This window comes from Neoarius graeffei, chromosome 24 (genome assembly GCF_027579695.1).
Source record: "Neoarius graeffei isolate fNeoGra1 chromosome 24, fNeoGra1.pri, whole genome shotgun sequence".
Taxonomy (NCBI): Eukaryota; Metazoa; Chordata; class Actinopteri; order Siluriformes; family Ariidae; genus Neoarius; species Neoarius graeffei.
In genome coordinates, this window is record NC_083592.1 from 58,484,736 (window position 1) to 58,556,824 (window position 72,089).

Below are 72,089 nucleotides of genomic sequence, written 5' to 3' on the forward strand. Positions count from 1 at the left end.
TCAGGTTACAGTAGTGTATATTCAGGTTACAGTAGTGTATATTGTAGTGTATATTCAGGTTACAGTAGTGTATATTGTAGTGTATATTCAGGTTACAGTAGTGTATATTCAGGTTACAGTAGTGTATATTGTAGTGTATATTCAGGTTACAGTAGTGTATATTCAGGTTACAGTAGTGTATATTGTAGTGTATATTCAGGTTACAGTAGTGTATATTGTAGTGTATATTCAGGTTACAGTAGTGTATATTGTAGTGTATATTCAGGTTACAGTAGTGTATTCTCCAGTCTCAGTCTGAGCAGAAGCTCCTCCTGGTTGCTGTGGTGTCTGTTAGTCACAGATGGATGTAAACCTGGTTAATATATCGGAGTGATATTTCCTGAGTTTTAAAGCCCTGATAAGAGTGAAATATTCTGGAACACAGTGCTGACGGTGATGCATTTCCTCAGTTGTAAAGCCCTGCTCGGTTGGATGGAGTGATGGTGCAGGAATTCTGCCCTGCTGCGTCACACGCCTTAGTTTTTCTTTTCTTCATGTTTTTTTTCCCAACCTGTATTCCTGCGAAACCCCGCCTCCTGCGATGTGATTGACTGGCTCATCGTAACCCCGCCTCCTGCACTAGGTCACCATAAATAGGTGTCTGTCGGTAATAAACCTGCGGTGTAACGGGATAAACCGCGATCAAAGATCAACATTCGTGTTTTTAACTTTGTGGTTCTTGGTCGGTTTCTCCGGTGCTGCTGTGGAGTCCTGACCTGACATACCGTGAGCCAATCAGAGCGCAGGAAAGGGGACGCGCCTGACGTATGGGCGAAGGGAAGGGGGGAAGGTGGTAGCCAATCAGAGGGAGGTGGGGGCGGGATTTGGAATGTATGCGCGTTTTTAGGCTAGTCACTCTGTTTTCTCTGGTAAGGGTCGAGCGCGTGCCGGACAGTGGCCGCTCCCTGCTCGCGGACCCAGGAGAACACTTGGTTCGGTAAGCAGAACCGGACCGGGCCGGAGACAGGATGAGTGACCCGGTAAGGATCTGTGTGTCCAGCACGACCTCCCTCAGCAGCCCGGCTCCTGCCCCTGCTCCTGCCCCGGGCTCGGACACCTATAAAGGCTGGCTCTTTAAATGGACTAACTATCTGAAAGGGTACCAGCGGAGGTGGTTCGTCCTCAGTAACGGACTGCTGTCTTATTACAGGTATTTCTCACATTTTTAATACTTTTATTTTTTATTTTACACCTTAAATCATCACCTCCGCGCGACAAAACAGCTGCTTTCTCTGTCAGTGGAGCAGAAACGTGAGCTGTCAACCAGCCGCCTCGCTTCCCTGGTTCCATCCTGAATCCCTTCCTCCTTCCTTTATTCGTGTCCTTCACATTGCTCACAGTCTGCACTCTTCCTAGTGGACTAGATTCCCAAAACGGCGCCGATTGGGCACTGCCTGCCGCGCGCACTCACGCACGCGCACTCACGCAGCACTGAGCTGCTGCCTTCAGGCCCGTTTTTTCAGCTCAGTGTGACTCTCCAGTGTTTCCATTAAAAATAAAATAAATCTTTACCACAGACCACCAGATCATCCAGACTGCCTTTACTGAACACGCATTAATCCTAATTCCATGTCTTCTGTGTAATATGTGTTGATATAATGAGTTAGCTTGGCAGTAAACAGCAGTGACATCCTTCAGCATCAGCAGATGTTTATTTACTGAGGTGATTTTACATCTTTTTCATTTCACACACCACTCTCTCTATGGTTTTTAACAATATTTGGCAAGCTTGTATTATTTTAAAGCCTTGGGTATGAGGTCTTAATGCTGAACTGCATGCATTCAGTGCTTTTTTTAAAAGAAATAAACACTATAGTTGGATGTTTTCACTGTGAACAAGAACATTTAGCGTATTCTTGAATAAAAGTCACACGTTTCAGCCATGAAAAGAGGATAATGGATTGATAAGCCGTGTCCAAGGTGTTGTGAAAAAAAACAACAAAGCATTAAAGTGTAATGGTCCCGAGGAATAACATAATCGCGTGAACACTTTTCTGGCCATAAGCTTCAGAATCAGTGTTCGTTCAGGTTACGGTTTGTTTATGAAAGACAAAATGTTCTAACCTTCACTCATGTTTACACACAAATACATTTTTTTTACACACACACATGTTTAGGAAATCAAAAGATAGAAGCGTTCTCTTGCTTCAAAAAATTTTGGACTGCTACCTAACCATTAGTTCACGCTCGGAAATGAGACGTCGTTTGTAGTTTTGTGTCTTGTGAGCGTCTTCGAAGGCTATGTATCACTTGTAAAGCAAACTATTTACACAGAAATTTAAACAACGTCCAGATCAGTGTGAAAACTGGTTATTTGATTGATTAACATGTTGCATGCTGAGATTAGCGAAGCGACCTAACTCCTACCAGAGGCACCAAAGATCTCTGCAACTTCCGTCATTTTCTTTGTAAAGTCTTTGCATATTTAAAATCAGCATAAGATGAAACCACGGTTATATATATTTTCCTTCAGTCTTTGTAGGAACCAAAGTTCTGAATGGGGAATTGAAGAAACTTCGTACTACATGTGCCATAAGGTTGGTCCGAGGAAGCATTCAAGCCGATTGTTCGGGTTCGTCACTTTCCAAATTTGCAGAGAATTGAAAAAAAAATCTGTCACACATATGTAGAAAATGAACGATCACCTTTTGCTTTGTCGCTTGGTCGTGTAAAGAGGATGTCAGTATCAGATATCATATATCCTTATCACTTTTTAAAAAAGTATAAATGATGACACGGGGACCGTGTTTTCTGTCTTTCATTCCATGATCACCCAATTGAAAGGTATGTGGCAGAGAGGTGCCAATACTTTGTGCAGCGAGCCAGATGGACTCCAAAGAGTAACCGTACACCTAAGCGTGGTGAGTTAGTGTGATAAATGGTGTGTTTGGGATTGAGGGATATGTGATCAGTGGTATCTGAGTGCAGGATCGTGTGACTTGTTAAAATTGCAGCAAGCTCCACAGGTGTCACCTGTGGCCTGGGCGACTTCACCTGTTGTTCGAGGACGTGCTCTGAACTCGGCATGGTCCTCATGTTTCGTCTTACGCACACACGGCAACAGCGGCGGCGACGGCGTGTCCCATATGGCAGGTGTCACCTAACCCAATTACATCGTGCTCTTTTATTGGGTTCATTACTGCATGTAGGTCTGTTCCTCTGAGGATCAGCACACAGGAACCGTCAGCGCCGTCTGATCTCAAACTCGCAGACAAAACGGAATTCTAGGTCGAGTTAATCAGGATCAAGTCTGACTGGAATCACCAGATCGGAAAACTCATCTGGACTCGGAAGCGCCGCCCCGAATCATCATCATCGGTGAAGTAATGAACACAGTACAGTAAAGTTACTGAGTGTGCAGCAGAGTTACCGTTGATTATTTCCGTGTAAGAGCACGACCCCGGGTGTTTTATTCCTCTTACACCAATAATTACAGTTCTCTATTACTAAAGAACATTAAACAGTACCTTTTATCCATTTATAATTGCATTTAATGTTTGTGAAGCACAAGTTCCTGCTGTAGCAGCTTGAAATGTTCATCCCTTCATCAGCGTCTCTTTGTTTTTAGAGAGAATCACAGAAAAGTGTAAACTCCTCCCTCGGTCTTGAAGACGTCTGAAACCTTCCGGTTCCCGCTTCACCTCTGACTGTTACACTGACACTGGAGACTCCTTCCATGTTCCACAAATACGTTTCTCCTTCACTATAAATCTTTGGCTATAAAACATGACGCTTGTAAGACAGCTATAAATGAGAGTTATTACAAAACAAAATCACTATCATTTAAAGTATCATTTAAAATAACTGATAATGAATTTGGCTGTAATTTGGAGTAAATATTTATTTGTTGTTGCTAGTGAAGCGTATCTGTGCTCGTGCCTGTGTTCCTGTGTGTCCTGATGGCTGTAAGATAACGGTGAGCTGACTGAACTCACACTAACTGATCCGCCCTCGTTTATCAGACGCTCAGGTTTGGTCTGATAGCATCGCAACTGCCATCCGAGTCCGAGAGGGAAAGGACACGAGAGTATTGGAACACAGCCCATCATTTACCCTCAGCCAGCTTCCGGTCTGTCTCTCACACCCGAGCTTTCTTTCTTTCATTTGTTTTCTTTGTTTTTGTTCTTTTTTTTCTTTTTTCTGTTTTCTTTCTTATTAAATAATTATTCTTTCTTTTCTTATTTTTTCTTTTTTCATTTCTTCTTTTATTTTTTCCATCCTTATTAATTCTCCTCCCTCCCTCCACCCACCCCTCAGGGGGCTTTTTGTAACTTTTTGGTTCCTAAACGGGTTATAAATCTGAAACGGTTGCTGCAGTGTTTGACCTTAGTGTGTATACACACACACACACACACACACACACACACACACACACACACACACACACACACAGAGAGTTCTGTATGCTATAGAACATTTAGAGAGCTTCACAGATCAGTGCAGTCTACAGTCGTGTGTGTGGAGGGTTCCAGTCCCATTAACGTAGGTGTCAGACAGCTGGTTTTGGCATAAATTTGGAGTCTCTCTCTCTCTGACACACACACACACACACACACACACACACACACACACACACACACAGTTAATGCACTATAAATAAATAAAACCATTCTCAGTTGTGCCGTGTGTTTGACATGAAGTGCCCTCGTTCTTGCTCGCTCTCTCTCTCTCTCTTGCTCTGTCTGTCTGTCTGTCTCTATATCTCTCTCTTGCTCTCTCTGTCTCTCTCTCGTGCTCTCTCTAACACACACACACACACACACACACACACATGCTGACTCAGGGTGTGACTCCTGTGTCTCTTTCTGTTGAGTATTTTTGTGTGTGTTTCTGTCCTTTCTGTGAAAATCTTTCAGTCTGTTCCAGTGGATTAACACAGACAGACAGAGAGAGAGAGACTTATTCACAGTTCTGAATCAACGCTCCAGACACTCTGTAACTATGACAATGAAACATCTTTAACAACAAAACCACCATTTTTAAAGTGTTACTAGCCGGTGTGTGGTGTGTTTTGGGGGTTTATTATATTTGAGTGTGATTATCTCCGTGAACTCGGGCTGTGTTCCTGTGTACGGATTCCCCGCGTGCTGCTGTGTGGTCGTGGATCTGATACTCTTCCCTGTTCCAGGTGTAAATATCAGTAATTCCACAGAACTTTTAATATCCGCTGATTTTATGGACTCGCTGATGAATTGGTCACGCCCTAGCACTCCCTTATAGTCTACGCCCACTTTTTCCAGTTGCCTAGCAACAACATTTTCATGACTTTAACTTCACAAATCCTGATTTTTTTTTTCTTTTTCTCCCTGCATGAAAGCAGCACTAAGTTGTGTATTTTGTTGCTGTTCCCTCAGGACGCAGGCGGAGATGGCTCACACGTGTCGCGGCACCATTAACCTGGCCACGGCTCACATCGACACAGAGGACGCGTGTAACATCGTGCTGAGCAGCGGGGGGCGCACTTACCACCTGAAAGCTGGCACGGAGGTGGAGAGGCAGAAATGGGTGACAGCGCTGGAGCTGGCCAAAGCCAAAGCCATCCGCATGATGAACGATCAGTCAGGTGAGATCACCATGGGTTTAGATCAGGGGTTCTAAGCTTGGCTCTATCCACAGGCTCATAAGAGCTATGCCCACAGGGGGCGGAGTCTGCCTAAAACACAAGCATGTCTCAGTTTGGAACCTGAGCACATTTTTCTTTCTGTCTGTCTTTCTTTTGAGGTGCCTTTGGTGGTCTGTGGGTTTTTTTCCTTTTAATTTCCTTTTTTTTTTCTTTTTTCCCTTGACTGCATTATTGCTACTACAGTGTTCTACACAAGTGTGTGTGTGTGTGTGTGTGTGTTTCTCACACTGAGGCTCAATTATCTCTTTGTCATTTTCCCTTTTCTTGTTTTGTGTGTGTGTGTGTGTGTGTGTGTGTCAGGCTGCACTTTTGTATATGTGTCTGTCCCATGGGAAAGTATGTTTGAGTCTGTGTGCGCCTGCGTGTGTGGGAGCGTGTGTGTCCCCAGAGAAGATGGCTGAGTTCCAGACTGCTTTGGCCTGGTTAGTCTCCTGCTCTTCTCAGTTACGGGTCACACTATATTTAGCCATTTAGTGCTGCATAAGCAAACAGGGTGTGTGTGTGTGTGTGCACATATTTTTGTTGTTTTTGCAGTTGTGGTGTTTGCACATTTGTGTGTGTGAGAGAAGAGTGTAAGGCCGGCAACCTCCCCCCCGATTGGGGTTGTTATAATGTTTATTACCCCGTTGTTCAGGGTGGTGGTGGTTGTTGTCTCTGTAATGATCTGATGTCAGAATGTTCGGATCTGCAGTGATACGGTGTCGAGTCGTGTTAATGTGATACAGTGTGATTCACTTTTAATGGCTTCATTTTTAATGGAATAAAGTGAGCTTTGAGGATAGTGAGGCCACGCCTCCGTTGCTAGGACTTACAGTGGTGCTTGAAAGTTTGTGAACCCTTTAGAATTTTCTATATTTCTGTATAAATATGACCTAAAACATCATCAGATTTTCACACAAGTCCTAAAAGTAGATAAAGAGAACCCAGTTAAACAAATGAGACAAAAATATTATACTTGGTCATTTATTTATTGAGGAAAATGATCCAATATTACATATCTGTGAGTGGCAAAAGTATGTGAACCTTTGCTTTCAGTATCTGGTGTGACCCCCTTGTGCAGCAATAACTGCAACTAAACGTTTGCGGTAACTGTTGATCAGTCCTGCACACCGGCTTGGAGGAATTTTAGCCCGTTCCTCCGTACAGAACAGCTTCAACTCTGGGATGTTGGTGGGTTTCCTCACATGAACTGCTCGCTTCAGGTCCTTCCACAACATTTCCATTGGATTAAGGTCAGGACTTTGACTTGGCCATTCCAAAACATTCACTTTATTCTTCTGTAACCATTCTTTGGTAGAACGACTTGTGCGCTTAGGGTCGTTGTCTTGCTGCATGACCCACCTTCTCTTGAGATTCAGTTCATGGATAGATGTCCTGACATTTTCCTTTAGAATTCGCTGGTATAATTCAGAATTCATTGTTCCATCAATGATGGCAATCTGTCCTGGCCCAGATGCAGCAAAACAGGCCCAAACCATGATACTACCACCACCATGTTTCACAGATGGGATAAGGTTCTTATGCTGGAATGCAGGCTGGAATGCAGTGTTTTCCTTTCTCCAAACATAACGCTTCTCATTTAAACCAAAATTTCCATTTTGGTCTCATCTGTCCACAAAACATTTTTCCAATAGGCTTCTGGCTTGTCCACGTGATCTTTAGCAAACTGCAGACGAGCAGCAATGTTCTTTTTGGAGAGCAGTGGCTTTCTCCTTGCAACCCTGCCATGCACACCATTGTTGTTCAGTGTTCTTCTGATGGTGGACTCATGAACATTAACATTCGCCAATGTGAGAAAGGCCTTCAGTTGTTTAGAAGTTACCCTGGGGTCCTTTGTGACCTCGCTGACTATTACACGCCTTGCTCTTGGAGTGATCTTTGTTGGTTGACCACTCCTGGGAAGGGTAACAATGGTCTTGAATTTCCTCCATTTGTACACAATCTGTCTGACTGTGGATTGGTGGAGTCCAAACTCTTTAGAGATGGTTTTGTAACCTTTTCCAGCCTGATGAGCATCAACAACACTTTTTCTGAGGTCCTCAGAAATCTCCTTTGTTCGTGCCATGATACACTTCCACAAACATGTGTTGTGAAGATCAGACTTTGATAGATCCCTGTTCTTTAAATAAAACAGGGTGCCCACTCACACCTGATTGTCGTCCCATTGATTGAAAACACCTGACTCTAATTTCACCTTCAAATTAACTGCTAATCCTAGAGGTTCACATACTTTTGCCACTCACAGATATGTAATATTGGATCATTTTCCTCAATAAATAAATGACCAAGTATAATATTTTTGTCTCATTTGTTTAACTGGGTTCTCTTTATCTACTTTTAGGACTTGTGTGAAAATCTGATGATGTTTTAGGTCATATTTATGCAGAAATATAGAAAATTCTAAAGGGTTCACAAACTTTCAAGCACCACTGTACACATACAGAGGCCACACCCCCTTCATCTCCACTGGAACTTACAGATACAAAGGCCACACCCCTTCATCTCCTTCTCTGAAATTTAGATACAAAGGCCACACCCCTTCATCTCCCTCACTCAGTCTTACACATACAAAGGCCACACCCCTTCACTAATACTCGAGGCCCTGCCTCCTCATCCTCCTTCATTAGGACTGTTGATGGAAGGAATAAACCATAGTCACTGAGCTTTTCACGTACAGCTCAGTTTTCTGTAATACCACTGGATGACCTGCAGGTGGTGCTCTCTTCCTCTTCACTCTCTCAGCCACACTGAGCTGCAGTGAGATTTCAGTCACCTGCTGCTCGAGGCTCCGCCTCTGTGCTGGAATGAGTTTGGTTAGGATTTCGGGGGGGGGGAGAGCTGCTTCTTTATCACTGTAGGTGCCAAAAGTATTGGAATATCACCGTTTAATCTGTTATCATACACAGCTCTCAGAATTTATTTCACTGTTTTTAAAGGGAATAAAGAGGAGTCGAGTCTAGTTGTAGCCACACCCCTGGATAATATATTCTTTTGAGCCCCGCCCCTTTTAACAATTGCACTACTCTTGATCAGCATAACAAAACATACGCCACTGTCTGAGGCTCTGTCTCTGTCCATGGTGCTGAAACCCGTGTCACTGTCTCCTTAGCCCCTCCCACATATTTCTCTCTCTCATCTCTCTCAGTCTCTTAATAAGCAGCAAGGTGGAGGCATGTTCTCTGTCTCTCTCTCTCTCTCTCTCTCTCTCTCTCTCTCTCTCTCGCTGTCTATCATTTTATGAATTGGATTAGGACTGAGAGGAGACAGTAATTCCTCCTGGCATGTAAGTAACCTCACTCCTGTGTGTGTGTGTGTGTGTGTGAGAGAGAGAGAGAGAGAGAGAGAGAGAAAGAAACGCACTGCTTTGTTCACACTGTAATGGTACAGTGAGGGAGTGGTACAGTTTGAGTGTATGTGTGTGTGTGGGGATTCCGCTCTGACTGTTATTGAAATCTGTTTCAGTTTATTGTGGTTATTGATGATGATCTGCTCTGCTTTATTACTCACTCTCCTGTTTGATTTACTGCCTTCATTTTCGTGTGTGCGTGTTTCACCAGCTCACATTTTTCATGCTGCTTCACACTGATGTGGATTATCACTGCCTGACAGATGGACACACTCTCTGACTCTCTCTCTCACACACACACACACACACACACACACACACACACACACACACACAGAGCAATAGAAGACATACTTTGAACTTTTCACCTTGTCTTGGCTTCTAATATCAGGGGTGATGCACCACAACTAACTTACCATCTCTCTCACACACACACACACACACACACACACACACACACACACACACACACAGACTGTACTTTGGATGTTAATTAGATTCGTTTTGTGGAGGAGTCTGAGTCAGCTGTCATTGGTGTCCAATTATTTCTGTACACACACATACAGCTTTGACTGCTTTATTGAACACATCATTTTAAGTTTAGTTGTGAAGATTTAAACGGAAAATAAATAAGATCAGCCAAGGGCAACACTAGGAAAAAACACTAGGTCTTTTTTTTTTTTTTATAAAGAGGGTACGGCACTCAAGTGGTACAGATTAAAATGGTGTTACAGGTTTATAATCCTATTGCAAGTGTTATAAATCTGAAAGGTAAATGTATTTAAACAGGATCCACAGCAACATTTATTTATATATAAATATATTTTATTTGTTTACCTACCTTTAGATCTAAGCGGTTATGATGGCAGGAGAGCAGTTGTAATGGCAGGAGAGTGGTTGCGGTGGCAGGCGAGCGGTTATGATGGCGGGAGAGCAGTTATGATGGAGGGAGAGCAGTTGCGGGCGAGCGGTGGTGGGCGAGCGGTTATGATGGCGGGAGAGCAGTTATGATGGAGGGAGAGCAGTTGCGGGCGAGCGGTGGCGGGTGAGCGGTTATGATGGCGGGAGAGCGGTTATGATGGCGGGAGAGCGGTTATGATGGCAGGAGAGCGATTGCGGTGGCAGGAGAGTGGTGGTGGTGGCGGGAGAGCGGTTGCGATGGCGGGAGAGGGGTTATGATGGCAGGAGAGCAGTTGTAATGGCAGGAGAGCGGTTGCGGTGGCGGCCGAGCAAGCGGTTATGATGGCAGGAGAGCAGTTGTAATAGCAGGAGAGTGGTTGCGGGCGAGCAGTTGTGGTGGCGGGTGAGCGGTTGCGGTGGCGGGCGAGCGGTTGCGATGGCGGGCGGTGGCGGGCGAGCGGTTGCGATGGCGGGCGGTGGCGGGCGAGCGGTTGCGATGGCGGGCGAGCGGTTGCGATGGCGGGTGGTGGCGGGCGAGCGGTTGTTATGGCGGGCGGTGGCGGGCGAGCGGTTGCGATGGCGAGCGGTGGCGAGCGAGTGGTTGCAATGGCGGGCGAGCGGGGCAAGCGGTTGCGATGGCAGGCGAGCGGTTGCGATGGTGGGTGAGCGGTGGCGGGCGAGAGGTTGCGGTGGCGGGAGAGCGGTTATGATGGCGGGCGAGCGGTGGCGGGAGAGCGGTTGCGGTGGCGGGAGAGCGGTGGCGGGAGAGCGGTGGCGGGAGAGCGGTTGCGATGGCGGGAGAGCGGCTGTGGTGGCGGGTGAGCGGTTATGATGGCGGGAGAGCGGTTGCGGTGGCGGGATGGCGGGAGAGCGGTTGCGGGTGAGCGGTTCCGATGGCGGTAGAGCAGGGCGAGCGGTTGCAATGGTGGGCGGGCAAGCGGTTGCGATGACGGGCAAGCGGTTGCGGGCGAGCGGTTGCGATGGCAGGAGAGCGGGGCGAGTGGTTGCGATGGCAGGAGAGCGGTTGCGATGGCAGGAGAGCGGTTGCGGTGGCGGGAGAGCGGTTATGATGGCGGGAGAGCGGTTGCAGGCGGGTGTTTGCAATGGCAGGCGAGCGGTTGCGGTGGCGGGAGAGCGGTGGCGGGAGAGCGGTGGCGGGAGAGCGGTGGCGATGGCGGGAGAGCGGTGGCAGTGGCGGGAGAGCGGTGGCAGTGGCGGGAGAGCGGTTGCAGTGGCGGGAGAGCGGTTGCAGTGGCGGGAGAGCGGTTATGATGGCGGGAGAGCGGTTTGCTGTGGCGGGAGAGCGGTTATGATGGCGGGAGAGCGGTTGCTGTGGCAGGAGAGCGGTTCTGGTGGCGGGTGAGCGGTTGCGGTGGTGGGAAAGCGGTTATGATGGCGGTAGAGCGGTTGTGGTGGTGGGAGAGTGGTTGTGGTGGTGGGAGAGCAGTTATGATGGCGGTAGAGCGGTTGCCGTGGCGGGAGAGCGGTTGCAGTGGCGGGAGAGCGGTTGCAGTGGCGGGAGAGCGGTTTGCTGTGGCGGGAGAGCGGTTATGATGGCGGGAGAGCGGTTGCTGTGGCAGGAGAGCGGTTCTGGTGGCGGGTGAGCGGTTGCGGTGGTGGGAAAGCGGTTATGATGGCGGTAGAGCGGTTGCGGTGGTGGGAGAGTGGTTGTGGTGGTGGGAGAGCAGTTATGATGGCGGTAGAGCGGTTGCCGTGGCGGGAGAGCGGTTGCAGTGGCGGGAGAGCGGTTGCAGTGGCGGGAGAGCGGTTGCAGTGGCGGGAGAGCGGTTAGAATAATAACAGATGGTGAATATTTGACAGTACACTCATGTTCCTGTGACTTTTACTTTTTTCTCCGTTTCCCTTGGTCATGCTGTGCTTCTGCGAATATGTGACTAATTTCAAAGCATAACCCCACCACCATCACCACCACACACACACACACACACACACACACACACACACACACACACACACACACACGTGCGCGCGCACACACACACACACACACACACACACACGTGCGCACACACACACGCAGCATGTGGCCTGACTTCTATTTTCTCAGATACAGTGTGTAGCTGTGACGTGTCTGTGGTTCGGCTCTGAGAGATCTTAATTGTTTCTGTCTGTCTCTCACACACACACATGCACCTCCTCTCTAAAGCGATAATTACATTGACAGGATGCTGTTAATTCTCTCTTTATTTTCATTTTATAGTCTCTGTGTGTGTGTGTGTCCGTCCAAACCCAAACTGTCACTGCTGGTGTAATTCCAGTGTTTAGTTTTTATGGAGATGATTCCTGAAACACTCATTAAGCTTTATCCTGATGAGATGTTTACACTAATATTATTAAATAATAAATGATAAATTAGTTAATAAATATTTTCTGAGGAGGAGACGGGTACCAGTACTCGAGCTGGGTACAGATGGTTCCGGGTTTGGATTAATAACTGTACAGTGTGGCATCATCTGGATTTAAACTTCTCTCATGATGACAGGACCAATCTATTGATAGACGCAGCACTCGGGAGCCTCAGATTCGATTTTATACGCGCGCGCACACACTTTTTATCATTATAGAGACATTTGGTCCTCATAAAGGAATAAAAACAGGACCTGAATTTGCCATGTCTTATAGGGACCTGCAAAGAAAGTGTGTCTGATTCTCTCATGCATGTAAATGTGTGTGTGTGCGTACACACAGAGGCAGCAGTAGTGACCTTGGTGCAGTGGTAATAACTCTGCATTAAAGTCTCCATCAGCGTCAGAACCAGGTTCAGTGTGGTTTAAGCTCTCGTCTTTCTCCTTTCAGGCTCCGCCCACACGTATACGGACATTCCTGGGCAAACCTCCAGTCCACAGGAGCAGTGTTTTTGAAAACCTCTCCATCCAAACCATAACATCTTGAAAACCTTCACATGAATGTGCCGAGTCAGTCTGTGGTGACACCATTGTGTCTGAAAGTGTTCGTAAAACTCCAGGAGAACGACGTTGAAAGAGACGTTGAAATGCAGAAAAACGCAACATGATGGAAAGCTGGTTCCTGTATTCATCGCATCCTGGCTGGTCATGCGTGGGGTCTGACACTGATGTGGCACTGTTGTGTACGGTTACACTTCGGTCTTATCGTAACTCTGCGATCTGTGGGAGCTGTGGGTTCAGGAGCAGCACAGCGCTGATCGTTATCTGGGTTTCTGTCGCAGTTTTGTGCAAAATGGAAGCGATATTCTAAAACTTTCTACAAAACACAGTTGTGAATGGTCTGTGATTTAAAGCTGGGTTTCTTCTTTCGCGACAGCTCTTACAGATCTCTCCCTTCAGAAAGTTCGTTTCCGTTTGCTCTCCATGTTGTCATGTGACTTAAATACAAGAACGGTTTCCATTTCAAGTTAGTGAAATATTGTTTTATCAAATCGTCTGAAAAAATAAACACCATGTGAGCATAACTTTTTTTTTTTGTGACATTGGAGAGTTTGTTCGAAATTCGCGTTTCCATTACTCGCTTTTTTTAGTTTGTGGTTTCAAGTCACGCCTTCAGCAGGTTAATGGAAACGCAGCTGTATCCTCTACGCGAGGGCTGAATTTATTCACACGCTAAACACAGTTTCGTGCTGTAACCGTTTTTTTACTCAAGTTATTTATGTCTACACAAAAACAGTGTAAGCAAATTTGAACAGGTTTTGTCCACTGTAGAGGCGTTTTTGAAAAGCTTCATTTTTCAGGGACCCTGAATGCCATTTGTTTGTGGAGGAATTAAAAAAAAAAAATTACATTTACAAAAATCTCTGAATACGTGTGGACAGGTGTGTAGATGTTTAGTCACCGAGTGTACGCCTGTAGTCATGAGGTCTGAACGAGAGAGAGAGAGAGAGAGAGAGAGAGAAAAATAAATGAATGTAAGTCAGAGAGGCAGCACCATCAACCTTCAGTACGTACACACACACACACACACACACACACACACACACACACACTGCGGCAGTGCAGCACTGACAGACTGGCGAGCACAGTAAAGATGATGTGTGTGTGTGTGTGTGTGAGTGAGTGTGTGTATAGAAAAGCAGGGACAGATCTCTCTCTCTCTCTCTCTCTCTCTCTCTCTCTCTCTCTCTCTCTCTCTCTAACCAGTGAGGGTGTGTGTTCATCATCCCTGCAGTGTGTGTGTGTGTGCTGAATAAGGAGAATAACTGGAGAATCACCGGTGCTCTCCCACCCCCCCTTCTCCCTCACGTACTTCCTGTTCTGTGTGTGTGTGTGTGTGTGTGTGTGTGTGTGTGTGTGGGGCGCGAGTGGTGAAGTGAGGACGAGGACGTGTGATGAACAGCAGAGCATGCTGGGAACCGGGCACGGCGCGTGCTGTGTGCGGCTCGAGCTGCCTGCGTCGCCTCGGCAACACGCAGCCCACACCCCATGGTGGACGGGGACGGGGGGACGGAGCCTCCTCTGCTTCCTCACACACGCCTACTCCAGTCCGCTCGTCCTCCTTCTGCCGCTTCCTCAATTTCGCCTGCCTCCGAGGTAGACCGCATTTACTTCTCTCTCTCTGTCTGTCTCTCTCATCTGCCTTTTTTAAGAGTTTGACAGGTATGGTGTCTCGAGGGGCGGGATTCTTTTTGTGTTCTAGTATCTTTCATCGCACGTGTGTGTGTGTGTGTGTGTGTGTTAACCGTGAAACTCTTAAGTACTGAAGTGACACTCTGCTCTCACTTCTGGGGCAGGACAGTGCTGTCCACTCCTCAGGGTCCTAAAGCCCTACACGTGCTTTTATTTTAAAGATTCGTAGCTTGAAGCGTGGGTGGCACGGTGGTGTAGTGGTTAGCGCTGTCGCCTCACAGCAAGAAGGTCCTGGGTTCGAGCCCCGTGGCCGGCGAGGGCCTTTCTGTGTGGAGTTTGCATGTTCTCCCCGTGTCCGCGTGGGTTTCCTCCGGGTGCTCCGGTTTCCCCCACAGTCCAAAGACATGCAGGTTAGGTTAACTGGTGACTCTAAATTGAGCGTAGGTGTGAATGTGAGTGTGAATGGTTGTCTGTGTCTATGTGTCAGCCCTGTGATGACCTGGCGAGTTGTCCAGGGTGAACCCCGCCTTTCGCCCGTAGTCAGCTGGGATAGGATCCAGCTTGCCTGCGACCCTGTAGAACAGGATAAAGCGGCTACAGATAATGAGATGAGATGAGCTTGAAGCATCTGGAGAGCCGTGATTTGATCCCGTTTGTTGATTCTGTGTTTCTTTTTCAAACAGGAAGTGTCGAGCACTTGAGTGCTACATCGGAGCCTTTCAGTAGTGTTCAAGATGCACAACACCTCCCTCTGAATCTAAAAAACAGATTTGTGAGAAGAAAGTTTTGTTCAGCTGTGGATGATTTCTCACTCAGGACTGTCTGTGTTAACCAGGATGCCAAGACGCCGTGTGTGTGTGTGTGTGTTTGGAGTTATGATGTACGTGTTTGAGATGTGGTTGAGTGTCGGCGTCGCCGATGGTGACCGAGAGCCTCAGGGTCGTCACCAGGACACGTGACACGTCTGAGTGGGGGATGAGATGAAAATGTGACGCTTACTACTTGGCGCAGGGTATACAGACGGAATTCAGAGTAAAACGCTCCTCTGAAAAAGGTCACATGACCACACATGCCACCCTCTTCCACATGATTAAACTCCGCCCATTTATTCTCTGTTGGAAAGGGAACAGTGTGTGTGAAGGCGACACGGACGAACCAAGTTTACTGCTGATGAGCTGCTACTGTAGAGCAAGACACGCCTCCCAGGGGCGGGGCATATACATTCTAGAGCGCATTTAATTGAAGACTGTTATATGAGTCATCAGAAAGATTTAAAATAGAAGATTCAGTATCCACAACGTGTGTGTGGTGGGATTTTATTTTTTTTTTTCCCCATAACATTAAAATCTGTGAAACCCTGGTTGTGATTTGAGGAGCCCTTTCAGGACGAGTCGTGTGCCAATAATCAGACAAATGAGATCATGGTGATATTTAATTGAATCTCTTTATTCCCTGAAGTCTGGTAGATGGATCTAACTGTGCAGAAGTGCACGGCTGGTAGAGGAAGGTTAAATATGGCATGTGATCGGTTGTTGGCGTTTGCTGGAAGGGGTATATGTTCCGCGTAGCGTCCTGCGTGGTTGTATTGACCGGACCCGAGCCTTAAAAGGCCGCAGATGCCGCAGTACTTCAGTCAGAGCGCTGGGAGTGAGTTCCAGGCCTCGGTGTGAAAGGCTCAGTGCTTCATCATGCTTCATGCTGCAGACATGTCACACTGCTGCCGCGCTCTCAGCCTGAGCTCATTAACGGAGTTTAGAGCCTCAGTGAAACAAACGTGTTCTACAGAAACGCCGATCCCTGGGGCAGCTTTTAAACGCAAGGTGTTTTATTCCTTCAGAGGAAGTGTGTGATAATATGGGCTCTGATCTGTGTCCTTATCACTTACTGTACCGCTGCAGGAAAACAGTCTCCCTCAGAGATCACTAAACATCTGTCTGTCTGAATACAGCGTCTGTCTGTCAAGTCTTTCTGTCTATAAACAGTATCTGTCTATCTATCTACCTGTCTGTCTGTCTGTCTATATCTGTCTGTCTCTCTATTTGAAGGTGAAACTCAGAAAATTCACTTTATCAGCTGTGTAACTCGACTCCGAACACCTGGAAATTTCCTCCCGTAAACACTCGCGCGACTTTTGGCTGTAATTTGCAGATAAAGAGCAACTTGGAGTCGAATTTGTTTTATGAAGAATCTTAACGTAACGGAGTGAAATTAAATTAATCGTTGTTGCTTTAATCATCAGACAGACAGAAGCTACTTTGCAGTGTGTGTGTGTGTGTGTGTGTGCATTGTTAATGCAAACTGAAAATTAGAAGCGTTTTGATGATTTAACCTTAGCTAACCTTTTGTGACTGGACATTAAAATGAAATGTGTTTTTAATTGTGTATCCGGCCTTTCATGTGGGCAAATCTCTCTCTCTCTCTCTCTCTCTCTCTCTCTCTCTCTCTCTCTCCTGGTAGTGTTCTTGAGGACAGCTGTCTTTTCTTGCCGACAGGGGTGTGTGTGTGTGTGTGTGTGTGTGTGGATAAAGGTTGTAGTGAAGGACACGCAGCCCAGTTACAGCTGTACTTTGTTTGTTCATGCCTATAGAGAACTGTGTTTATCCTCTAAAAGAATTATTTTTTTTTCTAGTTGATAAATTAAAAAAAAAAAATCCACACTACAGTTTCTTGGTTCCTCAGGCGTTCTTTGAATCGTTGTTCTTTGTGTTTTAAGGGTTCTGTCAGACGGAGAACCCAAAGAACCCTTCAGGATGCTGTATTAATTATATATTCTCAGGTACAGAAATTGAAGATGCTTTCAAAGTAATGAAATGGAAAGTTCTTAAATATAATAATTGTGCAGTAAGCAGCAAAAAAATTGATCCATATTTGGCATTAGGGTTGTACTTTACAAAATAAAATACAACATTTTAATGTCAGCTGCCTCCAGTCAGATTTGTAATTTAAAAAAAACTGATTTGAGCGATACAGTATCGATAATATTGATATCGTAATAAAATTTGTCACAATACATATTTCTGAGCTATATTGGGATATCTTTTAATTAAATTTAAGGATTTTTAATTAAAAAATTAATTATGATAATTAAAAGCTGAGGTGGTCTTCAAATTTTGGACTTATTATTATTTCACAATTTTAAATATTTATAAATATCTATCAGTTCATTTTGTTTGTTTGTTTGTTTGTTTGTTTAATAATTGTGATATTTTTGTCACATTGCCCCACCCCCACCAGCCTTCTTGATGTTTCATTCACTTAATATCTTTAACAACATGAAGAAAATTACATCTAACATTCATAAATAAATGAATAAATAAATAGGAGACAAAATTTATATAATGGCACTGAGGGTGCCAAAACAATTGCACGATGTTGTATAGTGAAGGCATAAAGCACTTTTTCTTTTGTGGCGATGTTATCATTGGAGAATCTCTTTTACCATCACAGTTTTTACCCATTAAAGACCATGTTGTACTTTTTATCCGTTTATGGTTACATCTCATGCTGTGGAATGTCTTTTTTTGTTTGTTATAGCAGCGATAAACGCTCGTTCCCTCACACTCGCCTCTCTGTTTTCTCCATAAGACAAATCATAAAGTGTAAACTCCGCTGTCCTGAAGATGTCAGAGAACCTAAAGTTCCAGTTTTACGTCTGACTGTTACAGAGCGCTGACGCTGGAGACTCCTCCCAGAAACGTTAGAATAAATAGCTCTTTTAAAAAAATTTTAATTAATTTTTTTAACACTTCGTTTCCGTGGAGCGTCTGCTGTACACATCCCTGTGAATGATCTGTTACTATAGAAACAATAACGTGCATTAATAAAGACCTGGTGTTGTAGAAAACGAATCAACCCCTCGTGCCCCGTCAGAGCTGATGGTTCTCCAGCGCTGTGGTTGGAGCTGGAGGTTCTGAGCTCAGGTGAATGTGAGGCGAATCCTCGTGATCACCGCCGCACTGAGAGGTCACGTGGTGATGATGTTATTCTGGGGACTGTCCTTGGTCCTCGTTGTACCTCTGGCTGTGGTGCAGAATGTAAAACGAGGCCGGTTCTGCGGGTTCTCTTCCAGCTCATCACTCGTATCCAGTCATGGTTCATTAAAAACACTCGTTATATAATTATATACTTCAAAAACAACACCTGAGTTCAGAGAGGTGCGTTATATTCATCTGTGAGGTAAAGTTTATTACCCAAGGACACTACAGGTACCTTTGGGATTCTTCTGTAACTTAATCCAAAAATATTGGCACTCTTACAGAGCATTTTTTAAAAAAAGGGAGGGGTTTGTGTTTGTATGAAGGAGATCTTACACACAGTGGGCTGCGTTTATTAATCGTTTAATAAAGTACTCGCGTGGGTATGTTGATGAACACCGTTAGTTACCAAACATGTTCACGGCACAGCTGATTTACACTCCTCGCTGTTTCAGATCCAGTACGAGAACAGGTATGATCTCTCTGTTTTTGGGACTCGATAAGAACACTGATGTTCTCCTGAGTAACGACGCAGTATTAATTAATCAGTGATGTCACAGGAGAGTTTATTTCACTGTTTGTGTGGTTTAAATATCCGCCGTGTGTGTGTGTGTGTGTGTGTGTGTGTTCACACTCTGATGTTATGAGACTCGTTTATTCATCAGAGAGCTGCACTCGTTAGTGTGGAACAGGAAGTCTGTGGTTCTGTACAGCTGTGAGGAGAAAGATCATCAGCAACACAGTTAAAGGCAGAACATGGGAGAAAGAAAGAAAGAGAGGGAGGGAGGGAGGGAGGGGAGAAAGCAAGATGGATAGATGAAAAAGAAAGGAGGAAGGGATGGGTGGATCAAAGAGAGAAAGAAAGACAGGGATGGATGGATGGATGGATGGATGGATGAAGGAGAGAAAGATAGAAAGAAAGAAGGGGATGGATGGATTGATGAAAGGATGAAGGGAGGGAAGAAAGAGAGAAAGAAGGAGATGGATGGAAGAGAGTAAGAAACTGGATAGATGAAAGAAAGCAAGATGGGGTGGGTGGATGGGTGAAAGAGAAAGAAAGGGATGTATGTATGAAAGAGAGATAGAGGGATGAAAAAGAAAGCAAGAAGGAGGGATAGATGGACAAAAAAGAAAAAGCTGGAGGGATGGGTTAATGAAAAAGAAAGAAGGGGATGGATGGGTGGATGGAAGAGAGTAAGAAACCGGATGGATGAAAAAAGATAGAAGGGTGGTCGGTGGGTGGGTGGATTGATAGAAAGGAGGAGGGATGGATGAGAGAGAGAAAGAAAGAAAGAAAGATGGCTAGATGAAAGGAAAAACCAGACTCTGAGGTGTGTGTGTGTGTGTGTGTGTGAAGCGGTGAATGAAGCGGTGTGTTTGTTGATGTGGTGAATCTGCAGTGTTTTCTGTTTACAGTATCGGGTTAGCGTTTATTTTATTTACACTGATGGAGTGATGGTGATGGAGTGATGGTGATGGAGTGATAAAGTACACATTTCTTTCCATTGTTTATGGTTTAGAGATGAAATGGAGTTTATTTCAGTGATAATTTTGCCTAATTGATATTTAGTGTGGAATTCTGTGAGAACGCTGTGAGGCTGCTCTGGTGTGTGTGTGTGTGTGTGTGTGTGTGTTCATCACCGGTTTGTGTTTGAGAGTCTGATCAGTGAAGGAGTAAAAACCGAGTCGATGTTTAAAACAGTTTCTCGTGTCTGAATGCTTGGCCCCCTGTGCTCGCTGCGGGCAGGTGTAGTCCCTTTATGACGAGGACACGTGTTTTATACACTTCCTTTAAGTGCACAGGAGGGTCACATCTGTCTCACACACCACGCTGAGACAGCTGTGTGTGTGTGTGTGTGTGTGTGTGGTCTCCCCCCAGGGCCTGACAGCACACTGCCCAATTACTGCATAGCATCACAGAATCTCCCTCAAGGCTTTCTGAACCTTTGTGTGTAACAGCTGAGCACACACACACACACACGCGCATGGGCGGGCATTAGCTAGGAGGGGACGGATGAGTCATACACCCATTCCTGCAGAGAGAGATTGTCTTCTTCTCTTTCCTCGATGCTGCTATAAATATCAGCTGCTTCTGGTGGGTGCCGACTCCACCACCGTCACCTTCATCATCATCATCATCATCACAACCCACCGTAACTGTCCATCACATCACCGTGAGTGTGTTTCAGCTCATTCATAGCTGTGTGTGTGTGTGTGTGTGTGAGAGAGAGAGAGAGAGAGAGAGAGAGTCTGTTCTCCACCTCACGCTTGTTATTCTTGGTATTTTGGGGAAAACTGATGCTTTATGTGCTACATGATCTCTCTCTCTCTCTCTCACTCACACACACACACACACACACACACACACACACACACAAATTTGTTTTAACTTTGACCTAGTTTTGTGTGTGTGTGCCTGTTACCCTTGAGATGTGCTGTGTATGGTGATGATGTTCCTGCTATGAGCTCTTATTTATCTTATATGCAGCTCTTTTATCTAGCCTCCTTATGTGTGAGAGAGAGAGAGAGAGAGATGTGTTCTGGTTCAGTTAGGTTTGTTTTATAGAAGTTTTTATAAACGCACATTCACAGTGTATTTACATTCAGCCACACCTACAAAACTCCCAGGGATGAGAATTTTCCATGGATCTGCGGAATTCCGATTTTTTTTTTCCCACTGAAAATGTCATTTTTGTGAAACGTGTAAATCCGTTGAGAAAATTTCGGGGGGGGTCGGCACGAGGCAAGGCTTGTGGTGGCACAAGCAGGCAGGACCGACCGACCGACCGACAGCATCTTTCGGCAACACTCATCACAAAATTAGTTGCAGCTGTGATAACGGAAATCGTCATTGCTTTCTTCAATATTTATGCTAACGACAACTCACAACGATTTCCGGCAACATTTTGGCGCTAGTTTCATCTCACTTCTACAATTCATGGAGAAACAAGCTACACGTACACGGTTTTGATCACTTCTTCTTAAGTTCTAGTTATTTTGGTTAGTTTTCAAAGTTACTTCACCAATATGGCGAAAGTTTTGGACCACAAAAATGAGGATCGCGCCAGGGAAACCGATAAATCGAACGGGATAAAGAACTGTTTCCGATGGGCATGGCTCGACAGTAGCGTTACCGTGCAGATAGGGACACAAACTGTAACGACGTGCCTGACGGAACATATTCGAAAAGTGGACGTGCTGGGAAAGGTTCTGTGTATTCTGTGCTCAGCTATGACCAGTTATGGAAACAGAGGAGCTAGAAACATCCAGGAGCACATCAAAACAAAAAAGCACAAAGGTACGTTTTACTTAAATTGTCAAAGATAGAGTCAGGAGGAATCTAATATATCGTTACGGTTACCTCCATTATCGTTCATGATATATATATATATATATATATATATATATATATATATATGGTGAGGTTTTTTTTTTATCTTATTTATAAAATATCTTTGGGTGGCATGGTGGTGTAGTGGTTAGCGCTGTCGCCTCACAGCAAGAAGGTCCTGGGTTCGAGCCCCGGGGCCGGCGAGGGCCTTTCTGTGTGGAGTTTGCATGTTCTCCCCGTGTCCGCGTGGGTTTCCTCCGGGTGCTCCGGTTTCCCCCACAGTCCAAAGACATGCAGGTTAGGTTAACTGGTGACTCTAAATTGAGCGTAGGTGTGAATGTGAGTGTGAATGGTTGTCTGTGTCTATGTGTCAGCCCTGTGATGACCTGGCGACTTGTCCAGGGTGAACCCCGCCTTTCGCCCGTAGTCAGCTGGGATAGGATCCAGCTCGCCTGCGACCCTGTAGAACAGGATAAAGCGGCTACAGATAATGAGATGAGATGAGATAAAATATCTTTCAAATTCCTATGTGAAAGCACTTTTTAAAGCACCAAAATAAAGGATTTTTATTTGAAATAAAATGTTATATATAATTGTGTTTTAGAAAATGTATATATAACCATTGATTGATATTATCTATGTTTTAGAAAATGTATACACAAACATCAATTACTTATAATTATTTCTTGAATTTGACTTGAAAGTTCAATAGTCTATTTGATATTTATTTCACACAGAATACAATTGTTTGCAAATATTTCAGAAGTTTGGGAAAATGATTAAGATATTGTTGGACATTTCAAGCTTTCAGAGGTAATGATTTCCCTTTATTTTCAATGTTAGAAGTCATCAGAGGTCACCATTCCTTAGTGCATTTTATAAAAATTTCCCATGCTCAAAGGGGGGGCAGACATTTCAGTTTTTTTTTAAATGTCCCATTCTCATCCCTGAACTCCATAAAAGGTAAAGAGAGCTCGACAAAATGGTACCTGAATGGTGAAGAGGTGCACAATCTCGGGCACGGTCTGAGGGACGAGAAAGAAAGAGAGACTCAGACAGACATGTAAACGGACAAACAGAAAGCCAGATAGACAGACAGACAAGTATAGACAAACAGACAGAAAATGAAGGAGACAGACTGACGCACAGACAGACAGAGAGAGACAGACAGAGAGACTGATAGACAGACAGACATTCATAGGCTGATAGACAAAGAAAGAGAGATGGACAGAAACAGTCAGATCCAGAGATACAGACAGTAACATTCAAAGAAGGAAAGAGTGGTGTGTGTGTGTGTGTGTGTGTGTGTGTGTGTGTGTGTGTGTGTGTGTGTGTGTGTGCGTGCGTGCGCCTGGCCAAGATTAAAGTTCACGCCTGACTCTTTTTCCCACTTTCCTTCTTCTCCACAGTGAGCATCTTCTCATCTTACTCTGTCAGAGTTCACGTGTGTGTGAGTCACCAGTCACGTTTATACACACACACACACACACACACACACACACACACACACACACACACACACACAGTGTTAATTCTGAGTCATGAGGAAGTGACTGTGCTGACTGATCCTCTTTCTTTCTGCTGAGGAGAGACAAACTCACAGATCGATCCTTGACCACACGGTTGCCAAATCCTCTTGCAATCCCTGAGCTCTTGACCCTCTGGGTTGCCACATCCTCTCCCTGTTCCATTCCTTACAACATCTGCATACTCATCATGCATACGCAAGTTTCTCTTCATCATTAGCAGGTCACATGACCAGTCGTAACGCATCTGTAGTCTGTACCTGCACCAGGGACTTGATCAGAAACGTCATGTCTCTGACACGTCCTTTTAAACATTATCGATATCTTGTTGTTGTGTGCAGGGCAGGGCGATACACTGACATCGCCACCTCATGATTCGCAGAAGGCATTTATCTATATATGTGATTTATGGATCTATAGTTCACAAAGAATTTCCCAACAATACAGTATTTTTGCGTTTACAGTAAAAAAAAAAGCCTTGTTTTGCTAATATTTGCAAAAAAAATTTGTTTTAAAATTCACCTTTATATTACATTTATTTGCATGTAAAAAAACTAACCCTGAATTAAAAAAAAAAATTCAAAAAATACAAATATTTAAACAAATGACATTTTATGTTTGTAAAATTGACAGTTTTACAAAAATAAATTTTGAAAACTTTTTAGCATCATGTTGGATTGAAATGATCTCATCTCATTATCTGTAGCCGCTTTATCCTGTTCTACAGGGTCGCAGGCGAGCTGGATCCTATCCCAGCTGACTACGGGTGAAAGGCGGGGTTCACCCTGGACAAGTCGCCAGGTCATCACAGGGCTGACACATAGACACAGACAACCATTCACACTCACATTCACACCTACGCTCAATTTAGAGTCACCAGTTAACCTAACCTGCATGTCTTTGGACTGTGGGGGAAACCGGAGCACCCGGAGGAAACCCACGCGGACACGGGGAGAACATGCAAACTCCGCACAGAAAGGCCCTCGCCGGCCACGGGGCTTGAACCCGGACCTTCTTGCTGTGAGGTGACAGCGCTAACCACTACACCACCGTGCCGCCCCGGATTGAAATTATTAAAAACAAAAAATGTAAAAAGAATTGAATGAAAAGGGAAAAAAATTATATCCATCCACCTTTTACTAATCAGCCCAAAGGTTGAGAAGCTTTTTTTAATATATATTTTTTTAAATAATTTTTTATATATACAACCCCGATTCCAAAAAAGTTGGGACAAAGTACAAATTGTAAATAAAAACGGAATGCAATGATGTGGAAGTTTCAAAATTCCATATTTTATTCAGAATAGAACATAGATGACATATCAAATGTTTAAACTGAGAAAATGTATCATTTAAAGAGAAAAATTAGGTGATTTTAAATTTCATGACAACAACACATCTCAAAAAAGTTGGGACAAGGCCATGTTTCCCACTGTGAGACATCCCCTTTTCTCTTTACAACAGTCTGTAAACGTCTGGGGACTGAGGAGACAAGTTGCTCAAGTTTAGGGAGAGGAATGTTAACCCATTCTTGTCTAATGTAGGATTCTAGTTGCTCAACTGTCTTAGGTCTTTTTTGTCGTATCTTCTGTTTTATGATGCGCCAAATGTTTTCTATGGGTGAAAGATCTGGACTGCAGGCTGGCCAGTTCAGTACCCGGACCCTTCTTCTACGCAGCCATGATGCTGTAATTGATGCAGTATGTGGTTTGGCATTGTCGTGTTGGAAAATGCAAGGTCTTCCCTGAAAGAGACGTCGTCTGGATGGGAGCATATGTTGCTCTAGAACCTGGATATACCTTTCAGCATTGATGGTGTCTTTCCAGATGTGTAAGCTGCCCATGCCACACGCACTAATGCAACCCCATACCATCAGAGATGCAGGCTTCTGAACTGAGCGCTGATAACAACTCGGGTCGTCCTTCTCCTCTTTAGTCCGAATGACACGGCGTCCCTGATTTCCATAAAGAACTTCAAATTTTGATTCGTCTGACCACAGAACAGTTTTCCACTTTGCCACAGTCCATTTTAAATGAGCCTTGGCCCAGAGAAGACGTCTGCACGTCTGGATCATGTTTAGATACGGCTTCTTCTTTGAACTATAGAGTTTTAGCTGGCAACGGCGGATGGTACGGTGAATTATGTTCACAGATAATGTTCTCTGGAAATATTCCTGAGCCCATTTTGTGATTTCCAATACAGAAGCATGCCTGTATGTGATGCAGTGCCGTCTAAGGGCCCGAAGATCACGGGCACCCAGTATGGTTTTCCGGCCTTGACCCTTACGCACAGAGATTCTTTTGATGATATGATGCACTGTAGATGATGATATGTTCAAACTCTTTGCAATTTTACACTGTCGAACTCCTTTCTGATATTGCTCCACTATTTGTCGGCGCAGAATTAGGGGGATTGGTGATCCTCTTCCTATCTTTACTTCTGAGAGCCGCTGCCACTCCAAGATGCTCTTTTTATACCCAGTCATGTTAATGACCTATTGCCAATTGACCTAATGAGTTGCAATTTGGTCCTCCAGCTGTTCCTTTTTTGTACCTTTAACTTTTCCAGCCTCTTATTGCCCCTGTCCCAACTTTTTTGAGATGTGTTGCTGTCATGAAATTTCAAATGAGCCAATATTTGGCATGAAATTTCAAAATGTCTCACTTTCGACATTTGATATGTTGTCTATGTTCTATTGTGAATACAATATCAGTTTTTGAGATTTGTAAATTATTGCATTCCGTTTTTATTTACAGTTTGTACTTTGTCCCAACTTTTTTGGAATCGGGGTTGTATATACACACATATATATATATATATATATATATATATATATATATATATATATATATATATATATATATATATAAGTTTTCCAGAGCTACTTGTTGGAGGAGCAGCAGCTCTCTATGGATTACGCCGAGGACACCGGGGGAAGCGAGCTGGCGCGCTCGTCAGGCTGAGGCAGTGGGGGTTTCGCACTGCGCTCCCGTCTATTCGCGTGGCTAACGTCCGCTCTCTGGCCAGTAAGATGGACGAACTGCTGCTCCTCAACTCAATTAGCACAGATTTTAACAGATCTGCTGCCTTGTGCTTCACCGAAACCTGGCTTGGTGAGCACATCCCGGACTCTTCTCTCCATCTGCCTGGATTTCACCTGCACCGAGCGGACCGCGAAACGGAGCTCACGGGGAAAACGAGGGGAGGCGGAGTCTGCTTTTACATTAACAAAGGTTGGTGTACTGATGTCACAGTTCTAAACAAATCATGCAGTCCTTATCTGGAGACATTATTCATAAACTGCAAACCGTTTTATGCTCCGCGAGAGTTTTCCTCATTTATTCTGGTTGGAGTTTACATCCCCCCTCAGGCGTGTATTAATGAGGCGTTACAACACCTGGCTGACCAGATAAACAATGTGGAGAAAAACCACCCGGACTCTTTGCTCGTTGTTTTGGGGGACTTTAACAGAGCAAACCTCAGCCACAAACTGCCAAAATATAAACAGCACATTAAGTGTCCCACCAGGGACTCTAACACTCTGGACCACTGTTACACTGTTTTAAAGGACTCGTACCACTCTGTCCCCCGTGCAGCCTTGGGACTATCTGATCACTGCATTGTTCATCTTATCCCGTCCTACAGGCAGAAGCTGAAATCTGCTAAGCCTGTAGTAAAGACGGTGAGGAGATGGTCCGATGAGGCCAAAGTGGAACTACAAGCCTGCTTTGACTGCACTGATTGGAGTGTTTGAGGCTGCAGCCCCAGACCTGCATGAACTGACTGATACTGTGACATCTTACATCAGTTTTTGTGAGGATGTGTGTGCCTACCAAAACCTTCCGCATATACAACAACAATAAACCCTGGTTCACTGCAAAACTCAGGTAACTTCGTCAGAACAGAGAAGAGGCCTACAAAAGTGGAGACAGAGTTCTGTATAATCAGACCAGAAACACACTGACAATGGAGGTGAAGGCAGCTAAGAGGAGCTACGCTGATAAGATTAAAAACATCCTTTCAGCAAACAATCCGACGTCAGTGTGGAGAGGCCTGCAGAACATTACTGACTATAGAGAGCGTGCACGTGACGTCACGAGGTCACGTGATATTTGTTTATCTGCCATCTTGGACGGCAAGGCCGCGCATAGAACTTAGACGAACCCGTTCTAATTATCAAGTGTGTGGGAGTAGATCTTTCGAGAATGGTTGGTTATAGCTTGTTCAGCATTTGGTTGTGCCAATAGACAGGGCCAAAAGGAGGGCGTGTCATTTTATAGATTCCCCGCAGACGAGGAGAGACGCGCAAAATGGGTGTCCGCTGTGCGAAGAGAAAACTGGAACCCCAGTTCTACCAGCCGAATTTGTAGTGAACACTTCATATCAGGTAGGTGTAATCTTCTAATTCAATACTCCTAGTCGGGGAGAGTGGGGAAGAGTGAGCCGCTTTTTTTATTTTTGGACCCCTAGCCAAAATAAAAGGGCTGAAGTTAAAATGATCCTATGCAAATGAAAGGTATTCAGAGTAGTTGCAACACGAACCAAGTTGTACAACTAATCGTGCAACCATCAGTTCTACAGATGGGAGAAAAAGCCTGTTAATTTTATGGCTCACTCCTCCCGATCTAAGGGAGGTGTGAACCACCCCATGGGGAGGACTGGACCACTGGCTTGAAATCATGAACAAATGACATTTGTCATGAAATACAAACTTTTATTTGAACTGTAACAAATGAAACATATTAAAACCAAATCAGACTGTAAAACTTGTAAAACAGTAAAGATATCAAAAAAATCTAAAATCTTAACAAAAAAAGTCCAGCTATTATAATTTTTTTTTTTTTTTTTTTTTTTGTAGGAACACGTGTTTGCACAGCAGCATTACAGTCTATAAAACATAATTAAACCTGAGGCCTGTCTTTAGCCGAAACACCAAAATAATCTGAAATGAGATACTAGTAATGGGCACGCTTAGCCAAATAACCAACTAACCTGAAATTGGAACTCAAGGCTTCTTAAAGCCTACAACAGAAGTATAGGTACCTCGTATGCCATCCCAGCATACAAAAATGAACGTGTTAAAAGACCACATCAAACATGAACTGGTCTAAAGTACGTTTGATGCCAACGACTGGTTGGTAGGATTATTGGTAATCTGTGGATTATAGCCCCATACCTTAATTACATGTAAAAGTATTAGTACGGTAATGTATCACCATGACACAAGATTAGTTAAGGGAGGAGTGGGCCACTGAAGGGAGGAGTGAGCCTAGGCTCACTCCTCCCATGCACTGTGTGGCTCACTCCTCCCAAAACGACCCGCCATTGCTTCTGATGTCGACCTACATTTGAACGGAAGGATGTGGCCCAGGTTACGTCATCACACAATACCATAGTACATGCCTAATAAACAACAACAACAACAACAATGTGATTGTTATCTTGGTTTATTAGACAATAGGATGAAAAAGCATGTTAAGTGAAATATTTACTTACTACCTTGAATTTTAGACTTTTGTTCTCCTATTGTGAGCAGGGTGCCAGGCTTCCATCCACTGTGGGTTGAAGTCAGGGGAATTCCCTGGTGACTTCATATGACAAGTTAACTGGGATAAACCCTGGCTAAATTTAGAAAAATTTTAAGTGGTTCACTTCTCCCCATGGCTCACTCCTCCCCACTCTCCCCTACATCTGTTAAGTTGATTTTCGGATTGAATGATAGCTGCATACTTAGAAACTAGACAGTCTCTAACGTTTAAAATGGCTACGCCTAGCTCTACTACCCTGGCCTAGTCTATGACAATGTTTTATCTTTTTGGCTCATATATGCCTTTGAAAGGCCAATCCATAGTAGGGATGGCGAAAACTAAAAAAAAATCTTGACCGACTACCGAGCCTCATTAGCCGGTTAAAGTCGGTTAACCTATGAGTTTAAACAGGGATGCAAACGGCATGCCTTTTGGCGGATGCGCCTTTTTCATGGCTGAATCGTGCAGATCCGATTTTTTTTTTTTTTTTTTTTTTTTTTTTTTAGGGGGGGGTGTTGGAGTGTCTGAATAATTTCATCAGAGTAAATTCTGTATTAAAATTACTAAATAAGCAAATGCCGTTACAGTCCATGAAACAGGAAGTATGAGAAGAAAACAGTAAATCAGAAAGCTGCGCACGTTTTCACGGAAGCTGCGCAAATGTGCGCAGCTTTCTGATTTACTGTTTTCTTCTCATATCTGGAACTGAGTTTAGATTTCGAACATTCTTACGATAAAACGTCCTGCATAGTCTCTTTATGATAAACGTCTTAATGCCACTTACCCGTGAGGTTATCAAGTAGACTTCCTTCTTCGGAACCTTCCAGAGGTATAGTTGGGATACCCATCCCGCAACAAAATATTTATAAGCTTCCAGGCTCTTGTAAGCTTTGAGGGCTTTGCCAGTACAACACGATTCACGATTAACAAGAAAATTGTAAATGTCGTGGTAGGCCAGATCGGGCAAATCGCCGGCACCGCAGCTCCGAATTTCCCTGAACAAGGATTGCGGCAAGTTGTACGGATCTGCAATCCCCAACCTGGAACACTTTTCCACGTAACGCTGCCTCACGTCACCTTCAAGATGCTGAACAAACTTAGACAAGTAATCGCACGATGTAGATGGGGTATTTTCCGAATTTTCTTGGGGATTACTCCCTGGATCCATTACGCTCGCGCAAGGTAAACAATCCTGATGCCGTCCAATATGGCGGAGTACACACGTGCGGGTCACGTGACTGCACATCCTCTATAGGAGACCATCCACCAACACTGCAGTGAACCATCAACTGGCTGACGAGCTGAATGTGTTTTACTGCAGATTCGACACATTCTCACCTCTCCCCCCCCTTCAGTCATTAAAGACCCATTTACACCCCCTGCCATTCTGCCACTCCCTGCCTCTGACCCCCCACCAGCACTCAAGATCTGTGAAGAGGATGTCTGTCAGTTTTTCCGCAGACAGAAAATCAGGAAGGCACCTGGCCCAGATGGTGCGTCACCCTCTTGTCTGAAGGTCTGTGCTGACCAGCTGGCTCCCATCTTCACCCACATCTTTAATAGATCCCTGGAGCTGTGTGAAGTCCCCTCATGCTTCAAACGCTCCACAATAATCCCGGTTCCTAAGAAAACCAATATCACAGGACTGAATGACTACAGGCCTGTTGCCCTCAAATCTGTAGTCATGAAGTCCTTCGAGAGACTTATGTTGTCATACCTGAAGGACATCACAGACCCCCTGCAGTTTGCCTACCGGGCAAACAGGTCAGTGGATGATGCAATAAATATGGGTCTACACTACATCCTGCAACACCTTGACTCTGCAGGGACATACGCCAGGATCCTGTTCATGGACTTCAGTTCAGCATTCAACACCATTGTTCCAGACATCCTCCACACCAAGCTCACCCAGCTCACTGCACCCTCCTCCACCTGTCAGTGGATTACAAACTTCCTGACTGACAGGAAGCAGCAGTTGAGGATGGGGAGCTTCATATCCAGCACTCGGACTATCAGCACTGGCGCCCCCCAAGGGTGTTTGCTCTCCCCACTGCTCTTCTCCCTTTATATCAACGACTGCACCCCAAGAGACCCGTCTGTTAAACTCCTGAAATTTGCGGACGATACAATGGTCATCGGCCTCATCCGAGATGGTGACAAGTCTGCATACAGAAGGGAGGTTGAACGGCTGGTCTGGTGGTGCGGTCAGAACAATCTGGAACTGAATACGCTCAAAACTGTGGAGATGACAGTGGACTTTAGGAGGAGCCCCCCCCCCCCCACACACACACACACACACACACTCTGCTGCCCATCACCATCACCAACAACACTGTGACTGCTGTTGAAACCTTCAGGTTTCTGGGTTCCACAATCTCTCAGGACTTGAAGTGGGAGACCAACACAGTCACCATCATCAAAAAGGCTCAGCAGAGGTTGTACTTTCTGCGCCAGCTCAGGAAGCTCAACCTGCCTAAGGAGCTGCTGACACAATTCTACTCTGCCATCATTCAGTCTGTTCTCTGCTCTTCCATCACTGTTTGGTTTGGATCGGTCACCAAACAGGAGAAGAACAGACTGCAACGGACAATAAGGTCTGCAGAGAAAATTATTGGTGTCAACCTGCCCTCCATCCAAGACCTGTACCTGTCCAGAGTCAGGAAACGGGCAGGTAACATCTCTGCGGACCCATCACACCCTGGTCACAAACTGTTTAATCTTCTCCCCTCAGGGAGGTGATATAGATCACTGTATGCAAAAACAACCAGACACAAGAATAGTTTCTTCCCTCAGGCGGTCTCTGTGATGAACAGCTAAAATCCAGGTTCATATATCAGTAATATCACTTGCAAAATATCTGCACACTCATACCGTCATTCTGTGCTCACTGTATACTTTTATATTTATCTATTTCATACTTGACTTACCTGGATTACTTTGCACTATGCACCTATTGCACCGTTTGTTTGTTTTGTGTATACGCTTTTTATCTGTTTTGCACTATGAGAGCTAAGTGAACCGGAGTCAAATTCCTTGTGTGTCCACATACCTGGCAATAAAAGTGATTCTGATACACACACACACATGCGCGCACACACACACACACACACACACACACACACACAGTATTGTGTGTTTTTACTAAATTAATTTTTAAAAAATTCATCCTAAATCTCATCTTTACTAAAGTATATTAAGGTCATTGTACTGTAGGTTAAAAAAAAAAAAAGAGCTGAGGCAGGGGGTAATATACAGTACCAGTCAAAAGTTTACACACCCCTTCTAATTCAGTGTTTTTTCTTTATTTGTATTAATTAAAAGTCACTTCCTGTCTTAAAATAATGATGGATGCCGTTTCTCTTTACTTAGGTGTTTAGTTCTTGACATGTATGGATTACTGCAGTTGTGGTGTGGAATAGGGCTATTTACTGTATTTTTCTTTTTTTTTTTTTTACTATTTACTGTGGCGGCACGGTGGTGTAGTGGTTAGCGCTGTCGCCTCACAGCAAGAAGGTCCTGGGTTCGAGCCCCGGGGCCGGCGAGGGCCTTTCTGTGTGGAGTTTGCATGTTCTCCCCGTGTCCGCGTGGGTTTCCTCCGGGTGCTCCGGTTTCCCCCACAGTCCAAAGACATGCAGGTTAGGTTAACTGGTGACTCTAAATTGAGCGTAGGTGTGAATGTGAGTGTGAATGGTTGTCTGTGTCTATGTGTCAGCCCTGTGATGACCTGGCGACTTGTCCAGGGTGAACCCCGCCTTTCACCCGTAGTCAGCTGGGATAGGCTCCAGCTTGCCTGCGACCCTGTAGAAGGATAAAGCGGCTAGAGATAATGAGATGAGACTATTTACTGTTTGATCTCAAACGCATTAAGAAGGTAAGAAACTCGTCCACTAATTACCTTTTGATGAGACACACCTGTTAATTGAAAAGCATTCCAGGTGACTCCCTCGTGAAGCTGGTTAAGATAATGCTAATAGTGTGCAAAGCATCATCAAGGGAAACACTGGATACGCTGAAGAACCTAATATCAAACAGATTTTGCTTTTTAACACTTTTGTTTTTTTTTTGTTTACTACATAATTCCATAGATGTTCCAGATGTTATTTCATAGTGTTCAGGTCTTCAGTTTTGTTCTACAGTGTAGAGGATAGTCACAATACAGAAACACATATGAATGAGTAGAGTAGGGGTGTACAAACTTTTGACTGGGGCTGTATATAAAGATTAAAGTTGTGCATTTATGAGAAAAAACCCTGACATTCTCAGAGATAAGAAAGTTAGGAAATGTTAGAAGGGGAAAAAAACCCTCTTGCTCTCGGCTTCCTGGCTGCAGTGCCTTCTGGGAAATGTAGTCCAACGTCTTGTAATACTTTATTCTTTTATACTGCGTGACTGAGGTGGAAACACTGCGCTTCGTCTAACTCTCAGCTCAGCCGTGGTGTCTGTGGTGTGACGACGTTGAGCTGAGACACCCCACCCCACCCCACCCCACCCCAGTTCACATGGAGTATCAGTCCAACACATTCCTGTGAATGAGCTGTTGCTATGGAAACGATAACATTATTATACAGCAGCTGGTGTTATAGAAGTGACTCCCCGCCATCTGATCGGAGACTTTAGTGGGGTGTTTATTCTTTAATTCAGCTCGCGGTGTCTGTTACAGGTGAAGTGGTGAGTGTCGTTGGAGTGTGATGTCATGGCGCAGGCCGTGCGTGCAGCATGCTGGGTAAAATTCCAGCTTGTGTGGGAGCTTTGAGGAGAAGGTTGCATTCTCACTCGTGTCCCAGTGATGATGGATGTTTGCTCAACAGGGTTTCTGTCCCTGAAGGACCGTTGCAACCCATCTGCCTCTTGTCCTCCATTCCGAGTGTTTCCTCATCTCTACTTTAAAGGATCAAGTCTGGTCAAGTTGATTTGTCTCGTGGTTTTAACAGCAGACACTGTCGCTTTACAGAAAAATGAAGACTTTAAACACAGGAGCTAATTTTATCCCTAAATATATACTGAGCTAATCCCCCTAATGAAGTCAGACGGAGGTCACAAGAAGCATGCATGTGTGTTAGTGTTTGTTGGTGTATGTTAAAATTTTTGGGTTTCATTGTTTTGTTTGTGTTTTTGGTGTTTTGCTGAAACTCATTAGTGTTATTATTGTTGTTTTAGTGTTTTGTTTGTGTCTGCTGGTATTTGTTAGTGTTTGTGTTTGTAGGAGTGTGTTAACATTTTGTTAATCTTTGTATTTGTGTTGGTTAGTGTTTGTTGGTGCATGTTGATGTTGATTATTAATATTAGTGTTTGTTGGTGTGTTTTAGTGTTCAGTAGCATATGTTAGTGTGTTTTTATTGGGCGTGTGTTGGGTGTTTGGAGCTTTAAGTGTTTCTCTCGGTGTTTTCTCGGCCTATTGATTCAAGCAGCAGCTGAAACCCTGCAGTTTCTCTATAAATAGACCTGCATTAGTTTTAGCGCTGGACAGGAATCAGATCTCAGGGCTGTTTCTTCTGATCCGGAAACTGTGTGTGTGGGTGTGTGTGTGTGTGTGTGTGTGTGAGAGAGAGAGAGAGAGAGAGAGAGAGAGACAGAGAAAGTAAGATCTTGGTGCTGATTCTCCTCTGTGTGTCTGAGATGAGGCTTGTAGGTGTGTGTGTGTGTGTGTGTGTGTGTAACCAGAGCGTTGATGAGTGAGCTCTGTGTCTCTGCTCGTTAGTGCGCGCTGCAGGTCGTGAGGTCACTGAGACAACAGACGGAGAGAGAAACATCAGACTCGCGTCTCACTTTTACTTCAACACGCTTCGTTTCTGGGTTTATATTTGAACAAAGAATAAATTTTCATTTGTTGTGTGTGTGTGTGTGTGTGTGTGTGTGTGTGTGTGTGTGTGTGTGTGTGTGCGCGCACATATACCCTGCAGATGACTCGGGGGAAGAAGAGCCCACGTCTCGCTCAGACCGCAGTGAGCTGCAGGGGGCGCTGAAGACATTGGCGAGTAAGCTGGATGATCTGTGTACGTGTAATGATCTGATCGCGAAGCACGGTGCGGCCCTGCAGCGTTCCCTCAGCGAGCTCGAGGCTCTGCGCGTCCCGGTGGAGGGCAGCGAGAAGATCAAAGCCGTCAACGAGAGAGCCACGCTCTTCCGCATCACCTCCAATGCTATGATCAACGTGAGTACAGCGCGAGAGGACCAGAACCACAGTACAGTTCTGACTGTGTGTGTGTGTTGTCACTATTCCACTATTCACGAGTCCCTGTGACCGAGTTGTCACTATGGAAACAATAACCTATCAGAACGAGCTCATTAATATAAACGTGCGCTGCTGTTCTAGAGAATGTAACAGTGATGTAAGCGAGGGTGGAGCAGCGACACAGGCTGGAGTTCACTATACACCTCAGCTGTGTGTGTGTGTGTGTGGGGGGTAATAGCATAATTTTGGTCAGATTGAAGCAGTTCTTGACGTACTGTGGAGATCAGCAGGTCCAGTTTTTGGGCCGTCTGCTGTTTTCCCACCCTGAGTGTGACATCACAAACAAGATGGCCGACAAAACGTCCGATATTTAACTCTCTGTAGGGACTGGAGTAAGTGATCTGATTAACACACACTGCTCGTGACTTCACAACACACAGAGGAAATTACTGAATGTCTGTGCATGCATATGCATATGTGTGTGTGTGTGTGTGTGTGTGTGTGTGTGAGAGACCTGTTTCAGTCTCAGCATTAAAATGTGGAAGCAGCTCCTGAGTCTGAGCTGGATTTTTGTCTTCACAGCAGCTTACACACACACACACACACACACACACACACACACACACACATACACACTCTCTTATACAGCACTGTACATCAGCGTGGCTCACACACAGAGGTCTGGGTGAGTGTGTGTCACACTTGTTTCTGTCTCACTGTCTGCCTCATTATTTAATTATACTGTGTGTGTGTTAATGTTGTTAATGTCACTAACTGAGATAATGATCGAGATCAAACACTGAGGATTTACTGTGGAGGATAGATTTAATATATCTGCTGTACACTGTGTGTGTGTGTGTGTGTAAAATGTCTGCATACATGTTAATTGTGTAGATTTGTGTTATTGTGAGTTTGTGTAGTAAAGTTTACACACGCTGCAGAGTGCGGGGTGTCGTGATCAGGAAATAGAAATTCAGACAGGAAGTGATGCACTTTACTGTGATTTTACTTTTTGTGAGTCATAAAGTTAGATAGACAAATAATCCAGATTATTTCGTAAACAAACCGATTCATAAATAAACGGGTTCAGTTTTAGGAGAAAGAAAGAAAACAGACTAGAAAGAGAGAAGATTCTATGAGGAAAGAAAACCAAGAAGTGTTTAAAGAAAAAAAGAAATGAAAAAGGAAAAAGATTAAAAACAAAAATTGAAAGTGAGGAAGTATGTGAAGAAAGAAAATGAGAAATAAAAAACAAAAGAAAATGAGATTCTGTGACAGATAGAAAGGAAAAAGAATAAGATGAGAGAGAGAGAGAGAGAGAAGACTGATGAAGGGAAATCAGAAGGAACAGAAAAGAGAGAAATGTTTCAGTGTTTAAGACATTAAAAAGAAAGTAAAATAGACCATGTAAAAAAGAGAGAGAATGTGTGAGAAAGAGAGAAAAGAGTGTAAAAAAAAAAAGAGTAAAAGTAAAGGACAGAAGAATGAAAGAAATGAATTCATGTCTTTGTAACCTTTAGTAACCTCTCTATCTCTGTGCTTGTGTGTGTGTGTGTGAGTGAGAGAGAGAGAAATGTCCTTTCGCTTCTCCTTCGGTGTGACTCACTGCAGCGGTGAGTCAAATCTGAATCCTCAAGAAGTAAAAATGCAGTGTGTACATCAGAGAAACAAACAGCTTCACTCTCGGGGCCGTCATCACTTCAGACACTAATACTTTACAGCCGTGTAAATAAAACGTGAAGTAACGTGTCCTAGTGTCACGAAACATCAGAGTGCTGTAGTGTCCCAGGATCACAGTGTCAAAAATGGCAGTGTTGTAGTGTAAGGTGACCGTGTTGTAAAGCGTTGTAAAGTGTCGTAGTGTAAAGTGTCAGTGTCAATGTTGTAAAGTGACAGGGTCATAAAGTGTCGTGTAAAGTGTCATAGTGTGAAAAAGTGTGGTAAAGCACTGTAAAATGTTAGTGTCAAATGTTGTAGTGTCTGAAAAGTAAAGCGTCAGTGCCCTAAAGTAGCAAAAAGTGTCGGTGTCAAAAACTCAAAAACGCCAGTGTCATCATGTTGTAAAACATTATAAAGTGTCATAGTGTCGGTATCGATATCTGAATGTGTCGGTGTTGTAAAGTGTCAGAACGTGACGTAAAGTTTCAGTGTCAAAGTATCAGAAAGTGTCAGTGCAAAGATTTGAAATTAATATTTTTCCAATTTTGGGATAAACAGAGTGCAAGCACTAATACTAAAGTCATGAGACTGTGTGTGTGTGTGTGTGTGTGTGTGTGTGTGTGAGAGAGAGAGAGAAGCAGAAGATTCAGAGTAGCACACTATTTGGTCTGTCTTTTTCCAAGTTGATTGGCTATTTATCATAAGATGGGCGGGGCTTATGTATTTCTTTTTGCTGACTATCCAAAGCTCCATGAGATACTGGATGAGACACAGGAAGCAGGTGAAGGTTGAGGGTTTTGCTGCAGCTTTTTAATCAGTAGCCTGAAGCCCTGAGGTGTTCATGTGTAGATGTGTGTAACAGCCATAACGACACTGAACTGCTTCGACTCTTCATAGAGGGAAATGAAATAATTTTTAGTCTCAACAACAAGCAACTCGAAAGAATGAGAGAGTACTCTGTTATGTGGCAGGAAGTGTAGTTTTTAATGACTGCCTCCTTGTATCTGACGTGAGTTTGTGGCTCCCCGAGTTAGGCATGCCGTGATTTCCTGGAGCTGGCCGAGAGCCACAGCCGCAGATGGCAGCGAGTCTTGCAGCATGAGCGAGAACAGCGCACCCACCTGGAGGAGACGATAGAGCAACTGGCCAAGCAGCACAACAGCCTGGAGAGAGCGTGGAGGGAGGCGCCGACACACACCTCCAACACACCCGACACCACCTCCACACACACCGGTCTGCATTCACCTCTTCTGTCCAGGTCTCAGGCTGACGTGCATAACTATTCACCCCTACTTTAACGTTTCCATGTTGTGTAGCGTTACAAAATCCAAAATACTTTGTTCATTGCTGTGAAGCATGGTGGTGGGAGCATCACGTTCAGTGTAATTAGAAAATGAGGAAAAGTTCAGGGGGGTGAATACTTTTTGCAAGGCAATGTAGTTATTTTATAATTGAAATTTTAGGAACTAAGGGTACCACGTGGTGGTGGGGTGTGTGTGTGTGTGTGTGTGTGTGTGTGTGTGTGTGTCCTGCAGGAGTGAGTGAGAGGTCCCGTAAAGAGGAAGCGAGTGATGATGAGGATACGGAATATTTTGATGCCATGGAGGATTCGCCCGCTTTCATCACCGTGACGGCTACAGACATCTCTCAGCACAGGTCCGAATCTCCACAGTATTTAACTGTTGCTGTGCACAATGTATTGGCACCCTCTACCCCATCATGTGTATGAAAATAAATCACTTAATTATCCGAATAAATGTAATTCAGTAAAATGAAGGGTGATGGATCACCAGCATAATCACCAGGACAGACTCGTCAAAACATAGCCATTAAATTAACTTTGTATAATAGATTAAAATAAGAAAATGGAATAGATTAATTATAGAAAGAAGTAATAAATATTAAACAAATGGAATATTTAATATATACATTTTTAAATGCATTAAAATTTAAAGCAGATTTGCAGAACCTTTATTTTTAAATGAATTTCTGAGTGGATAGTATCTCCATCCTTGACTCTTGTATGCTGCATAAATGGGAATTAAAAAATGTATATATTTTTGAGAGTTAAAATTGACCACAAAGTTGTGATTGGAGCTGCCACGCTGAGCCAGCCAGCCCTGAGCGCGGGACGTCACAGCTGGAACCGGTTTTAAGACTGAGGCCTTTTACAGCTATAGACCAAAGTCATATAAATAAAAATTTATGGTGAAAATAAGAAACACCATTACCGGCTTGCTCAACTGAGACTGATTTAACTTCACTGATTGTGGGTTGACTCTCATTAAAACAGGATGGGTGCTATAACTTATGCAACATACATGTACATGCATGCATTTTCACTGATAAAACGTAAAAGGCTCATTAAATAATCAGATGAACTGAGACAATCACATTCTGAAGCAAATTAAATAATCTTATACCGCTAACTTAAACACACAATACAAGTTACATGGATTAATCTAAATGCAGGTAAACAACGTGTTTTGGTGTTTTTATTGTTTTTATCCAAATGAGAGTCGGAGCTTACCCGTCTGTGTTCTCGCTTCTTGAAGGCCGACCTTGTGGCTGATCGTTTTGAAACAATCTGACACTCAGTTGTTTGTTCAGTTCTCCGTTCATTCGCTTCTTCCACATAAGGGTGAGATATTGCTGCTGAGGCAAGTATATCCAGCGGAGAAGTCAGATGGCTGGTCCACTCATTCTCCATACTGTGTATTCCGCCATTACTGCTCGGCTCAGGCAATTACTAAAACCCGGGACGGGATGGCACCAGTTTTAGCAACAACCACGGGGAGGTCACTGCCTGAGCGATATGTCCCGTTCCGTCCCATCCTGGGTTTTAGCAACAACCCTCGGCTCACGCTCCGGGAGGACTGGTGCAACTGAACTTACTTTCCTTTTCTTGTAGTTTTCTTTTCCTTTAATTGTTGGTACTGCACCCTCTTTCAATCCGGACTTATAGCCAACGCTCCTCAACAGATCAGAGGTGTCGTACGAGTCTTCAGTAAAATGTACAGAGCAGAGGAGAGACCACTTCATAGCCACCCAATGTGCCCGTGAACAACTCGCAAAACGCATCCAAATCTTTGCAGTTTGAACGTTTTTGGGCCATGAATGCAACATAAATCCACCTTCTGTCGTGTTGCTGCACCAGCCAGCAACACATCTACGTGGCATGGCGATAAATTATCTCAAGATGGAGGATCGGAGTTGCAGTCAGCTCTGTGTTTTAGTATAGCGGAAATGGCGATGAGATTGATAGACTTCCTGCTGTGACGTCACAGATGTCAAGGTCATTCACTCAGACCGCTACCTATATAAATCACTTTAATCGTGAAAATTACTATATTAGATTTATTGTTAACGCTTAAAACTATTCCTGTGCCATTCTTGAGGTCTCAAGGCATTTATAAACGAAAGTGGGGCCATGGATCTGCGTATATGCTTTAAGATATGATTGATAACTAAAGAATTGTCATTTTAATTTATTAAATTGCTACTATAATAATTTTCACATACTTGTATCGTGTGTGTGTGTGTGTGTGTGTGAGACAGGCGTTCTCAGAGTAATCTCAGCGGTGCCAGCGGTGGGCAGCCCAGTGACTGGAACCTGGAGCAGCATGTGAGTGTTTGAGAAATAAACCCAGTATTGAGTCTGATGTTAACTTTAAGAGAGTGTTTGATGGATCCAGTTTTATTGTAATTTGAAACAGCGATGACCCGGACTGAATTACTGCCTTTCTCTGTCGTTCCGTCCCCTGTGTCTCTCTGTCTCTCTGTGTCTGTATGTCAGTCGTCTCCGAGCTGTAATGATTTATCAGGGAGGGAGGTGCAGACACGCAGGAGGAGGCGGAGCCGAATCCCAGACAAGCCTAACTATTCACTTAACCTGTGGAGCATCATGAAGAACTGCATCGGCAAAGAGCTCTCCAAGATCCCCATGCCTGTGAGCCTCCACACATGCCTCAATACTCCCTCTACACTGCCTCCAATACTCTCTCCAATACTGCCTCTACACTGCCTCTACACTGCCTCCAATACTCTCTCCACTACTGTCTCTACACTGCCTCTAATACTCTCTCCAGTACTGCCTCTACACTGCCTCTAATACTCTCTCCAGTACTGCCTCCAATACTCTCTCCAGTACTGCCTCTACACTGCCTCCTATACTCTCTCCAGTACTGCCTCTACATTGCCTCCAATACTCTCTCCACTACTGTCTCTACACTGCCTCCAATACTCTCTCCAGTACTGCCTCTACACTGCCTCCAATACTCTCTCCAGTACTGCCTCTACACCGCCTCCAATACTCTCTCCAGTACTGCCTCTACACTGCCTCCAATAAGCTCTCCAATATTGCCTCTACACTGCCTCCAATAAGCTCTCCATTATTGCCTCTACACTGCCTCCAATACTCTCTCCAATACTGCCTCCAATACTCTCTCCAGTACTGCCTCTACACTGCCTCCAATACTATCTCCAGTACTGCCTCTACACTGCCTCCGATGCTCTCTCCAATACTCTCTCCAATACTGCCTCTACACTGCCTCCAATACTGCCTCCAGTACTTCCTCTACACTGCCTCCAGTACTTCCTCTACACTGCCTCCAATACTCTCTCCAATACTGTCTCCAATATTCTCTCCAGTACTGCCTCTACACTGCCTTCATGCCAACTTCACATTGTCTGTCCTCCATACCACCACCAGACTACTACCATACTGCCTCCACATTGCCTCGACTCTGCCAGCACATTGCCACCTGACACTATATAATATCACTATACAGTACCACCACACTGCCTCAGTCTGCCCTTCATTCCCCCTTTACAGTGCCAGTGTATTGCCCTCATTGTGCTGTGATATTGACACCATGTTACTTTGAACACTGCCTTCATTCTGCCCTCACGCTGCTCTGATACATCTTCTATACCGCTGTCATACTTCTTTCATAATGCCTCCATACTCCTTATATACTACTTCCATTCTTCTACAATACCACCCCTGCCCTGCCGCCGTACCACCCCTGCCCTGCCGCCGTACCACCCCTGCCCTGCCGCCGTACCACCCCCGCCCTGCTGCCGTACCACCCCTGTCCTGCCGCCGTACCACCCCCGCCCTGCCGCCGTACCACCCCCGCCCTGCCGCCGTACCACCCCCGCCCTGCCGCCGTACCACCCCCGCCCTGCCGCCGTACCACCCCCGCCCTGCCGCCGTACCACCCCCGTCCTGCCGCCGTACCACCCCCGCCCTGCTGTAAAACTCCCTCCTTACTGCTACAGTACTACTTTCATAGCCATACTGTCTCCAAGACAGTGTTTCTAACAGATCTGTTCTTCCTCCGCCTTCTTCCCCAGGTGAACTTTAACGAGCCCCTCTCCATGCTGCAGCGGCTGACGGAGGATCTAGAGTATAGTGAGCTGTTGGATAAAGCGGCTCATTGTGAGAATTCTCTCGAGCAGATGTGTTTGGTGGCTGCCTTCTCCGTTTCATCCTATTCCACCACCGTCCACCGCACGGCTAAACCCTTCAACCCCCTTCTGGGGGAAACGTACGAGCTCGACCGACTTGATGACTGCGGCTACCGCTCACTCTGCGAGCAGGTTACACACACACACACACACACACACACACACACACTCTTGCTTAGGAAATGAACTGGACATTAAAAGAAACAATGCCCTCTAGTGGTGGAACTACAGACTCTCTTATATTTGTCTGTCCATTTCTCTCAGGTTAGTCATCATCCTCCAGCTGCGGCGCATCACGTCATCTCACAGCGAGGCTGGACTCTGTGGCAGGAAATCACCATTGCTAGCAAGTTCCGTGGCAAATACCTGTCCATCATGCCCCTGGGTAAGAGACTCCACCCACTTTAATAAACGCAGCTTGAGTGGGACTTGACTAAGCTTAAGTCAGAGCTTCATCACATTTATTTCTCAACACATAGTTTGGTGTCGCTCCAGATCAATATCAGACTCAGGTAGGGGGCGTGTTCTAAGCTTTGAAGGTGGGCTTGTGTGTTAAAGCTATTTGAGTGACATTTTGTTCATTTAATTATATTTCTAAAATGCAAGCTATTTCTGCTTCTCTGAGCCAAACTGTATTCTAACTAAAAAAGCTCGAACACTAAACTGTCAGCTTGAAATTTCTCATATTTTTGTGTAAAGAAGCAAACATTGGTTCCTAAACACATCTTGGTTCTTTAGGTTCCATCCACCTGCAGTTCCATGCGAGCGGGAACCACTACGTGTGGCGTAAGGTGACCTCGACCGTGCACAACATCATCGTGGGCAAACTGTGGATTGACCAGGTCTGAGCTCTCACTGCTCCACTCCGAGTGAACACCACAACTCCTCACATTTATTTAATAGTGTTTATTATTAGAGAACATCTCCTACACCATCATCATCCATTTTAATATCTGACCCTTTAACTTCCGTCTTGTTCTCAGTCGGGGGACATCGACATCGTGAACCACAGAACCAAAGAGACGTGTCAGCTCAAGTTCTCTCCGTACAGCTACTTTTCCAGGGAAGTTCCACGCAAGGTAAGTTTCCAGTTCTACACATTTTCCTGTTGAACTTTCTCCAATAAAGACCAGGAACAGCTTTCTGCACCAAATATCACATTTTCCAATTAACACCAGGATTCTCCATTAAACACCACCCCTGTTCAAAACATTCTCCATCAAACACAAACATTCTCCAACACCCAATATTCTTCAGTAAATCCCAAAATTTTCCACCAAAGAGCAACCACCACAATTTTCAAGAAACACCAACATTCACAAACAGCCCACAAACGTTCTCCATCAAACACCAACGTTCTCCATCAGACACCAACATTCTCTACCAAAGACAAACATTCTCTATCAAACACCAACATTCTCCATCAGACACCAACATTTTCAAACAACCCACCAGCGTTCTCCATCACACACCAGGACTATCCAGTAAACACCAACATTCACCATCAGATACCATCACCAACACACATCCACTTTCTCCAATATTTCCCAAACACCAACACTCTCCAAACACCATCATTCTTCACTAACGCCCAATACATGCCAGTGTTTTCCAGCAAACACCAACGCTGTCCATCAAATAACCAACCCGCCCCAACATGAACATTCTCCAAAACCAAGACATGCCGTTGTTTTACAAAAAAAAAGCTGTTTTCCACTGAACACCAACATTCTCCATCAAACACAGATGTTTCCCAGCAGTTTCCACTAAAGACCATCCAGCTCCATGAAAGGACAACAATCTCAAACACCAGCACCACCACTCTGCAGTAAACACCATCACACATTCTCCATTCTCACACACACATCCATATCTGGCAACACACACCAAATGAGACCATGTTAATGTTGGAGATCATCAGTGTGCTGCACTGGGTGTCTTTCTGACTTGTGCTCTGATGATGGTGATGTAGGTGACGGGCGTGGTGTCGGACAGTGAAGGACAGGCGCACTACATCCTGTCAGGAACGTGGGATGACCGAATGGAGAGCGCTAAGATTGTTCAGAGCAGCCGCGGCAGCAGCAGTGCAGAGGGCAAACAGAAGACTGTGTACCAAACACTCACACCCCGACTACTGTGGAAGAAATACCCACTACCGTATGTGTACACACACACACACACACACACACACACACACACACACACACACAATGAACGCTTTTTACATTCTACACGTGATCATGACTCACATCCTGAAACTAACACGTTTATCCAGAACACAGTGCACATGATGGTATCACAACACCCACAGGATTTATAAATAAACATTACTATAATCATTTCATTTCGTTTGTGTGTGTTCTGTTAGCGAGAACGCAGAGAACATGTACTTCTTCTCATCGCTGGCTCTCACACTGAATGAGGAGGAGGACAGCGTGTGTGTGACGGACAGCCGCCTGCGTCCGGACCAGCGTCTGATGGAGGAGGGACGATGGGACGAAGCGAACATGGAGAAACAGAGACTGGAGGAGAAACAGAGAGCTGTGAGGAGGAGGAGAGAGGCCGAGGTGTCCGACGCCATGGACCAAGGTGAGAACCAATATGGAACAAACACACACACACACACACACACACCAGGTGGTGTCCAGCGTGTCTCTTATTTGTTCATGAAAAATTTTCCAGCATTCCAGATTCCGAGAGTCAAGACAAAGAACACGAGGGACTTGTGATGGAATAATAATCTAGAACAACACAAATATTCCATCAGGGTTCTTTTAAATTCCGCAAGAGAACATTTGCAGTTAAGGTTCTGGATGTCCTGCGTTTGATCTCAGTTGATAGTTTCTCTCACGGTTCTCTTCAGTAAACTGTGTGTTCGATGTTCTTCATGGCAAGAACCTCAAAAGCCACATAGCAAGTAGGACAGACACATCTATAACTGAACATATTTATCTAGAACCCAACACGCATCAACACCACACTTCTAAATTCTAGAGCCTAGAAAGCATCATTCACAAAACAATGCACACATTAGAACTCAACAACTGTCAAACACGGATCACAAGCATGCATTTGGAGCCTTGCAAACTTCTCAGGAACCCGAAACATCATCATCTTGAGCACAACATGTATCTAGAACCTAAGCGCATCATTCACAAATTGATGCATGCATCTACAAACTTGCATATATGATCAGTGCACATCTAGAACCCAACACACAAGTGTCAGAAACCACACTGAATTCTAACATCTCATCTCATTATCTGTAGCTGCTTTATCCTGTTCTACAGGGTCGCAGGCGAGCTGGAGCCTATCCCAGCTGACTACGGGCGAAAGGCGGGGTACACCCTGGACAAGTCGCCAGGTCATCACAGGGCTGACACATAGACACAGACAACCATTCACACTCACATTCACACCTACGCTCAATTTAGAGTCACCAGTTAACCTAACCTGCATGTCTTTGGACTGTGGGGGAAACCGGAGCACCCGGAGGAAACCCACGCGGACACGGGGAGAACATGCAAACTCCACACAGAAAGGCCCTCGCCGGCCACGGGGCTCAAACCCGGACCTTCTTGCTGTGAGGCGACAGCGCTAACCACTACACCACTGTGCCGCCCCTGAATTCTAACACGACACACACAAATTAGAACAAATGTTTATCTAGAATGCAGACAGCTGTATAACATGCACATCTAGAACCTAACACATTAACTAGTGCTTGACTAGTGCGCATGCGCCAGCTCACGTGCAGCCTGCGACGAATGCTCCTGATCCTTTTCCTCCATTTTCTATTTTTCTTACTTGTCTTATCTTCGGTTTTTTTTTTTTTTTGCTATTTTTCTCCGTTACCAAAACACTGTAATCAAGCCACTATGAGGGTTGCAAGAGTTCTGGTGTTTTTGCTCGCAGTTGCAAAACTTTTTTTTTCAGCGCAGCGACGCAACAACTCCACGCTGCCTGCATTGTTTACACCAGGGATCAGCTGATCGAACTGAAGCCGGCCGCTCTAGCGACAAGACCGGAGGAGATCCCTGCGGTAATTTGGCGGAAAACACGCAGAGGAAATAAGAAGCTACGGAGGAAGAGGGTGGCTTTGAGACAACGGAAGCTTATTGAAAAATCTTATAAGCCGTGTCTCCTCTCTATCATCATGGGGAACGTGAGGTCCCTCGGGAATAAAGTGGACAAGCTGACGGCACTGGCCCAGAGTCAGACGGAGCATCGGGAGTGCAGTTTAATGTGCTTCATGGAGACATGGCTGAACCGGGATGTTCTCGACGACAACGCTACAATCGAGGGCTTCCACACGGTACGTGCGGACAGGGACTGCGCCAGGAGCGGTAAGCGCAAAGGGGGAGGGCTTGCCGTTCTTGTGAACAACCGATGGTGTAACCCAACTCACATCACCGTGAAGGAGTGCATCTGCAGCCCTGATGTTGAACTGTGTGCTGTCGGACTTCATCCATATTATCTGCCCAGGAAGTTTTCTAATGTTCTCATGGTGGCAACACTGCCTGTGACACTATTCGCTCTGCAATAGCCCGGCTACAGACTCAACACCAGAGTGCATTCATTGCTATCTCGGGTGACTTTAATCATGTTAATTTGGACAAAACACTTTCCACTTTCACCCAATTTGTGAACTGTCCTACCAGAGAGGGAAGAACAATAGACCTGCTGTATGCTAATGTTAAAGAGGATTACAGCTCTCCCCCCCTCCCCCCACTGGGCAGGTCAGACCACAATTTGATTTACCTCTCCCCCTGCTATGTGCCTCTGGTGAAGAGACTGCCCACCACATCAAAGATAGTGAGGAGATTGACAGACGAGGCCAACAAGACACTGCAGGAATGCTTCGAGGTGACAGACTGGCAGACACTGTGTGAGCCCCACAGAGACGACATTGATGGGCTCAGAGTGCATCACGGGATACATCAACTTCTGTGTGGACACCATTGTATCAGCTAGGACTGTTAGCTGTTACCCCAACAACAAGCCGTGGGTAACGAAGGACATCAAAGCCCTCTTAAATGAGAAGAAGAGGGCTTTCAGAGCCGGCAACAAGGAGGAGGTGCGAGGAGTACAGCGTGAACTGAGAGCAACAATCAGGGAGGCCAAGGAAAAGTACAGGAGGAAGTTGGAGTGGAAACTCCAACAGAACAACATGAGAGGGGTATGGAGTGGAATGAAGACCATCACTGGTTACAAGCCAACCAACAGTGAAGGAGTGGATGGCAATGTGGAAAAGGCGAATGAGCTGAATCTTTACTTCAACAGATTCGATGGCGTGACCCCAACCCACCACCACCACTCTTCTGTGGGATGGCTACAACCACACATTTCACATTCTCTCCCCTCCCCCGCCTCTTCTTGCCCAACCTCATCCCCATTTCAGGACCTCACTCGCACCTCCTCAACAGACCCCCTGGCTGAGCACCCCCTCCAAGAAACAACTTCATCCCTCCCCCACCCATCACGTCCACACCGATCATCAGTGAGGAGCAAGTGAGAAGACAGCTGAAGACTCCATGCAGGAAGAGCAGCAGGCCCAGATGGTATTGGCCCCAGGGCCCTGAAGACCTGTGCTCTCCAGCTAAGTGGAGTACTTCAACATGAGCCTGGGTCTTCAGATGGTCCCCGTGCTGTGGAAGACGTCATGCCTCGTCCCTGTACTGAAGAAGCCGCGTCCCAGTGACCTCAAAGACTACAGGCCCGTGGCATTGACGTCACACATCATGAAGACCCTTGAGAGACTCATCCTGGAGCAGATCCGGCCTATGGTCCAACCACTTCTTGACCCCCTTCAGTTCGCCTACCAGCCCCGTCTTGGAGTAGAGGACGCAATCATCTACCTGCTCAACAAAGTCTATGGCCACCTGGACAAGCCAGCCAGCACTGTGAGGATCATTGTTTTTTTATTTCTCCAGTGCTTTTGACACCATCCGGTCGGCTCTGCTGGGTAAGAAGTTGACGGCGATGCAGGTGGATGCCCCACTGGTGTCCTGGATTGTGGATTATTTGACTGGCAGACCACAGTACGTGTGCGTGAAGTGCTGTGTGTCAGACAGAGTGATCAGCAACACCGGGGCTCCGCAAGGGACTGTCCTTTCTCCTTTCCTTTTCACTCTCTACACCACTGATTTCAACTACTGCACAGAGACCTGCCACCTCCAGAAATTTTCTGATGACTCTGCAGTGGTTGGACGTATTACCGGTGGTGATGAGGGCAAGTACAGGACGGTGGTGGACAACTTTGTCACGTGGAGCAAGAAGAACCACCTACAGCTCCATGTGACCAAGACAAAAGAACTGGTGGTTGATCTGAAGAGAATCAGGGCTCTGGTGAACCCTGTTAACATCCAAGGGGTCAGTGTGGATGTGGTGGAGGAATACAAGTACCTGGGGGTGTACTTGGATAATAAACTGGACTGGTCCAAAAACGTGGACGCTGTATACAAAAAGGGCCAGAGCCGTCTCTATTTTCTGAGACGGCTGAGGTCCTTCAACATCTGCCGAACAATGCTGCAGATGTTCTATGAGTCTGTAATGGCCAGCGCCATCCTGTACGCTGTCATCTGCTGGGGCAGCGGCTTGAGGGTGAAGGACACTAACAGACTCAATCAAGTCAAGTCAAGTTTATTTGTATAGCGCTTTTAACAATAAATATTGTCGCAAAGCAGCTTTACAGAATTTGAACGACTTAAAACACGAGCTAATTTTATCCCTAATCTATCCCCAATGATGAAGCCTGTGGCGACGGTGGCAAGGAAAAACTCCCTCAGACAACATGAGGAAGAAACCTCGAGAGGAACCAGACTCAAAAGGGAACCCATCCTCATTTGGGCAACAACAGACAGCCTGACTATAATATTAACAGTTTTAACATGAAGTCAGTTTCGTTGATGTTATAAACTCTTCACTGATGGAAACTTGAGTGCAAAACTGTTTATGACAACTGCAGTCCTAAAGTTAGCAAGTCAACTGTAGTCCTCAGCCACAAAAGCATTACTGTAAGAGTCCAGAGCATCCTCCAGGTGTAACCCTCAACTGTCCTCATGGGGCCGTCCTCCACAGGAGCGATGCGATAAAACTCCGACCAGACACAGGGCACCAGGATGGATCAGGCAGGTTCGAGGGGCAGAAGAGGTTCAGCATCTCAATCCCAGGACCAACATGTAACTCAGAGGGACAGATTGGGGGGGGAGAAAACACAGGCTGTTAGGTATGCCCTCAAAATAACACAAGTATTAAATCTGTGTGGTAGGCTCGCAGAGACGAGAGTCTTGACATCAGGCATAATACACAACAATGGCATGTTAATATGGTTAAAAAAATATCATGACCTGCTCTGGCTGGATGCTTGATTGGGTGATGGGAGCACACTCCTCAGCAATGATGAGATGCAGATGGGACCCTTAGGGCTGGCCAAGACAATTCAGTTACATTTCACCGGGTCTGGGACATGCGACAGAATGTCTGACGGCCGATTCCCTGCAGGCTACGATAGCCAATCAATAAGATCATCAGGAAGGCCAGCCATGTTGTAGGTGAGGAACCGGACCCTCTGACAGTGGTGTTGGAGAAGAGGACACTGTCCAAAATAAAGACAATCTTAGGCTACATCCACACGACAACGGCAACGAGATTTTTTTTTTTTTTTTTAAATATCGCGTCCACATGGGCAACGGATCAGTAAAATATCAGGTACATATGGCAACGCAACACTTGCTGAAAACGATGCAATACACATGCCACACCACTACGTGCGCTGTAAGACGGTCCCATCGGAAACACCAGAACAATAGAAGTAGACGCATGCGCATAACTGCGCATGCGCACAGTGACTATCCCTGTCACTGTCACACGCACACACTTTCTCACTCCCTATCCTATGGATATAGTCCCTTTAAATCACGTGCTCGTTTTTTGAATGGAGACGCGGAAAGAGGAATGAATGGGGGTAGATGGAAGCCGGTACACTAACATTCTGATATCCTCCAGAATTCTTTAATGGTCCGGAATAAACATCTGAAGAGGTGAGATCGCTCCTTTTTTTCCCCTATTTTTGCTGGCGGGATTGACTCTGCCCTAAAGGCTATTCTCTCTCTCTCACTCTCTCTCTCACTTTGCACCATTACACAATAAATATTCACAGTGAAAATATTTTGTAAGCGCGTTTCATGAACCAAGTTATAGGATTTGTTGACAACTCGCATCGAGTTCGTTACACTTCTACCCGGCGTGAAGCACATGTGGTTGTGACGTCATCGTAAACAAATCCGTTCTACTCATCCAGACGACTTCGCAACGGCTCTGTTGCCAGATTTTTTCACTCTGGAACCCGTTCTCAAAAGATTTCGTTTTGGGGCACCCAAAACGCCGGTGCCGTGTGGACGCCAGGCCGAAACGATAAACAATTTTATCAGATTCACCTGAATCCATTGCCGTGTGGACAGGGCCTTAGACTGTCCTTCCCACCCTCTCCATGAGGAGCTGATCAGCCACAGGAGCATGGTCAGTAAACGGCTGATTCTTCCACGCTGCACAACTGAGAGACCCAGGAAATCATTCCTACCTGCTGCAGTCAAGCTGCACAATGCCACTGTATAACTGTGCTACACCGTCTTACCATGCAGCCTTCACTCAGGCGCAATACATGTATATAGGAATCATCGTATATAAAATCACTTCATTTTGCTTTTACTTAAGTTATTGAACTTTATTTAAATTTATTTTATTTTATTTATTCTTTTTTTCAGACGATTTTATCTTCTAGTTTTAGCCATGCTTACTTCTTCTCTGATTCAGGAGCTTGGTAGCAAATTTGAATTTCCCTCCGGGGATTAATAAAGTGATTCTGATAACATAACACCGACATCTAGAACAGCACATTTATCAGCGACACAACACACACATCTACAACCTAAAATAATGCACACTTCTAGAAACCGTCAAATTTATCCAGCACACTACTGTATTTATCTGTTTATCTAGAACACTGTACACATGAGCTGCTCAAAACGCACATCTAGAACCTAACACACATTTATCTACAACTTACTACACATCACCTACACGTGATATAAACATCCAGAATAATACATTGATCTAGAACACAATTCATGGCAGAATGTCAAGAACCTAGAATCCAGAACTGCGTATTTATCCAGAACGCCGTACACATGAGCTGCGCAAAACTCACGTCAAGAACTGAACATGATATGCACTATTAGAAACCAGGGGCGCCACTAGAAAACTTGGGCCCTATGAAAGATTACAATTTAGGGCCCCCCCGGTAAAATTTTCAAGCTCAAGCAACTGAATTTGAAGTCTGTTTTTGACTGCACTTCTACTTTACTATGCATGTGATCAGCTACCTAGCAAGTTTAGGTGATACAATTATTTGGTATATGAACATTTTAAATGCAGAACTGTCAGAATTAGACTGAATAGACTGTTGCCTTAAAATGAAAATTCCATGATATATATGGAAGATATATATATATATATATATATATATATATATATATATATATATATATATATATATATATATATATATATTTTTTTTTTTTTTCTTTTATGAGCAACTATTATTAGGCCACTCAGTAGCCTGTGGAGTTCATTCAATCCAAATGTTTGTGTTGAGAGAAATTGCATGCATCACTGTATCAGTATGGATTTATAACATTCTGTATGCACATTATGGAGACTCCAGAGCCCTCCAGCAAACATCATCAATAATCAGGATTACAAAATGTATTCCTTTGTTTCCTCCATTTATTGACTTATTGTATGTGATCAAATGTATGCCTTGATGAATAACTACACTAGTTTTTTGATACAATCACATAGTGGATTTCTTGCAGTGCACTAAGTGTTTTTGGTTTCTTTTAGGCATCACACATTTATTAGAAAACACAGCAAATGTTCAAATATTCAAGTTAAATACTTAGCAACACTATCAGTAAATCCACACATGAACAATAGCAATGATATCTATGACCACAGCTAATGTGCAAAATATTAAAGTTAAATACTTAACAATATCAACAAATCCACACATGAACAACGGCAAAACATCTAGACTTAATTATACAATAAAGATACCTATGAAAAAAGTTGATTTTTTTTTTCCACACACAGTGTTCTCAGCTTTCATGGCGTGAGGACGGCGCTGGCTCTGAACTATCCATAATGTGCAGAATACAGAATCTGTTATAAACCCACTGAGATACTACTGAGACAGTAATGCATGCAAGTTCTCTCAACACATGAACATTTTGATTGAATGAACTCCATACTAAGTTACAGAAGAATAGTTGCTCATAAAAGAAAAGAAATGTCTTTTCATTTTAACGCAAGTCTTAATAGTCTAATGCTGCTTACTGTAGCCGAGCAATTAAAATAGTTTTTAACCCTAAATCCTTTATTCATGGATTGTATTGCTCACCTCCTTCTCCTTCAGCTGGGATTTGGGTTGAGGGCTGGGGTCCTATTCCTGAGGCTGAATCTGTGCATGTTGACGGCACCTCATTAGTTTTGAAACCAGTTATTAGCACCAGTATCATGTAGGTGAGCCTAATATTTTACCTCACGTGTTAGCCCAGTAGGCTAGTTTACTGCACAAGTTTAGCTAGTTCTGTGCAGACCTTCTACATTACATTCATCTGATCTTCCATGGCAATAAACATGAAGTATTTAAATAAATGACACTGCACTGCTTATTGAAAAGCGTTGTCTTGATATTCCAACTCAGTTAAAATGAAATCTGCTAGTCTATCATTAGCTAGCATGCTGTAATGGCATCGAGTGTCAGTGAATAGACCCCTTCGCATGTTTGTAAACAAACCGACCGTTGCCAGGATGCGCGCGCAGCCTGGACTCAGAAACAATGGCGCTGCCCATAGACCGGCATTATGAGCTGTCAGATTATGCCAAACAATTGTCGTTACAAGATCAAGAATGCTACATAAATAAGTTAACTCTAACAAGTGGACATCGCCTACCAGATCCGTATTTAATTAAAGAGTGGACGGACGATGTTAGTAAGTTTTCCTCTGATACCTGAAGGCAGTCATACTATTTACAAAAAATGTCAAACTCAAAAAAAAAAACTATTTACAAAAGTAGCCTGCCATCAACATTCTGGTTACAGCGAGACTACAACTTGATTAACAATGGGACATTCATATTCATTTTGTTTTAATCAAATTATGCCAGTGATGTGATGGCAATGTGGCTTTAGCTACAACAGCAAATCCCAACACTAAACAGCAATTTGCAGGAGGTGATGGCATGAAAGGAATGATAGTGTAAAGAGTGCAGCTAAGAGAAATCAGCGCTGCGTAAAAAGCGAGAGGCAGAGAGCAGAAATGAAACTGAACGGGGCGGGAGCTAGGTTAGAGCAGTCAACGCAAGTTGGCGTTTAGAGCGAGGGCACACAATTTTACCTTTCCATCCTTGCTTTAAAATTGTGATTTTCGGCATACACAAATAATGATGGCACAAAATCTGGACTGCTTGAGTCAAGCGAGACCTCTCCTACAAACAAAACTGCATGCAAAGCTAAGTTAACATGCTAACAATATTCATTACATTGTGTAACTATGACCCAGCTAATCAGACAAACGTTACCAAAGTATTTTGCTACATCAATAAACGAAGACTAGAAAGAATAAAAAAGAGAGATTTAATAAATAGCCTGATCTTACCTGTGATGAAGTGGGCGCTGCAAACCCGCGCATTTTTGATGGTGCTTTCATCCCAGTCTACACGTTTGATGGCTTGTAGCCATAGATGTCGGTGATTTTTTTTTTTTTTTTTTTTGGAATGGGTGAGATCCTGCTGGAATTCTGTACATTTTAACCCCATCACTGCTACGATTCTGACACCCGACACACAACAACTAGGCATTTCTTCCAAATATTTCTTCTTGTCTCTACCGTCGCTGAGTCTTTTTTGGGTCCAGGCTGTGCACGCAATTTCCTCTTGCGTATGAATGACGTTTACTGCGAAGGGGTCTATAATAGGCGAGCTTTCTCTGGGAAAAACTGAGTCACCAATTGTCGACCCTTTTTCTCCCTTTCAGCTTTCCGCTGCTTCTCCTTCCTTTTTTGAAATCCGGACTTCATAATTTATCTCACCACCATCACACCTGCTCCTGCTTAGAAACTTCTAGAATGTACAGCTCTGTTGCGCACGTAGAAAAACCGGCAGCTGATCTGAGCTGCGCTAATAGCGGCGCTGTGCACACACGGAGCTACACATTTCACTGTCCCCGCCCACAATCAGACTGTACCATTAGTAAAAAGGGTGGAGGGGTGAAATGACAAGATCATAAATAATTCAAGGAAAATGTGATAGCAGATCATAACCATGTATAATTTGCATATTTTAACAGATGAAATGAAATATTTTATTTCAAAAACTTGCACAAGGCAATACTATTAAAATAACATTAATATCCCTCACAGGCGCCCCTGTCAGCGCCAGGCCCTTAGAATCGTCCTAACTCCCCCCAGCGGCGCCCCTGTTAGAAACCGATACGTTTATCCAACATGCTCCATCATGACTCGCATCTAGAAAACAGCATGTTCATCTAGAACCAATCACCTCGAGAGTACTACATTTGAGTCGCTGAGGTTTTCTTTGGAGTCGTGTTAACTGGATCAGTGTGGTGCTGAAGGTTCTTCTCAACATCATATAGCGAGGGAGTCTAGAACATTACCTCTGATTAGTTTGGACACTCTTCTCATCACCACCACTTCCAGGTTCTAGAGTCACCTGACTGACAGAATATGTAACTGTGTGTGTGTGTGTGTGTGTGTGTGTGTGTGTGTGAGAACTTGGTCCTGTAGTGATGTGATGTGATGTGATGCAATTATGATCATGTGTCTCTCTTTTCTCCTCCTGGTTCTCAGAGTGTGAGCTTGACTCTGGTGAGTTCTAGTACCTGGACTTGTCCAAGTACAGCTTCTTCACACGTGTGTGTGTGTGTGTGTGTGTGTGTGCGCATGCGAGTGTGATGTGTCCATGGTTATTTGCAGATCCAGCAGTGATCTGTAATGGAGATCTCACCATGTGCTCACAGTCTGCTACTTACGGTTCTGTGTGTGTGTGTGTGTGTGGGCACTATTGGTTCTACTCATGGCCCAGGATGTTCTAAAACCAACAAGCCCTCCTGCTGACTAATCAGATGAAGAACATTTAGAACCAAATGCACAAACAACTACAACTCAGCATGCTCATATCGAACCCGGCACAGAACAGTCTCACAACAAACAACTCAAACTGAACCAATATCACACACACACACACACACACACACACACACACACACACACACACACACACACACATCTAGATAACATTGCATGGTTATCTAGAACCTAAAATGAACCCTAAAACATATCCCCAACACATTATCTAGAACCAACAACCCGCATACTAAAACCCAACTCAGCACACATCTAGAACCTAAAATGCACCGCTCTGTGCACACATCTAGAACCCAACAGTGTTGGAATGTTTAGTTTTGCTAAAAGATCACCAGAAAAACTTAAAGAAAAAAATGTGAAAAACAGTTAGGGAAAAAAATCAATTCATTCATTAACTCTAGAACCCAGCACATCAGCACCACCAGATGAGATCTAAAACCAGACACACACATCTATAGCCTAAAACACACCAACACAACACCCAGCTAGAACCCAACACATTCACACCAACAGCATATCTAGAACCTAAAATGCTTCCTTTACAAAAACTCAATGCACACATCAGGAACCCGATAGTTAGAATATTTATTTTTGCTAAAAGTTCCCCAGAAATAACTTATTCCATAATGAGTTCTCTGATCTAGAACCTAAAACACAGTACAGGCATCCAAAACCAGTCACAAACCAGAACCCCAAAAATGTTCCACCTCACACACATCTAGAACCTGACACACATTACTAACGCAACATCTGGAGCCCCATACTAAAACCCCACCCAGCACATCTAGAACATAAAATTGTGCTCAACTGCAAATTTCTAGAACCAACACATTTTATCTAAAACACACACACACACACACACACACACACACACACACACACACACACACACACACACACTCTCTCTCTCCCTCTCTCTCTCTCTCTCTCTCTCTCTCTCTCTCTCTCTCTCTCTCTCTCTCTCAAAAGCTCTTCTGTTCTGGACTCTGCCCCACGCTTTGGATGGTTAATGATTTTAGCCTCTAAAGGGGTTCTAAGGGAAAATCTCAGGTTCGATACGGAGCCTTTAGAGCCACAGTTTCATAAAATATATCTGTGTGAGTGAAATACATGTATCAGGTTTATAACGGACTCATATACAGTGTGTTATTACAGTGCGTGCGCGCACACACACACACACACACACACAGTTTGTTCAGGTGTAAACTGTAGTGCCCTCGTCTTTTAATCACTCACTTTTTTCCTTTTCTTTGTTTTTTTTCTTTCATTTTTTCTTTCTTTTCTCTCTGTCCTTCCCTTCTCCCTCCCATATTCTATTTCTATTTCTTTGTCTCTTTGTTTTTTTCAGTTTTTCTTCTGAAGCCCCTTTGTCACTTTGGCTTTCTGTCCGTCTTTCACCATTTTCTTTCTTTCACATGTTCTTTCTTTCCCTTTCACACTATTTCTTTCCTTCTTTCTTTCTATCTGTCTATCTATTTCCCGCTCACCCTTTTGTATGTCCCCCCCCAGTTTTTCTTCTGAAGCTCCAGTCACATGTTCTATTCTTTCTCTTTCTTTCCTTTTTTGTACCTCCTCCTTTCCTACTCTTCAGTTTTTCTCCTAAACCCTTGGTCACTTTCTTTCTATCCTTCATTCATTTCCTTTCCTTTTCCCCGCTCAACTTTTGTTTCTGAAGCACTAGTTTTTATTTTCCTAATCTCATTATCATCAGGTTGTAATCTGTTTCCTCAGCAGTGTTTATAACTGTATTAAAAGCTGAAGTGGGGCTGAATCGAACCTTTAGTTCTCCAAGTGTCTCCATTTACAATTCATCAATACATAAGAATAAAGAAGTAGCTGGACATTCCTGTGTACACTCTGTGTGTGTGTGTGTGTGTGTGTGTGTGTTTTGCAGGTCACGAGTACGAGGGCTACAAGCCTGTCTGGTTCCATCAGAGGACGGACCCGGTGAGCGGGGAGACGAGCTTCGTGTATAAAGGGGGTTACTGGGAGGCCAAAGAGAAACGAGACTGGAGCTTGTGTCCGGATATTTTCTGAATGGAGACGGAATTGAGGACAGGACGTCCTGTAACGGACTCACGGAGGATCTGGGACACACATCCCCGCCTCACTAAGAGAACCGAGATGATCACATGGGCTCTCAATAGAGGGAGGGACATCTGATCTCTCTCCTGTATTTGCCTAAAAGCTCAGTGTGTGTGTGTGTGTGTAAAAGAGAAGAAAGGGACTTGAACTTTGACCCCTTAATTCTTCCAAATGAAATCAGGTGTTCTTTCTTCAGATTAAAAAAAAAAAACCAAGAACAAAGAAGAAGCGCCTTTCTGAGTGCACTCCCGTCACTCCCTACGCCTCGTGAGGATGCGTCTCATGTCACACCTCTCCGTCCCAGAAGGTGGAGAAAGACCTCGCTTTATTTCCTCTCCTATCAGCTTCACAATGTGCACTCATTAATACTTCCATATCATTATATCGTAATGGACAGTGGGTGGAGATTCAGGTCAGTAACCCTCTGTTATGGCCACCAATGAGCTGTGTTTTACCCATCACGAGCTCCACCCACTCTGATTAAGATTAAAGCAGGGATATGCACATCAACGAATATCTTAAATGCTAAACAAAAAGCTTCCTGAAGTGTCGAGAGCGTTGTCTGTCGCTCAGTGACGCACTGCAGATCTCATATCAAACTCATATTTAACTCCTGAGCTATTAAACAGTTAAAGGAATAGTTTGGGGAAGATTTGTACTCTGGATTAGTCTGTAAGATTAACGCGACGCTAATAATTAATGCGTGAAAAATTGTCTCCCAGAATCTTACAAAATTCAAATTCTGAGCTCCATTTGGATTAAACAGATTTGTAAAAAATCACCACGAATCTGTATTTACGCTGAACGTGGAGCTTTACTGCTACTTGGTCATACCGAGATGGCCGCTCCCATGGTATTTCAGCGTTTCTTTCCTGTTTATAGATGACAGGAAGTGAAGTGCCCGATTGATCGTAAGGTCAGGGAGCGAATTCGCTTCTAATGCGAACTGGGAAAGAATTTCAAAACGAGCCAGGTGTAGAATTTCACCACAGATTACATCATAACTAATCGTGTGTAAAGTCACGGATCGTACGTTGACGTATTTCGTCACCAGCCAATCAGAAACACGATCTGATATAAACAGGAAGTACAGCATCCCCGGTGTAGTGTAACCCCTGAGATTTGGGGAAGCTGTTGAACTGTTGTGCAAAAACATTTTAGTAACGAACCAAAAACGAGAGAACGATGAAACTTGATCTGCATTTGAATAACAACAGTGAAGCAGCTTCGTTAGCATTAATGCTTTTTCATTTTGTTTACGTCATGTTGGTGATCACAGACCACTAAATACTTTTATGCATAAATAAATTAGCTCTTTAAAGTCTTTCTGAAATAAAAGCTAAAATAAATCCGTATATATTTGGTAAACACGCCCCCTATTTAGTTTGAACAGAATTAGCGAGTCTTTGTTTACACTGTCAGGTTTTAGGTTACATTCTAAGGCTACGCTAAAGCAGTCATTTGGTGCAACCGTTCGTTTTTAAGTGAATTTGAACGTTGTGGATATTCATGTTCGAACTCTGTTACATTACTATAGAGTTTCTGATTTACTGCAGGATAGACTTCTGTTATTGTTCACTGCAAGAAAATGTTTAGGAAAAAAAACTGCGTAGATATGAATTTCTTCCTCTAAACTATTCCTTTAAACAGAGTGCAGATGATCAGCAAGAACTTTTTTTTTTTTAAATAATAGTCTCAAGGGAAATCTTTTTAGCTTTAGGAATTGCTAATAAAATATCCATGAGATTTTGAAGAATGTGTGCTTTCAGTGTTAAATTAAAGCACACGTGAGTTAGCGTTGCCCTGGTTCCTCTGGAAGACCTGTAGAAATCCTCCAAGCCTAACGAAGGAGAAGCAGTATTCCCGTTGATGGCGTATCGATGTCCTGGCCTTGTCCGTCTTATCAGACTGAATCTCTGTGGTCTTAAACGTTAAAGTCTCAAAAAACAGTTGGCTCCAACGCACCGTTCACCGTTTTCTTAACGCTGTTGAGAATGTAGAGTCTAGAGCACAGGTTATGGTGTTTCCTGTCCAGAGTTTGGTGTTTATTTTTTATGATAACGAAGAAGAAGATAGATGATAACCTGAATAATAAACGACAATAATAACAATATGATTATTATTAATATAAAGAAGATCCGAGTGAGTAATGAAGCAACTCTAACAGAAATCTTTACTGTAAATGTGTCTTATAATCGGAGATGATCAAAGCTCGGCTGAAGGTTTTAATTTTTGATGAGCTTCTGTGGTTTGATTTGAATTTTAATATTTTGTATTAAAAGAGATTTTTGCTCACACAGTCAGTGTTCTGTGTCACTTTATGATCCTGAGCTCGACTTCGTTCTGTTCCATTTGCTGGAATTTCTCTAGAAATTGTTCCCAATTTACTAGAGCGTAATTTTATTTTTTTTTTTAATTGGAGACCAGCATTATACAAACATCAAGTACAAAATTCTGTTCTACAACTCCCCATTTTCCCCCCTTTCCTTTTCTTAAGGTGCATTAGAACAGAGAAACAGAAACAGGACCCCCCCCCCCCCCCCCCCCAAAAAAAAAACCAGAACAGGCACAAAAATGAAAGACATGAAATGGGGAAGGAGATAAACTTAGAAGGATGCTCAAGGTGCTCAAAAAAAAGCGGGGGGGCATCAGATCAGTTGGAGTCCAGAGAGGTACGGGTATTTACATATGCTATAAAGGGCTTGTATCTTTTTATTTAAAAAAAAAAAAGGCTGTTGAACCTCTAGAACATCTCATCTCATTATCTCTAGCAGCTTTATCCTTCTACAGGGTCGCAGGCAAGCTGGAGCCTATCCCAGCTGACTACGGGCGAAAGGCGGGGTACACCCTGGACAAGTCACCAGGTCATCACAGGGCTGACACATAGACACAGACAACCATTCACACTCACATTCACACCTACGCTCAATTTAGAGTCACCAGTTAACCTAACCTGCATGTCTTTGGACTGTGGGGGAAACCGGAGCACCCGGAGGAAACCCACGCGGACACGGGGAGAACATGCAAACTCCGCACAGAAAGGCCCTCGCCGGCCACAGGGCTCGAACCCAGGACCTTCTTGCTGTGAGGCGACAGCGCTAACCACTACACCACCGTGCCGCCCCCTCTAGAACATGAATTTAATTAATAAATTCTGATTTAATTGAGATACTCAGCGTGACGGTGAGGTGACACCAATCATGAGATGAATTAACAGCGTTAAGATCTTCTTAAAGGATCCCAAAAGTTTACGAAATGCTAAATTTTAGTGTATTTACTTGGAACTTCAAGAATTCTTACAGTATAACTTTCAGTGACTTTTCATGAATTATTAAAGAGAACGAAATGCTGTTGAACAGAACGTTTAAGAGGTCACTTTGTTAAAGTTACTAAATGTAATGTTTAAATGGACTTAAACTCATGACTACGTTTAAGAAATACCAAAAAAGGGTCTTAAAGTGACTCATATATTTAATGAGTTTAAAAGGTTCTGTAAAGGTATTTAAATTTACTGCTAAATTTAAGGGCTGGTCTTAAAAGTAACTTAAATACACGACTAAACTTAAGGTTCTTTTAAATGTTAGATTAAATGCAATTAGTCATGTTTTCACCAAGAGAGTGTGTGTGTGTGTGTGTGTGTGTGTGTGTGTGTGTGTGTGTGGCTGGGTGTCGTTTAAAATTTTCCAGTTCATTAAAATTCATTACTTTAGAAATTTTATACTTTTCTAATAGCTTCTTCTTCTTCTTCTTCTTCTTCTTTTGGCTGTTCCCATTAGAGGTCTCCACAGTGGATAATGTCCCTCCATCTCCACCTGTCCTCTGTATCTTCTTCTGTCACTCCAACGTCCTTATAAATCTCCTCTTTGCTCTTCCTCTTTTCCTTCTACCTGCAACTCCATCTCCAACATTCTTTTCTTTTCCCAGTATACCCTGGATCTCTCCTCTGTACATGTCCAAACCGTCTCAATCTCACCCTCTCACTTTGTCTCCAAGCTGTCCTGCATGTCCCTCTGTTCCTCTAATATACTCATTTCTAGTCCTGTCCAACTTTCACTCCCAATGGACATCTCGGCATCTTCAGCTCTGCTCCCTCCAGTTCAGCCTCTTGTCCTTCTCTCTCCAAACTGAACACCGTCGCTGCTCTTACTGCTGTCTTCCACACTTTCCCTTTCACTCTTCAGCCATAGATCACTCCTGATCCTCTCCTCCATCCACGCCAACCTCCTCGCTCTCTTCACTTCTCCTCTGCACTCACCATTACTTTGTCCAGTTGACCCCAGATATTTGAACTCCTCTGCTTTGACCGCTTCTGTTCCTTGCAGCAGTACCGTTCCACTGTCCTCACCCTCATTCACACGCACGATTAGAACAGCATCAAGAAAATCTGAGACAACATGAACAGCAGCACTGCTCTCTGCTGTCGTCACTTTGCTAATCGCTCCATAGCTTCAAAACAATGCTAGTTTCAGTTCTAGCTTCTGAATCCGAACCTGTTCACACACTGACGAGCTCACATTTATTTCACAAAGGTCCGAACTGGTTCACTGTTTCCTGATTCTTCAGTTAACATTAGTTTCTGTGTTCAGTTGCGATGTGTTCATTCTGATTCGCTCCTCTCCAGTGACGGAGCAGACAGCAGTGCTGCTGTTCATATAGTCAGAAATTTTCTTCATGAAGATGTTCTAGTCATGTGTTTCATCAGTTTTAATGCATTTACATTATTTCATCATTACAAGTTTAAACCAGTTCCTCCACCATTTGCTCTTCTCATCTAATATTCACTCCGAGCGCGTTGCTCTTTTCACACGAACCCGACTCTGAAGTCATTTACCTTAATTTTGCTTTTTAAAGGTGACATATTCTACCCCTTTTCCACAAGTTGCTCCAGTTCTCTGGGGTCTTAATGAAATATCTGTGATGCACTTTGGTCAAAATACCACAAGGATAAAACCCCACAGCTCCTCCTCACTCTGTCGAAACGGCGCTGTTCAGAACGGCTGATTTGACTTTCTGTTCCTGTAAATAATAATGAGACACTGCTAACTCCACCCCCCTCTTCTATTTGTCAATCTGGTAGCACTTTACTCATGAATATTCATTTGAAAAGGCAGTTCTCAAGTCATGAGTGGAGATATTCAGATGAGGAGGCGGGGTCATTCTAATGATATAAATCCTGTGATAGAGAAGGAGGAGCTGAATCTGAACAGTTTGATGAATCGTGCGTTTCTGAAACAGGAGAACAAAAGGAACAGACCGTGTGTCTCATTTCGGACCGTCTGTCTCATTTCGGACCGTGTGTCTCATTTCGGACCGTGTGTCTCATTTCGGACCGTGTGTCTTATTTCGGACCGTGTGTCTTATTTCAGTGTGTGTCTCATTTCAGTGTGTGTCTTATTTCAGAGTGTGTGTCTCATTTCAGTGTGTGTCTCATTTCAGTGTGTGTCTCATTTCGGACCGTGTGTCTCATTTCAGAGTGTGTGTCTCATTTCAGAGTGTGTGTCTCATTTCAGTGTGTGTGTCTCATTTCAGTGTGTGTCTCATTTCAGAGTGTGTGTCTCATTTCAGTGTGTGTCTCATTTCGGACCGTGTGTCTCATTTCAGACCGTGTGTCTTATTTCAGTGTGTGTCTCATTTCAGAGTGTGTGTCTTATTTCAGAGTGTGTGTCTCATTTCAGTGTGTGTCTCATTTCGGACCGTGTGTCTTATTTCAGTGTGTGTCTCATTTCAGAGTGTGTGTCTCATTTCAGTGTGTGTCTTATTTCAGAGTGTGTGTCTCATTTCAGTGTGTGTCTCATTTCGGACCGTGTGTCTTATTTCAGTGTGTGTCTCATTTCAGAGTGTGTGTCTCATTTCAGTGTGTGTCTCATTTCGGACCGTGTGTCTCATTTCAGACCGTGTGTCTTATTTCAGTGTGTGTCTCATTTCAGAGTGTGTGTCTCATTTCAGAGTGTGTGTCTCATTTCAGTGTGTGTCTCATTTCAGAGTGTGTGTCTCATTTCAGTGTGTGTCTCATTTCAGAGTGTGTGTCTCATTTCAGTGTGTGTCTCATTTCGGACCGTGTGTCTCATTTCAGACCGTGTGTCTTATTTCAGTGTGTGTCTCATTTCAGAGTGTGTGTCTCATTTCAGTGTGTGTCTCATTTCGGACCGTGTGTCTTATTTCAGTGTGTGTCTCATTTCAGAGTGTGTGTCTCATTTCAGTGTGTGTCTTATTTCAGAGTGTGTGTCTCATTTCAGTGTGTGTCTCATTTCGGACCGTGTGTCTTATTTCAGTGTGTGTCTCATTTCAGTGTGTGTCTCATTTCAGAGTGTGTGTCTCATTTCAGTGTGTGTCTCATTTCAGTGTGTGTGTCTCATTTCAGTGTGTGTCTCATTTCGGACCGTGTGTCTTATTTCAGAGTGTGTGTCTCATGTCGGACCGTGTGTCTTATTTCAGAGTGTGTGTCTCATTTCAGAGTGTGTGTCTTATTTCAGTGTGTGTCTCATTTCGGACCGTGTGTCTCATTTCAGAGTGTGTGTCTCATTTCGGACCGTGCACTGCAAAAAATAGCCTTTCAAAAATAAGAAATAAAAGATTAAAACAAAGCATATTTGCTTGAATCAGGTGAAAAAAATCTGCCATGGAACTAGTCAAATTTGATTTGGTAAGATTTCTTAAAGTAAGATGAAAACTCTAACCTGTTTGTAGATGAAATAATTCCAAAATAAGATTGGGGAACTTATTATGCGAGATCTGATTAACTCAAAATAATCAAAATAGTTCTTATAACAAGATCGTACTTCTTACATTTAGCCATTCAAGTCATTTTTATTTATTTCATTTTAAGGGTATTTCACTTAAATTCATGACAAAGTCTTAGCAGTAAAAACTGAATTTAAGATAAATATACTAATATTAGGATTGTTAAATTCTACAACTAAGCATTGCTAGCTTAAAAGATTCTCCTTTTGTGACCTGTAATTAGTAAAATACTCTAGATATGAGACCAGAGACGATCTTGAATCAAGTTGACGACACGTGTAGCATTGCAACAAGTTTATTTTTTTCCCATTTCAACATTCAAACATTAAAACATCTCTTAAGATTCCACTTCCCCAGGACCTCAGGCACCAAAAAAAAAAGTCTACGCATTTTGACTTACAGTGCTTACACAACGCCAAAGCAACAGTGCATTGTGGGGGCACTGACTATTCATGTGTACGAGGGGTTTACAAGATCAGGCACACACAAAAAACTACCAAACAAACAAAAAAAAACACTGAACTTAACTCACAGCATTCCAAAAAGCCCTCACTAAAACGCCTCCACTCACTCATAGCCTTTTTGAAGGCACTTGTCTGGTCTAGAGTCTGTAGAGCATCTAGAAGGAGCTCACTCTGAATGACTGAGAAAACACTCGCAGTAAACTTACGATCTGTAAGGTGGAGCTGAATTGTAATGAAAGATTCAAAGATTTCAGTAAAGTTCATTTATTCCCAAAACAAGCATACCTTGTTTTTTTTTCTTGAAACAAGATGAACCGCATTTGACAAATGTCCAAAATGTACTTACTTGTTTAAAAAAACTTGTTTTATTTTCAAAGGTGCTCCAAATCAGACTTTTTCAAGACATTTTGTCTATACAAGATTTTCAAGATGGACTGTCTAAAAACTAGCCTTTCTAGCTAAAGGAGGTTTTGCTTATTGGGCAATTATGTCTTATAATAAGGGTGGCGAGATGTTTTGACTTGAAAATAGACAAATAAACTTCCTAAGATTTTAATTTTTTGCAGTGTACATTTTGGACATTTATCAAATGCGGTTCATCTTGTTTCAAGAAAAAAAAACAAAGTATGCTTGTTTTGGGAATAAATGAACTTTACTGAAATCTTTGAATCTTTCATTACAATTCAGCTCCACCTTACAGATCCTAAGTTTACTGTGACTGTTTTCTCAGTCATTCAGAGTGAGCTCCTTCTAGATGCTCTACAGACTCGAGACCAGACAAGTGCCTTCAAAAAGGCTATGAGTGAGTGGAGGCGTTTTAGTGAGGGCTTTTTGGAATGCTGTGAGTTAAGTTCAGTGTTTTTTTTTGTTTGTTTGGTAGTTTTTTGTGTGTGCCTGATCTTGTAAACCCCTCGTACACATGAATAGTCAGTGCCCCCAAAATGCACTGTTGCTTTGGCGTTGTGTAAGCACTGTAAGTCAAAATGCGTAGACTTTTTTTTTTGGTGCCTGAGGTCCTGGGGAAGTGGAATCTTAAGAGATGTTTTAATGTTTGAATGTTGAAATGGGAAAAAAATAAACTTGTTGCAATGCTACACGTGTCGTCAACTTGATTCAAGATCGTCTCTGGTCTCATATCTAGAGTATTTTACTAATTACAGGTCACAAAGGGAGAATCTTTTAATCTAGCAATGCTTAGTTGTAGAATTTAACAATCGTAATTAGTATATTTATCTTAAATTCAGTTTTTACTGCTAAGACTTTGTCATGAATTTAAGTGAAATACCCTTAAAATGAAATAAATAAAAATGACTTGAATGGCTAAATGTAAGAAGTACGATCTTGTTATAAGAACTATTTTGATTATTTTGAGTTAATCAGATCTCGCATAATAAGTTCCCCAATCTTATTTTGGAATTATTTCATCTAAAAACAGGTTAGAGTTTTCATCTTACTTTAAGAAATCTTACCAAATCAAATTTGACTAGTTCCACTGGCAGATTTTTTTTCACCTGATTCAAGCAAATATGCTTTGTTTTAATCTTTTATTTCTTATTTAGGGTGGCACGGTGGTGTAGTGGTTAGCGCTGTCGCCTCACAGCAAGAAGGTCCGGGTTTGAGCCCCGTGGCCGGCGAGGGCCTTTCTGTGCGGAGTTTGCATGTTCTCCCCGTGTCCGCGTGGGTTTCCTCCGGGTGCTCCGGTTTCCCCCACAGTCCAAAGACATGCAGGTTAGGTTAACTGGTGACCCTAAATTGAGCGTAGGTGTGAATGTGAGTGTGAATGGTTGTCTGTGTCTATGTGTCAGCCCTGTGATGACCTGGTGACTTGTCCAGGGTGAACCCCGCCTTTCGCCCGTAGTCAGCTGGGATAGGATCCAGCTCGCCTGCGACCCTGTAGAACAGGATAAAGCGGCTAGAGATGATGAGATGAGATTTCTTATTTTTAAAGGCCATTTTTTGCAGTATGTGTCTTATTTCAGAGTGTGTGTCTTATTTCAGACCATGTGTCTCATTTCAGAGTGTGTGTCTCATTTCAGACCGTATGTCTTATTTCGGACCGTGTGTCTTATTTCAGAGTGTGTGTCTTATTTCAGAGTGTGTGTCTCATTTCAGACCGTATGTCTTATTTCGGACCGTGTGTCTTATTTCAGAGTGTGTGTCTTATTTCAGAGTGTGTGTCTTATTTCGGACTGTGTGTCTTATTTTTGACCGTGTGTCTCATTTCAGAGTGTGTGTCTCATTTCAGACCGTATGTCTTATTTCGGACCGTATGTCTTATTTCAGAGTGTGTCTCATTTCAGAGTGTGTGTCTTATTTCAGAGTGTGTGTCTCATTTCGGACCATGTGTCTTATTTCAGAGTGTGTGTCTTATTTCAGAGTGTGTGTCTTATTTCGGACCGTGTGTCTTATTTCGGACCGTGTGTCTTATTTCGGACCGTGTGTCTTATTTCAGAGTGTGTGTCTTATTTCAGAGTGTGTGTCTTATTTCAGAGTGTGTGTCTCATTTCAGAGTGTGTGTCTTATTTCAGAGTGTGTGTCTCATTTCGGACCGTGTGTCTTATTTCAGAGTGTGTGTCTTATTTCATACCGTGTGTCTTATTTCATACCGTGTGTGTCTTATTTCAGAGTGCGTGTCTTATTTCAGAGTGTGTGTCTCATTTCGGACCGTGTGTCTTATTTCAGAGTGTGTGTCTTATTTCATACCGTGTGTCTTATTTCATACCGTGTGTCTTATTTCAGAGTGTGTGTCTTATTTCATACCGTGTGTCTTATTTCATACCGTGTGTGTCTTATTTCAGAGTGTGTGTCTTATTTCAGAGTGTGTGTCTCATTTCGGACCGTGTGTCTTATTTCAGAGTGTGTGTCTTATTTCATACCGTGTGTCTTATTTCATACCGTGTGTCTTATTTCATACCGTGTGTCTTATTTCAGAGTGTGTGTCTTATTTCGGACCGTGTGTCTTATTTCGGACCGTTTGTCTTATTTCGGACCATGTGTCTCATTTCAGAGTGTGTGTCTCATTTCAGACCGTATGTCTTATTTCGGACCGTATGTCTTATTTCAGAGTGTGTCTCATTTCAGAGTGTGTGTCTTATTTCAGAGTGTGTGTCTCATTTCGGACCATGTGTCTTATTTCAGAGTGTGTGTCTTATTTCAGAGTGTGTGTCTTATTTCAGAGTGTGTGTCTTATTTCATACCGTGTGTCTTATTTCATACCGTGTGTCTTATTTCATACCGTGTGTCTTATTTCAGAGTGTGTGTCTTATTTCGGACCGTGTGTCTTATTTCGGACCGTTTGTCTTATTTCGGACCATGTGTCTCATTTCAGAGTGTGTGTCTCATTTCAGACCGTATGTCTTATTTCGGACCGTGTGTCTTATTTCGGACCATGTGTCTCATTTCAGAGTGTGTGTCTTATTTCGGACCGTATGTCTTATTTCAGAGTGTGTCTCATTTCAGAGTGTGTGTCTTATTTCAGAGTGTGTGTCTCATTTCGGACCATGTGTCTTATTTCAGAGTGTGTGTCTTATTTCAGAGTGTGTGTCTTATTTCATACCGTGTGTCTTATTTCATACCGTGTGTCTTATTTCATACCGTGTGTCTTATTTCAGAGTGTGTGTCTTATTTCGGACCGTGTGTCTTATTTCGGACCGTTTGTCTTATTTCGGACCATGTGTCTCATTTCAGAGTGTGTGTCTCATTTCAGACCATATGTCTTATTTCGGACCGTGTGTCTTATTTCAGAGTGTGTGTCTTATTTCAGAGTGTGTGTCTCATTTCAGACCGTATGTCTTATTTCGGACCGTGTGTCTTATTTCAGAGTGTGTGTCTTATTTCAGAGTGTGTGTCTTATTTCGGACTGTGTGTCTTATTTTTGACCGTGTGTCTCATTTCAGAGTGTGTGTCTCATTTCAGACCGTATGTCTTATTTCGGACCGTATGTCTTATTTCAGAGTGTGTGTCTTATTTCAGAGTGTGTGTCTTATTTCGGACTGTGTGTCTTATTTTTGACCGTGTGTCTCATTTCAGAGTGTGTGTCTTATTTCAGAGTGTGTGTCTCATTTCGGACCGTGTGTCTCATTTCGGACCGTGTGTCTTATTTCAGAGTGTGTGTCTCATTTCGGACCGTGTGTCTTATTTCAGAGTGTGTGTCTTATTTCATACCGTGTGTCTTATTTCATACCGTGTGTCTTATTTCAGAGTGTGTGTCTTATTTCGGACCGTGTGTCTTATTTCGGACCGTTTGTCTTATTGCGGACCATGTGTCTCATTTCAGAGCGTGTGTCTTATTTCGGACTGTGTGTCTCATTTCGTACCATGTGTCTTATTTCAGAGTGTGTGTCTCATTTCGGACCGTGTGTCTTATTTCAGAGTGTGTGTCTCATTTCGGACCGTGTGTCTTATTTCGGACCGTGTGTCTTATTTCAGTGTGTCTCATTTTGGACCGTGTGTCTTATTTCGGACCGTGTGTCTTATTTCAGAGTGTGTGTCCCATTTCGGACCGTGTGTCTCATTTCGGACCGTGTGTCTCATTTCAGAGTGTGTGTCTTATTTCATACCGTGTGTCTTATTTCAGAGTGTGTGTCTCATTTCAGAGTGTGTGTCTCATTTCAGAGTGTGTGTCTTATTTCAGAGTGTGTGTCTTATTTCGGACCATGTGTCTTATTTCAGAGTGTGTGTCTTATTTCAGACCGTGTGTCTTATTTCAGAGTGTGTGTCTTATTTCGGACCATGTGTCTTATTTCAGAGTGTGTGTCTCATTTCGGACCGTGTGTCTTATTTCAGAGTGTGTGTCTTATTTCAGAGTGTGTGTCTCATTTCGGACCGTGTGTCTCATTTCGGACCGTGTGTCTCATTTCGGACCGTGTGTCTTATTTCAGAGTGTGTGTCTTATTTAATTCCGTGTGTCTCATTTCAGAGTGTGTGTCTTATTTAATTCCGTGTGTCTCATTTCGGACCGTGTGTCTCATTTCGGACCGTGTGTCTCATTTCGGACCGTGTGTCTCATTTCGGACCGTGTGTCTCATTTCATACCGTGTGTCTTATTTCAGAGTGTGTGTCTTATTTCGGACCGTGTGTCTTATTTCAGAGTGTGTGTCTTATTTCAGACCGTGTGTCTTATTTCAGAGTGTGTGTCTTATTTCAGACCGTGTGTCTCATTTCGGACCGTGTGTCTCATTTCGGACCGTGTGTCTTATTTCAGAGTGTGTGTCTTATTTCAGACCGTGTGTCTTATTTCAGAGTGTGTGTCTTATTTCAGACCGTGTGTCTTATTTCGGACCGTTTGTCTTATTTCGGACCGTGTGTCTTATTTCAGAGTGTGTGTCTCATTTCGGACCGTGTGTCTCATTTCGGACCGTGTGTCTTATTTCGGACTGTATGTCTCATTTCGTACCATGTGTCTTATTTCAGAGTGTGTGTCTCATTTCGGACCGTGTGTCTTATTTCGGACCGTGTGTCTTATTTCAGTGTGTCTCATTTTGGACCGTGTGTCATATTTCGGACCGTGTGTCTTATTTCAGAGTGTTTGTCTCATTTCGGACCGTGTGTCTCATTTCGGACCGTGTGTCTCATTTCAGAGTGTGTGTCTTATTTCATACCGTGTGTCTTATTTCAGAGTGTGTGTCTTATTTCGGACCGTGTGCCTTATTTCAGTGTGTGTGTCTCATTTCGGACCGTGTGTCTTATTTCAGTGTGTGTGTCTTATTTCAGAGCGTGTGTCTCATTTTGGACCGTGTGTCTCATTTCGGACCGTGTGTCTCATTTCGGACCGTGTGTCTCATTTCAGAGTGTGTGTCTTATTTCATACCGTGTGTCTTATTTCGGAGTGTGTGTCTCATTTCGGAGTGTGTGTCTCATTTCGGACCGTGTGTCTCATTTCGGACCGTGTCTCTCATTTCGGAGTGTGTGTCTTATTTCATACCGTGTGTGTCTTATTTCAGAGTGTGTGTCTCATTTCGGACCGTGTGTCTTATTTCGGACCGTGTGTCTTATTTCGGACCGTGTGTCTTATTTCGGACCGTGTGTCTCATTTCGGACCATGTGTCTCATTTCAGAGTGTGTGTCTTATTTCGGACCGTGTGTCTCATTTCGTACCATGTGTCTTATTTCAGAGTGTGTGTCTTATTTCGGACCGTGTGTCTTATTTCAGAGTGTGTGTCTTATTTCGGACCGTGTGTCTTATTTCGGAGTGTGTGTCTTATTTCGGACCGTGTGTCTCATTTCGTACCGTATGTCTTATTTCAGAGTGTGTGTCTCATTTCGGAGCGTGTGTCTCATTTCGGAGCGTGTGTCTCATTTCGGAGCGTGTGTCTCATTTCGGAGCGTGTGTCTCATTTCAGAGTGTGTGTCTTATTTCGGACCGTGTGTCTTATTTCAGAGTGTGTGTCTCATTTCGGAGCGTGTGTCTCATTTCGGAGCGTGTGTCTCATTTCGGAGCGTGTCTCATTTCGGAGCGTGTGTCTCATTTCGGAGCGTGTGTCTCATTTCGGAGTGTGTGTCTTATTTCAGACCGTATGTCTTATTTCGGACCGTGTGTCTTATTTCAGAGTGTGTGTCTCATTTCGGACCGTGTGTCTTATTTCGGACCGTGTGTCTTATTTCGGACCGTGTGTCTTATTTCGGACCGTGTGTCTTATTTCGGACCGTGTGTCTCATTTCGGACCATGTGTCTCATTTCAGAGTGTGTGTCTTATTTCGGACCGTGTGTCTCATTTCGTACCATGTGTCTTATTTCGGACCGTGTGTCTTATTTCGGACCGTGTGTCTTATTTCAGAGTGTGTGTCTTATTTCGGACCGTGTGTCTTATTTCAGAGTGTGTGTCTCATTTCGGAGCGTGTGTCTCATTTCGGAGCGTGTGTCTCATTTCAGAGTGTGTGTCTTATTTCGGACCGTGTGTCTTATTTCAGAGTGTGTGTCTCATTTCGGACCGTGTGTCTCATTTCGGACCGTGTGTCTCATTTCGGACCGTGTGTCTTATTTCGGACTGTATGTCTCATTTCGTACCATGTGTCTTATTTCAGAGTGTGTGTCTTATTTCGGACCGTGTGTCTCATTTCGGACCGTGTGTCTTATTTCGGACCGTGTGTCTTATTTCGGACCGTGTGTCTCATTTCAGAGTGTGTGTCTCATTTCGGACCGTGTGTCTCATTTCGTACCGTGTGTCTTATTTCAGAGTGTGTGTCTCATTTCGGACCGTGTGTCTTATTTCAGAGTGTGTGTCTTATTTCGGACCGTGTGTCTTATTTCAGAGTGTGTGTCTTATTTCAGAGTGTGTGTCTCATTTCGGACCGTGTGTCTTATTTCAGAGTGTGTGTCTTATTTCAGACCGTGTTTCTTATTTCAGAGTGTGTGTCTTATTTCAGACCGTGTTTCTTATTTCAGAGTGTGTGTCTTATTTCAGAGTGTGTGTCTTATTTCAGAGTGTGTGTCTTATTTCGGACCG

General features: G+C 43.8%; 1 protein-coding gene across 2 annotated transcripts; it reads left to right on the forward strand.

The window, feature by feature from the left end:
• The first annotated feature begins 891 nt into the window (after positions 1 to 891).
• On the forward strand, positions 892 to 59,738 carry osbp2b (oxysterol binding protein 2b). 2 transcript variants are annotated; one of them, XM_060907549.1, is made up of 15 exons: positions 892 to 1,189; positions 5,394 to 5,602; positions 34,726 to 34,976; positions 37,691 to 37,889; positions 38,192 to 38,312; positions 40,215 to 40,281; positions 40,453 to 40,605; positions 42,015 to 42,260; positions 42,393 to 42,513; positions 42,867 to 42,970; positions 43,112 to 43,207; positions 44,101 to 44,285; positions 44,497 to 44,717; positions 55,058 to 55,075; positions 57,249 to 59,738. In XM_060907549.1, the coding sequence occupies exons 1-15, from the start codon at positions 1,008 to 1,010 to the stop codon at positions 57,389 to 57,391; spliced, it is 2,316 nt and encodes a 771-aa protein (XP_060763532.1). In that variant the 5' UTR covers positions 892 to 1,007; the 3' UTR covers positions 57,392 to 59,738. The 2 variants fall into 2 exon arrangements, with proteins under 2 accessions (XP_060763532.1, XP_060763533.1); XM_060907550.1 differs by lacking the exon at positions 55,058 to 55,075.
• Positions 59,739 to 72,089: the final 12,351 nt, after the last annotated feature.

Bases quoted from the DNA above. Each gene is read 5' to 3' on its own strand.
- osbp2b (XM_060907549.1), top strand. From the start codon at position 1,008: ATGAGTGACCCGGTAAGGATCTGTGTGTCCAGCACGACCTCCCTCAGC. The intron at 5,603-34,725 runs GTGAGATCACCA...TATACCCTGCAG, and splicing joins CATGATGAACGATCAGTCAG to ATGACTCGGGGGAAGAAGAG. The intron at 42,514-42,866 runs GTAAGAGACTCC...TTGGTTCTTTAG, and splicing joins CCTGTCCATCATGCCCCTGG to GTTCCATCCACCTGCAGTTC.